This window comes from Lucilia sericata, unplaced genomic scaffold (assembly GCF_015586225.1).
Source record: "Lucilia sericata isolate MDLA Ls3-8-SP2 unplaced genomic scaffold, ASM1558622v1 Contig000045F_arrow, whole genome shotgun sequence".
Lineage (NCBI taxonomy): Eukaryota > Metazoa > Arthropoda > Insecta > Diptera > Calliphoridae > Lucilia > Lucilia sericata.
In genome coordinates, this window is record NW_023994083.1 from 642240 (window position 1) to 714328 (window position 72089).

General features: G+C 30.1%; 2 protein-coding genes across 2 annotated transcripts; both read right to left on the reverse strand.

Moving 5' to 3' along the window:
- Positions 1 to 33090: 33090 nt before the first annotated feature.
- Positions 33091 to 37782, reverse strand: LOC119614929 (indole-3-acetaldehyde oxidase-like). The gene is made up of 7 exons (XM_037971021.1): positions 37592 to 37782; positions 37357 to 37529; positions 36549 to 37295; positions 36224 to 36457; positions 34228 to 36168; positions 33674 to 34151; positions 33091 to 33600 (listed from the first exon to the last, which is right to left on the reverse strand). Exons 1-7 carry the CDS (start codon positions 37629 to 37631, stop codon positions 33410 to 33412), a joined length of 3804 nt encoding a protein of 1267 aa, XP_037826949.1. The 5' UTR covers positions 37632 to 37782; the 3' UTR covers positions 33091 to 33409.
- Positions 37783 to 39493: 1711 nt separating this feature from the next.
- On the reverse strand, positions 39494 to 45207 carry LOC119614919 (indole-3-acetaldehyde oxidase-like). The gene is made up of 8 exons (XM_037971013.1): positions 44995 to 45207; positions 44758 to 44930; positions 43446 to 44186; positions 42523 to 42756; positions 42019 to 42457; positions 40925 to 41953; positions 40546 to 40866; positions 39494 to 40472 (listed from the first exon to the last, which is right to left on the reverse strand). Exons 1-8 carry the CDS (start codon positions 45032 to 45034, stop codon positions 39667 to 39669), a joined length of 3783 nt encoding a protein of 1260 aa, XP_037826941.1. The 5' UTR covers positions 45035 to 45207; the 3' UTR covers positions 39494 to 39666.
- Between the last annotated feature and the right edge of the window lie 26882 nt (positions 45208 to 72089).

Below are 72089 nucleotides of genomic sequence, written 5' to 3' on the forward strand. Positions count from 1 at the left end.
TTACAAAGTACAAAAATGTCATTCAAACTAAACCATTTTCTTCTATGTATATACGTATATATGTATCTATGTAAGTATGTATAGTATAATCAACTATCTGCACATTTTTTAGATTATTTTACTTTTTGGTTGAATAATTTCTTATATTTTAAATACTTGAATTTTTAAAATAAGATTTTTAAGTGACAGCATCGATATGTTTAAAATAAATTTTTTATAGAAAAGAGTTGTTTGTATTTCGTAAAGTTTCTTAGTTTTTCGTATTTGACGGTTCGAAGCAGCAATTCAATGAGAAAATTCGATTTAACTATTTATACCGTACACCACTATAGTGAATAGGGTATTATGCGTTTGTGCTGATGTTTGTAGCACCCAAAAATATTGGCCCTTAATGCATACCAATCGGCTCAAAATTACTTTCTTAGTCGAATAAGCTATGCCAGTCCGTCGTTCTGTGTGTTCACGTAAACTTTGAAATATGGCGCAAACAATTATTCTGACTTAAGAACGACGCCTAGCCCCAAACAACCCCGAATAGGGGTTTTGAGCTCATAAATATGTTAAATATTCTTCTTTCTCTCTAAAATCGGCAAACTTTATTCCATATAAGTGTAAATAGTACTGCTGATTTTCGAAATAATATGCGCTTATTTGACTCTAACTCTCATACAAAGTCCCCTTTAGCAAATGAATTGATGGTCAAAATTCACTTCTAAATACTAACTATGAAATTCTGAATAAATAACTTTAATGAAGAAATCCCTAAAAAAATGCACCCATATAATCCCTCTTTAAAAAAATCTCTTTTTTTTGTCAAAAATTGTTAAAATATATCTGAATAAATGCTTCATTATTAAAATAATAATCCACATTTTTTTACATAATCACTAGTGTAGGGTTTCATATGGTCGTCCGTACCCGACTATACATTCTTACTTTTAACTTTACAAGTGTAACTTTTAATTATTTTACAAGTGTAATACATTAATACAAATATATAGAACTTGTAATGTCAAAAAATTAAATTGTATATAAATTTCAGTGTTCCACACTTTTTGAATTTTTGTTATTACTGCTAATTTGCTAAAGGTCCTGAGATAAACTTCCAGTTATCGTTAAACAGGTGGATATTCTACTTGTCAACACAATCTTTTTATGAAAAATAACCAGACATTAATATAGAATATTTAAAAGTTTGAGTGGTATTAAATAAATTTAGGGCCAGTAATATGGACTGGAATGCGGAAGAAATCTCATTCATTGCATAAACAATGTAGAAAATCTGAGTTTTCAAATATGTACATACATTGTACAAACAAAAAAGGGTTTGAAACTTCAAACATACAATATCCGCTAACAAAGAATTACTATAAAAAATTTTAATATTTCGATACTCTAAAGATGCGGTTTATAGCAAATATTAAATGAAATTTTTTAGTGTATCTTTAAACGATTTACTTTCATTATTTGTACAAATTTCTTTATTATTTATATACATACATACATACATACATATGTATGAATACTGTTGGGTGTGTATTTGTATATTTTATATATTTTTTCGTTTCGTTTGCAATCATAAACGGAAATTAAATGTATGTCCTGTACAGAGAAATCCAACAAACGTTGAGATATCAGCAGCATTGTACCTTCAAATAATGCAAACACACACATTTGCACCACACATGTGCATTTGTGTTCATTCAAACAGGCGGACGGACAAAAATTCTGTCTATACGAGAGCAAATACAGTTCTATAGTGAAATTTAATACACATAAAAATAAAATTTCATTTCCATAACTGCATACAGATTCTCAATATTATTTATTTCCACTCCAGCGATATAAATGAATTGAAAAAACCTACATACGATGGATCAGGAGGTGGAGAAACAGAAAAGCGAAAATACAAAATAAAAACTGAAAAAAATAATGGGAATTTAATCCATCAATTGCACTTGTGCACAATAATCTCAATGATTCCTTCTGATATATTTCTTAAACATTTTATATTTTTTTGTACTCCACAGTAAAATGCAATCTTAAAAGTACATATGAGTCCGCAGGTATTTGGGTACTTCATTACATATACATAGTGCTTATTTTAAGTCCAGCAGGTTGGTTGTCGCACTGAATAAGATTCCGTGTTTAAATTTATATTATTTACACAATTTCTTTCTTTTGGCAATTATTCCATGGAAGCGCCAAGTAAAAGTAATTTTTAATATATTCCACTTATTAAATCATTGCAACTATCCAGAGTCTCACATGTTTTGTTTAATGCAAATAAGCAGACGAGGATGCCACAATCATAACACAATAAAATAAACAGTTATTGCCAAAAATATATGAATACTATTTATAGAAAAACACAATTATGCTGTGAATGGAGTTAATTTTTAGACATTAGACTTTAATTTTAGACAAATATTTGTATCCATCAATAACATAATTAAGTGTTTATGAATACGGGGATAAATATTTTAGACATTGTTTTAAGTGTCGCGTTACTTGTGAGTGTAGCTGTACAGGCTAGTTTCCGTATTTTAAGGGTTTTCTGGAAAAACAGATTGCTTTTATAGCCAGTGTTGTTGCTGCTGCTGTTGCCTTAGTTAAGTAAATATTCGTGTTGTTTTTTTAATTCTTTTAAATGAAATAAATTGTGAATTGTGATGATAATTTTGCAATGTATGCGGTTTTTCATTGATGCTGATGATTATTGACAGCCAGCGTTGCAAAATAAATATTCATCCACGCTGTATAGGGAAACTTCCGTGTAAAATTTATAGGAATTCTACATTTATGGAACGCATTATGTGGCAAAATTTTTTCTTTTCGTATTTTGGCGCTCAGTTTCGTTCCATGATTTCAATTGATTGCTTTAACATATTAATCTTAGGGGGCTTCGTTTCTGTAGATTTGAAGATATATAATGACATATTAACAAACTTTCAAAATTCAAGAGCTTTAATTTTTCGCCGTAGGTAGATTGACAGCAATTTTTTTAAATGGAAGACAAATAATATCGTCTACATTCGGGACCTTATTAAGAATATTTTTGTGTTAATTTTATATTTTTAAAACCGTTTATGTATGGATTTTTTAATGTTATTCTACGTATATGAATATTGCTATTAATGTTTATTGATAGTGGGCATCGGAAGTGTTGTGGCGGAATTAACACAAATAAATACCAGCAGGCGAGGGCAGGCATTCCGACCAACAAGGAGGCAGACATGTTTTTATTGACCTCTTGTCTGTTCTTATACATGGACAGACAGAGTCTGTTCTGGTTGCAGTGCACGGGTTATTGGTTGACACCAAAAGTTTTTATTGCAAATGTAATCTGAATTCATTTAAAGGTATGGGTGAGTGTGTTTCTTTGTATTGCTTTTGCAATCAACCAGAAATCCAATAAATATTCATAAATCACAGAATAAAGCTTCATTAGCATGTAATCGCCTCCGTACCCCAGCAACATCATCCTCAGTATTGTTATCACAATTGAATTTCATGCCAAAAAAGCATAGTAATAATAACAACAATATCTGGGGATGGTGATAATTTTTATAAAAAATTCCATATGGTATTTTATCAATGTATACCTTGATTTAAGTGTAGTGGGGACTTAAGTGGTCTGTGAGGCAGACATTACAGATGGGCCAAGTAAAATCGGAAAGTGATTTAACTATAGAAGGTCTTTGTTATTGATTTACACGTGTATTTGCATAAATGATATTCATATTTATGCGATGACACATGTACAACTTGATGTTACAGTTGTATTATTCTTAGGAAAGCAAAGAGTTGTTGACAACTTTTTCCATCATAAACAACACGTATATGGACTGCAGTACAGAACAGAAGAAACTGTAATATATGTACATATATACATACCTTGCGGAAGTTTTATCAATTGATCCAAAAGTACCTGTCCCGTGATATGTGAAAATAATATTATTACAAAAAGTACTGAAGTGTGATAGATGAAAACTATACTTATCTTTTAATTGGTTTAAAGGAACTGACACAAAACTAGTCCATGGTGATTTATTATTTATTATAACGCCACTTAATATGGCGTTAGCCTAGAAAGTGACAAATATTGAATAAATTTTGTTTCAACAAATTGATTTATGTAAATCAATTGATAATTACTCGAGACTTTCGGACATGTTAAGTGACATGTTCTCTTTTTGCTATTGTTTCACTAATTAATTTTCCGATATTACACAGGTTCGCTGAGGTAAATTCTGAGGCATGTCACAGAGTATGAAAAAGGTGTCAATTAACCGCCTCGTATGTTAAAGTGACAGATTTCCATATAAAATGTCAGAACTTGAACCGGTCCCTATCACTTTAGAACTAGATCGTGAAAAGTACATACATACATACATATGTACATACATACATACATACATACAAACATACATACAAACATACATACATACATACATACATACATACATACATACATACATACATACATACATACATACATACATACATACATACATACATACATACATACATACATACATACATACATACATACATACATACATACATACATACATACATACATACATACATACAAATGGTTTATAAAACAAAATTTCCATACAAAATCTAATTTATAAACTGCTTATAAAATAAAAATTTTGTTTCTGAATAAGGGGGTAAAAATATAATATAAAACTGTTATATTTAGATGATTTTAAGTAATTTTAAGCTCAGCTCACAATTATTTCATTTAAAATCCTGAAAGAAAATGTCAGAATTGCCGAAAATGAAATCTGTTCAAATATCTTGAAAATTATGAAAATATCGCGAAAAAAATATGGAAAATCTCATGATAATTTCATTAAAAGATTTTTTGAATACTTTAGGAAGTTAAGTGTTTTAAAATCTCTCATAAAAAATAAACATTTTATTCAAATATGATAAGCGCTTCCCATAAGTGTTTATCATTTTTTTTTTTAATTAATCCGATTAGGGCGTCCCAAATTAGTGAAACTAAGCCAAATTGTAGTTATTAAACATCGTGATCAATATTCAGTTAGTTCAGATCAATTTTTAAACAAATCTTTTTTGAAAAAAATTAATTTCAGACCATAGAGCATATAGTAAAACCCATAAAGTTTACTAAGTAACGCATTTAGATGTGGTTTCACACATGGATGAATTTTTAATGCATGAATACGACAACAAATTACATTTTTTAATCTAAAACTTTCAAAGAAGTCGTACAATAGGAATGATTCACAATGGGTCTTGACAAAAAGGGTATGGTCGTAAAAATTGTAAAATGGTATCGTAGACCAAATGTTGTAGGTAAACATATTACCCCAAGATATGTTCTCATATTCCCAATAAACAAATTTAATAAAATGGCGGTGTTGTGGTATGAAAACATTATCGATTCCAAATTGGTGGAAGGTCGTTCCATAGGAAGTAGGCCATTACATGGTTGTCGACTTACTGATTCTAAAGCAAAACGTTAAAAGACTTTGCATATAACGTCTTTTAAGGTTTTCTGAATGAATAAACAACTGCATATTTGTGGATAACCGGCCACGACATGTGTCATCAAGCCCCTCAAAACCGTTGTCGGAAAGACATCATATACCCAAATTCTAAATAAAATCTTGACAAAAATGACTGATGCTGTACTGCCACACATTAATTAATAATATTTTAGATGAAATTCCCTTCGTTTTTTTTTATTTTAAAAATATTTGAACTTAAATCGAAAACTCCTATTATTTTGAACAACAGATTTTGTATATAAATTTGAAAATATATATTTTTTAAATAAATTTCTTAAATATTTAAAATAACGATTATAAAAATTAGAGAACAAGTTAAATAAATAAATTATAAAAACATTTAATAAAAAATCTAAATCTTTCACTAAAAATTTATATTTAAAATTTTTGAAATTTTCACTCCTATTATTTTGAACTGTACATACATACATACATACATATGTACATCCTTTAGTGTTTCGACTTTAATTTTAAATCAAGTTAAACAAACTAAATGACTAACATTAGATTTGTTTCCAAAAGCCTACAATCATAATGTCTTGACTTACATATTTCTCTTATATTCAGTATTTTAAAGTTGAACATGCTATGGGCAGGAATACAAGTGTATAACAGATAAAAAATGTTATTATATATTTTATTAAAAAAAAAAATAAAACAAACATACAAACACTCCATCAAACATTTGTAATGTAAAACCCACTTAAACTTGAAGCAAATGTTAAATCAACCAGTTTATTTTTCATAATTGAATGCCCAAACTATTATAACATTGCAATTTGGAAGTACAATAACATAGTAATCTCCGTAAGCAACCACCCTCTTCTCTAAATTATTTTGTTGCTAAAACATCAAATTTCATTTTGAAAGATTTCATGTTGTATTTTTTGCCCCTTTTAATAAATCTATTATATCGATACTATTGTTTTTTGACCTATCAGTTCATGGCCACAAGTTTCGGCGTTTTCAGCTCTAGCTTTCAGGCACTTTATCAAGTTTGGGGGAAAGGGAGAGTTTGGTGAAATATGTGGCCTGTTTTCTTGTTGTAATATTGCCAAAATGTTATATTTGTATACATACATACATATTAATGCGAACAATGTAGTTTTTATAAAGTATTTTGGGGAAACTTGTAACTCAAGACACTAATGATCCATGAAATTAAATATTGTTAATAAAGACTCTGTATATAAATAACAATGTAATATTAAAGTATAAAAAGAGCGGTTGTTTCACCGTTAGTTAGTTTGTTTGTTTATTTCTTGATACTTTAAATTAGTTCTTTCTCCATACATATAATTTATTTATTTATTTTTTAATGATTGCTTATTAAGAATTTTGTAAAAAAAATCAATTTATGGATTACTTTTGATTTCAATATGCAACACTTCTTTAGTGCTTTCAAACCACCAAAGCATTTTACAACAAAAATGTCATTTTGAAAAACTAAGAGGTGCCAAATATTGAAAAAATTTCATTCTTGAGTTAAAAAATTATTTTTTTGATAGATATCCCATTACAGAACTATAAAGCCCTTCAAGGAAATTGTTTAAGATTTCTTCTGAGCAAAAAAGGCTCATTTTGAAAAATAAAATAATTAAAAAAAAAAATTTTTAAAAAAAATATTTAAAAAATTTAAAATATTGTTTTGGAAAGAACGAATTTTTGCTAGGACCAATAAGTGAAAAGTTACACGTATTTGAATAAAACCCTGTATGACCAACATGTCCAACTTTGACCCTCTCTGACTCCGGCAGTTCTTGGCCGATAGAGCTGTGTCTGGCCTACTATCCCGTAGTACTAACTTTGGTGCAAATTTTATTTAAATCGGAAGACATCAATTTTAATAGTTGAGTCACTTGACACGAAATTCCCAATATTTAAAAACATATGTATGTAGATCAGAATAAAGGAATTTTTGGAAAAATCGTAAATACCGTATATACATCATTAAATGAATGATAAAACTAGACGCGAAATAAATTGTATACTATACATATGTATATATGTATATTAATTAAATATTAGAGATATTCTGGTCGTTCTAGTTTTGATGCTATTATAATTTCTATAAAGAATTAAATTTCTTACAATTTGGTTCAACACTATTTTTGCATAAGTTGTATTCGGTGACTATGGGAAAAATCTTTTAAATTTAAAATAGAATTCCTCTATATTTCATTGATATTTGACTAAGGATTTAACTAGATCTTATATTGATAACCAGCTTTAATTTATTTACAATATTAATGTATTTCATAGTGTTTTTACTTTTTGAAAATTCCAAAATGGCTACAATATCTTTGAAGCTAGAAAATACATATTTCGTCTAATTTATCATTGTGAAACTTTTATGTTGAATTTTATCTTGATTCCTATGTATTTATGCAATTTATTGATGAAAATCCAATTTTCTAAAATGGGCTTTATATGGGAATTAGGCTAAAATATGGGCCGATCCATATAAAATTTGGAGGAGGGATGTATTTTTATATAAAAATTAGTTATGCTGAATGTCATCGCGATACTACATAATGGTTATAAGTATTTTTTGAATGTTTAAGACATGTTTTAAAGGGAGTTTGTATCGGGGCTAGCATTAAATAAGGGCCGATAACTACAAAAATTGGCAGTGTCATTTATTTGTGACAATTTTTAAGAAGTAATGGTATATTTGACGTAGTTTTGAGCTAAAAACCCAAATCGAAAGGTCCAGCTGTATGGGAGCTAAGTAAAATTATGGATCAATTTCAACCATTTTCAATATGCTTCGTCGTTTTACCAAAAAACACTTATGACCATTTTATCAAAATATTTGGAATATTGCGCACAAGGTTTACATGGACAGCCAGCCGGTCGAACATGTCTTAATCGACTCAGAAAATTATTCTTAGACCAATATTATTGTGCGTTACTAATATCAGCACAAATCCACTATTGCCTCCCCACTAATGCGGTGTAGGATATAAAAAGGATAATTTATGCAAATTAAAGTAAACATAACACAGTGGTATAGAAATAAAAAAGTGTGAAATAATTCTGTAAAAGGTTTGTTCGATTCTAATAAAATTAGAAAATTAAAATAAATCTAATTTGAATTTGTGTGTAGTCAGAGGTCTGCCAAGGTATGGTTTATTAAATTTTTAAAACGATCCTATTTCTTCTTTTGTGCTCCGATTTAAGACAAAATCATTTACATATAATCACCTTATCGAGTACGATAAAAAACTAATTATCTGTTATAGTTTAGGAGATATTCGCATTTGAAAATTTAATCTTCCACGCTTTTTCCGAGCCTACTTCAGTTTTTTGATAACAGTGGGATCAAATATTTCCCGATTTTCTTTATTTTTCTTTTATTTGCAATGCATATAACTTTGGATTTAGTCATGATTTTTAAACACTTCTTTCATTGTTTGATATACATATAAATTTGCTGTTAAGCGAATAAAAGAAATAAAGAAAATTGGAAAGTATTGTTATCAAAAAATTGGAGTAGGGTTGGTGAAAACGTTAAAGATTACATATTACGTTAACAATGGTTATTAAAACTTTTTTTATATGCAAATAGTGTGTAGTAAACCATTGTTAACTTTAATTGCCGTTTTTGCATTAGGTGGTCAATTTTCAAATGTGAATAACAGATAATTGATAGCTACAACGAGGTTTTTTTATAGTGCTCGATAAGGAATCGGAACTCAAACTAAGAAATATGATTGTTTTAAAAATTTAACATACCCGAGGTGTCCAACTTTTCGGACCTCAAACTACGCCCCTGGTGGGCCCATGAGGTCCAAATTCAAATCATAAATTTGTCAGCACTTCCTCTTTACGTATTCATTTTTATTAGAATCGGACAAATCGCGTAGAAGTTACAGAACTATTTCCCTCTTTTTTTATTTCCATACCACTGTGCACTGTAAAATCACGAAAAAATACTTGTTAGTTTTCTTTTCATTTAGTTAAACTCTTACGATAAATTCAGAATTGTTTTTTAACTTTATCTGCAAGTGCACAAAGCTAAGTAAGTTTTACTTTATTGTAGCCCAAACCTACAATGCACATTACATTTTTTATGTCATTGTAATTTTTTTTTTAGTTTTTTTAATCACAGCAGCTGCAGCAGTTTGTCGTCCATATTGTCTAGACAAGCAAGATTATCATAATAATGTGTAAGATAAAAACCAAAAACCGGGAAACGTGAATGGCCAAGAGGCGCACCATCGAAAGCAAACGTTTTAACAGTAAATCATTGCAGTTGAACTGAGACAAAAGTTGAAACATATCAATGTTTTACATACATACATATCAGTAATGTTTTTTAGAAGCATTTGCCTAGGATGTTCGTAAAGTAGTACATATGTATTACTTGTTATTTTTTAACTTTTTGTTTTATTTAGACTCTAAATTTGTTCTCTGCTGCTTTACCAATACAAATTAATGTGTAAATTTAAGTATGCTTTGAATTAAAAGCAAATTTTGATACTTTTTTGTAATTTTGCAACAAATTTTATTCCTTAAATTGTGTTAATTTAAATTTTTGAAAAATAGGTTGTGACTCTTGGTAAAAATACTAAATAAAGTCAACAAACTCAGTTTTCAAAATTATTTATAAAAATTAAAATCTGAAATAATAATAAAAACAAGTAAGAAATTATAGTCGGGCGAGGCCGACCATATAATACCCTACACCTTTGACAAAAATATAATGTGATTTAGTTGCCATAATAAAGCATTTAAGTTGAATTGTACCTTGCCTTAGATATACATACTTAAGCCGTTTATTGTTGAATAAAATTGTGGACATTTAAGTGAAATTTTGATGGGGGCTTTTCATAGGGGCTAGGGTCATATGAGAACCTATTATTATGGAATTCGTGAGGGTCATCAAGTCTTGTATACAACTTGGTTTTTGCAGCTTTTTGTCGAGATATGAGTATATTAAACATAATTATGAATTTAAAAGCCCTATTCGGCGGGTTCAGTTGTATGGGGGCTAGGTGAAATAATGGACCGATGTAAACCATTTTCAATAGGCTTCGTCTACGATACCATAAAAGATCATTTGCCAAATTTCATTGAATTATCTCCAAAATTGCGACCTGTAGTTTGATTACAAGGATTACAATGCCCTATTGGGGGGTTCAGTTGTATGGGGGCTAGGTGAAATAATGGGCCGATCTTAACCGTTTTCAATAGGCTTCGTCCCTGCGACAATAGAAGATCATGTACCAAATTTCATTGAATTATCTTAAAAATTGCAACCAGTAGTTTGATTACAAGGTTTAAATGGACGGACGGACAGACGGACGGACATAGCTAAATCGACGCAGAAAATGATTCTGAGCCGATTGGGTATAGGACCAATATTATTGTGCGTTACAAACATCAGCACAAACCCAATATACCCTCCCCACTAAAGTGGTGTAGGGTATAATAATGCAAATTTCAGTCGAGGCACGAGTTGAGGTTACGATGAAATTTTAATTGGTTATGTGGGCATTATAATGGAAAACATTTTATTGGAATATGATAAAGAATAGTCCACAACTTAGAAAAGTTACGGATTCTTATGTAAACTTAAAAAATAATTTCAAAATTGGTCAAAAATATGTGGCATTAAAAATGGATGATCTAACAGAATATAATTAATTTTTTCTTCTTATTCAACGATGAGTATTAATGTAATGAACTCGATCATTTGTGGTTAACCATGAGTTAGTTTTAACTTAACTCAAAATCATATGGGGTTATGTTTGTTTATATTAATATCGATATATGATAATAAAATTCAACATAGTTAAATCTAATAAACGAGTAAATTATTTGACAATAACAAACGAATTAACTCATAAATATCTAGTTTATAACAAATATGAGAACTTTTTCTACATAAGATTCGGCATAGGCGAATTCAATACTGTAACTTGTTGTATTTATTTAATTTTCATAAATGTGGACCTAAAAATAATAACATGTTGTTCCATAAATTCTCTGAATTTTTTGCATATTTTTGTTTTTAATTACATATTTTGTAATACATTCTGTTTAGAAAATCATTCTTTAAAACATTGTTGCATGCAACAAAGCAAGTAAAAAATACATTTGTATAGAACATGTAAAATCCGGCTCTCTTTTTGTTATTTATTGAAAAGGGTCCAGCTGACGAACGTTTATTGTTTGAACCAAAATATATGGAAGCGTTAAAAACAATTTTTTCTGTGAGTCGGTCTAATTTATATACATAAATATGTACATTAGAGTGGCTTCAAAATAGAAGATGCTGATATTCACGCCGATTACGAAAATCTAGTTCATTGCAGAAACCATTTCTAAAATATTTTGACATACATGTGTTTTGGTATATTATACCCAAATGTGTGAAAACATAAACATATATCTAGTTCATTCCAGACACCATTTCTAAAATATTTTGACATACATGTGTTTTGGTATATTATACCCAAATGTGTGAAAACATATACGTATTTTAAAGGATTCATCGATTCTTAAATATATTTGATTTTGCTGACATGTACATACGAGTAATTGCATAAGATTTACATTGGTATACTTATAACACCTTTTTATTATATTGGACTATTGAAGAAATACTTCAGTTTAACTGAAATACTGAAGCTATGTATACACGGTTGTCAGATCTTCCAACGTTGGTAGATCTGGCAATGTACTGACAATGAAAAGTTTTTAGCAACAGGCAAATTGTCGGTTCAGACGGCTTTAAGAAAACTTTACAATTTATTTGCCAGACCATAAATTTATCTGCCAACAAAAATTGTCTGTTCACACTATTGTCAGATTGTTGTATGGCAAAAGCTGACAGATCTTATTTTAGCTGCATATGTTCTTTTAATGCACCGTGTTGCCAATAAAACAACATTTATTTCACAATAATTCCATTGTCAGATGCATTAAATTAGCACATCTGAAAATAAAAATTGACAATGGCGACGTAATGTAAACACGGTTGTTAGATGTCTGACAATATTATTGTTTTTGTGTTTTACAATATACTGACAATAATTTTTCTAACAACGTTGCAAGACAAAAGTTGTAAGTTCACATGGTTGTTAGACATATTCTGAACATTTTTCTAGTAATGTTGAATGATCTTACAACTGTGTATACATGGCTTTACACAGTTTCCCGTAAAAAGGTATTTGCTGACGTGCTTTCTTTGGAAATACTATTTTAACAAAAATTTTGAGAAATGGTATCTAAGCATAAAGCAATATATTATTTTCAGTGGTAACATCAGTACCTTATTTGTTCTCTATATAAACGGAGCCACCCTAATGTACGTGTCAACTAAGAGTATCTTTGAATATGTTTAATTTTTGCACATTTCCTATGTATTTGCTTTTGTAGTTTGAGGGTGTTAACACAATGTTGTCGTTAGTTAACGTCTGGCTAAAGTCCAGAGGCGTTACTTTCTGTCTGGATTTTTGTTTGCTTTTGTTTTAAATCACAGAGTTTCAATTTCACACATACAAAAAACTCTATATAAATAATGTTTCTATATTTGAAATCTTTTTGAATCAGGAATGGCTAAGTCGGTGGAACAGTACTTTGTGATTGGTAGAACTCGAGGTTGAAAACAAATTTTAATTAGATTTTAACTATGAACAAGTAAGAGTCTATGCGGATTTTTCTATTATCAATTTTTATCTTAAACTTGTACTTGGGCCCGATTATCATGAAATTTGATAAAGAGGTTTTTGTTTTTATAAAACGATATCTGTTAAAGTGCCTTTACTTTAGGTACGACGTATGGAAAATCAAATGAAATTCTATTCCCATTTTTAAAAAGAGAATAAAAGTCGTATGATTTATATATTTTGTATGTTTTTACATTAAAATACATTTCTCTTTAATGAAACTTTTTTTTTTTTTAATAAAATTTTTTGAATAAGTTCAACAAATCAAGATGGATTCATTACATATTGCGCTTAGACTATCCCATCCGTTCTCTTCTACACAAAATTTTGACAGATCATATTACTTGTGGTATATTGTGAAAGTCGCTTTAGCTGATAGTTTCTTCCGTTCCGGTTTCATCATGAAGAACATAGCAGGGTTATCTGAATACCATGAGAATACAAAATACGTAGCATACATATATATACATTTTCCATCCCTGTTTAAATCATAAATAGATATGAGCTTAATAGAAGTATTGTATGAAAATGTTAATTTTAACCAATTCCACCTCAACTAAAATGAAATGGCAAAGAATATAATGAAGTTGGACTATAACATTGTTTTACAGCAATAACATTTTAACACACTTGTGAGAGTTAATTTTTTTATACAATTAATTTTTTTGGAATTAAATCTACAAAGACAGCTCCCATTTCTTTATATTTTTTATCTTCATAGAAGTTGATCTTGATTTTTAAGTTCCATAAAATATGGAGTTTTATATTGGTTTTAAAATTTAGTTCATATTCGAAATTAAGTTCGAAAATTCGAAGTACATAATATTCGAAAAATTTGTTAATTTGTCGAACTTAAAATTTTTTGGTTTCACTCGATTCGCTCACTGTACAATACTTGACTTGAATAACTCAAACACTCTCATCAATTGTATCGTTTGAACTAAGTATTGACTAACACTCCTTACTTTCAAATATACTATTCATTTCATTCATAAAACAATGAGTGAGTCAAAAACAGTATTTGAAAAAAATAAAAATGAAATGTTTTAATTCATTATTTAAGTCACTCATGCAGGGCTCTAGTACAAATATATTTATGAATTTTTTTGTAAAAATTTTTTACACTAAATTAATTACTTTATTAATGAGTTAATTAATGAATGTTTCATATACTTAATTTAACACATGTCCCATAATATATGTACATTAATACATATCGTCACCTAAAACAAAGGAAAGGCAAAGGCAAGCGGCTCTATCTAACATTTTTTAAATTTTACAGGAGAAGCAAAAAACTATTTAAATTGTAAAATTTGTTTCTATCAACTCGATTTATTTGTAGTAAATAAACAAATTGTTTAATAGTGAAACCTATCATATGTTCTGATAGTTGACAATGGCGTATATAAAAATGGATAAATTGGGCTTTTTACCTTTAATATTAAAATGTTTTTGTAGATAGGGCTTTTTGTTTTCTGTCAATAAAATCGATAATTATGGACGGAGGAGTGCAATTTGTGGTGTGGACATTTGTTTTGATGCAATACATTAGAATCACCAATAAAATCGATTTTGAATTTTTGGTTAGTTAGGGCCGTTTGTCTTTCAGGTGACGATATGTTTGTATATCTACATGTCACAAGCAAACACTCATATTTGTACAAATATAATAAAAAATCAATCAATTGCACTCTTTAGTATGTGTCAATGCATTTTGAGGACTATTAAAATATTGACTATATACATTAGGGAAATAACTATTGACATATGTATTTTGCAAATATGCATGCTGGCTTAGCAAAGTCGGATAGAGCATAAAAAGATATGAAAAACCACGGTATTATTTTTTGCGCGATTGTTAAAAAAGTTCACGCTCCAAATGTCTGTCCGTCTGTTTATTAAAATCAGTTTTTTTGAAGGCTTAATATACATATGTATCTTAGGAATCCGAAAACCAGTAAAATCGGCCAATAAGTATCAAAGATATGATCAAAACAAATACGATCAACAAATTTTAGCTCGTTTGGTTCGTGAGTGTTGTGTTTCTTATTATTTTTTATGGACTTTTATTTATATGAATTTTAATATTTGCAAAAACATCAAAAAGTCATAACACAAATGTATGTACATAGTCATTTCCACCGAAAAGTCAGCTTTTGTCACATCATATCAGTAGAAATACTTGTATTTAAAATAAAAAAATTTAAAACTTGAACAACTAATTTGGTTTGTTTTAGAAATTGGAGTTGGTGCGTGATGTTTTTGCTTCCAAATGACATAAAAAAATATTTTCCAAATTAATTATATCCCTAATGTACATATTTATACATAAATATTTAAATGTATTGTATGATAAATAATATTCCAGCAGTCCCGCTAATGGTGGCCCCGACTACCCAGGTGACTAACCATTTTAACATGGGCTTATCAATCGTCACTCTATGTCAACAAGAGCTAGTAGTCAATGGATGGCTATGTCCAAATAGGTTCTTGGGAGTCAGTCACATTACTAACTCTTTTACTAGTTACTTTACTAGCTATTGACGTGTCCTTGGAGAGAATCAGCTGTCCACTAGTAGCTAGTCCAATGGACAGGTATTACAGTAACTCTAAAAAAATATGAAAAATAAGAAAAAATTTAAAAAATACTTTTATATCTAGTTTAAATAAATATTTTTAATATTACTGCTCATTTGCATTTTCAGTAAAATCAGACTTTTTTGAAATTTATTTTTCCGCAACCCCTGCTAAACATTTTTGTTTTATCTCATCTCTAATAAATTCACTCTTCCAAATTGTAAATATGTCTTATTTAAATTTCATTACTTTTAATATTTTTTAACTTACCAGAAAAAATAAAACGAAGTACTTCCAAAAAAATAAAATTTATATCAATTCTTCAAAGGTAGCACGTAATGAATTTTTACCTTCTGAGGATGTGATATTTAAAGACTTCCGAAGAAGCAAAAATAATTATATTTTTTCAATTTTGAAGAAATCCTTTTTGTTCTTACATTTTTAAGAGATATAAAAATTTTATTTTTGGGCTTTTGTATCAATTGTGTCTATTAACCTCATTAGTGTTAATATTGTTTAAGTCAAATTAGTTGCATTCTATAATACTACAATTTCACTTAAGAATAACTTCCAAAAAAAAAACATAAAAATTAATTCTTGAGAATAACTTTAGAAGTAGTGGATTTGGAACCAAATAAAAAGGACATCCCTCCTATGACAAGCCTGTGTTAAAATCTTTTTCAGTACTTCCATCGAGTAAATACTACTTCTTTTTCGCTTCTTTGGAAGTTATTTTTTTGCTGGGTTACAGAAAACTATTTCCTTATTTTAAAATACACACAACAAAATTTTTCGCGAGAACTGTCTTAAACATCTTCTTTAGGTCAACTAACATAAAAATCAAATAACTTAAAAAGTGATGAAATAGTATAACTGTTCACTGTCTTTGAACTCAGACAAAACTGATCATGTTTTTTCTTTTTCTTTTCACCTTCAATTATTTTATTCTAATGGAATTTATTTATTATATTAACGTGTACTTCTAGCAAACAATGTACTCTCTTCATATAATAAATGTATAATCATTAAAAGTTTGTTTTAAAATTAAAGAATTCAATTAAACCACAAACTTTGTAAAATAAAATCTTGGAGCAATTTCATATATATATGTACAAAGATGTAGAACCAAAAATACATACAGTATGTATATTTTGTTTGATTTTTATTTATTTTTGAACAAAAGGTTACATTTTTACTGAAAAATTTTCAATAAGTAAAAGAAACAGACAAAATAATATAAACTACTATTGATGGCTTTCATAAAAATCAAGAAGTTTGAGAAAAAATCAAACAGTGATTGATTGAGTGGCACTGCAAGTAGCAGTAAAACAGCTAGATACAAATTTTTCATAGTGCTAAAACTTTTTCCATGAAATTGTTAAGAGACGAAATGTTTTTCATACGTCATGACGGGCCGTGAAGTGAACTAAACATTTTATCTTATTGTTTTTGTTTTTTATTATTTGTTGATGACTTTTCACCGATTTAACGCGTGTCTCATCTGATTTTCGTTTTGTTTATTTAAATTTATATTTCGTAAGAATTTTGAAAACAAAAATGAATTTTAACAAAGGCCCACCTAGGTGTAGAAAATAAAATGTTACAAAAATTTTCCAAAGTCATTTCTTCAATAGTTCCATTAAAATTGATCCATTAAAAATTTAAAAAAATTTTACATTGTGTTCATATGCGATTGGGAATTTTTATTTTTATTTAACTTTTCTTAAGATTATTAGATTAAATTATTGGAAAATTTAGATATATATACAAACATGTAGATAAAAATTACATTTAAATCATTTTAACCCTAAGTATGTACATATATGTATATGTATGTACATATGTATGTATATGTACTGCATATGTTTCGGTGAATCAATACACAACTACGCCGAATACAATTCAAGTGACAGTTGTACAGAAATATGAATGCCTGTGGTCGGTTTTATTTATTTGGCTTTGTTGTTGTTGCTTTTTACTTGATATGTAAATCCAGTCACGTCTTTATTTTCGAACTCATAAAATGTAATTAAAATTGTTACAATAATTTTATTTATTGTTTATGTTGTTTGTTTTATTGTTAAACAGATTACGTAAGATCCATTATTTCATACACTCTGATCTGTAATCATTGGCAGTACAAAATCATTGATTATTAGGAAGAAGTTGTTTTTATTTATTTATACACCTTTTTGGTCTTAAAAAATAAACAATTTCATGTATTGATTGTTTTACTCGTTAATTTTCAATACGTGATACAAACAGACAATTTATTATTTTGAGAGCCATAAGCCAACATCAGCCGCAATAATTCAATCACATAATGCATTATTTTGTACATGGATGCATTGTAAAATTCACAACGATATTCATGTACATTGTACACTAGGGTGGCCCCAAAATGGAAGTTGCTGATGTTTCCACCTAAAATTAAAATTGACGTCAATATTTGGTGAGCTGGATCAAGGTTTAAGGTTTTTATGATTTTTATCAAATTTCTTGCAAATAAACCATATTCAAATTTGGTATCATATGAAAGGTCTTAGGGAGGCGATTTCAATGACATAACAACTTTAAAATTATTACAAATGTCGTATTTTTTCGGAAAATTGTAAAATTTTTCAAATTTTTACATAGAAGCAACGTGCTTGTGGACATCATAAGTTCCGAATCAGAGTCAGATTCGGACGACGATTTGCGTCCACAACTTAAAAGAGTGCGATTTGCAAGTTCAGGTCCATCAACATTATAAACATAATACTAATACTTTTTTATTATTTTTGTAATAAATAGCACTGTATCTCAATGTTGAAGTAAAGAAAAAACAAATGAAATTAAAAAATTTTCAACGAGAGAATTAAAAACAAAAATACTTTTTGAGATTCTGATCATGAAGATAACGATTTTTTGACTTCATATGTTCGCAATTTTTGTTCTTTGAAAGAAGAGCACAGATTTTAAAGCTTTTTGCCCTGGGGCCTCTAGTTTAGCCAGAAAATGGATTTTTATGTATTCACTCAAATATCGATTTTTGGCGAGAAATAAAAGTGTTCACAGATTTTAAGGCTTTTTGCCCTGGGGCCTCTAGTTTAGCCAGAAAATGGACTTTTATGTTTCCACTCAAAAATCAATTTTTGGTCTGAAAAAAAGTTATCACAGATTTCAATGGTTTTTGCTTCTGGGCCTCTAGTTTAGCCAGAAAATGGACTTTTATGTTTTCACTCAAAAATAGGAAATAAAAGTATTCACAGATTTCAATGCGTTTTGGCCTGGTGACTCTAGTTTAGACAGAAAATGAAATTTTATGTTTTCATTCAAAAATCTATTTTTGGTGAGAAATAAAAGTGATCACAGATTTTCAAGCTTTTCGCCCTGGGGCCTCTAGTTTAGCCAGAAAATGGACTTTTATGTTTTTACCCAAAAATCGATTTTTGGTGAGAAATAAAAGTAATCACAGATTATCAAGCTTTTCGCCCTGGGGCCTCTAGTTTAGCCAGAAAATGGACTTCTATGTTTTCACTCAAAAATCGATTATTGGTGAGAAGTAAAAGTGATCACAGATTTCAATGCTCTTTGCCCTGGTGTCTCTAGTTTAGCCAGTTTAAGTTTTCACTCTAAAATCGATTTTTGGTGACAAATAAAAGTGATCACAGATTTTAAAGCTTTTTGCCTGGGGCCTCTAGTTTAGCCAGAAAATGGACTTTTAAGTTTTCACTCTAAAATCGATTTTTGGTGAGAAATAAAAGTGATCACAGATGAAAAATAAGCTTATTTGGAACCTTCAAAAATTGATTTTTTGGTCGAAAATCTAAAATCGCTTATAACTTCGTTAAAACACGTTTAAATTGAAAAATAAGCTTATTTTGTAATCACTCATATATTCCTTCGAAAATCGATTTTTTGGTCGAAATCTTAAATCTCTTATAACTTCGTTAAAACACGTTTAAATTGAACAAGTAAGAGTGTTATATTCGGCTATGCCGAATCTTATATACCCACCATCAAACCTTGTTTGACTCGAATGAAACTTATTTATGTCGAATTTCATCTATATACTCGTATTTTTAGACCAGTTATTAGCGATAAAGTAATTTTCTGAAGGGGACCTTATATAGGGGGGTAGGGTCAATTATGGGTCGACCCTCATAAAATTTGGTAGACAGAATTTGGCTCGTATTAAATTTATTTGTGTCGAATTTCATCGCTACACTCGTATTTTTAAGCCATTAATGAACGTTGCAGTCATTTTCTGAAGGGGACCTTATATGGGGGGTAGGGTCAATCATGGGCCGATCCTCATAAAATTTTTTAGATAGATTTTGACTCGTTTAAAACTTACTTATGTCGAATTGCATCTATATACTAGTATTTTTAAGCCAGTAATGAGCGTTAAAGTAATTTTCTGAAGGGGACCTTATATGGGGGGTAGGGTCAATTATGGACCGATCCTCATAAAATTTTGCATAGTGATTTGCATAGAAACTTACTTATGTCGAATTTCATCGCTATATTCGTATTTTTAAACAAGTTATGGCTGTTAAAGCTGCTTTTCGAGTGGCCACTTGTATGGGCGCTATCCGAAAACGTGGACCGATATTGCCCATTTTTAATACCAAACAAACCTTCCCTATAAGAAATATTTATGTGAAATTTCAATCCTCTAGCTCTTTCCATTCGGACTCTATCGTGCTTTCAACAGACAGACAGACGGACGCACAGACATGGCTAGATCGTCTTAGAATTTAATGAGGACCCAGAATATATATACTTTTGTGGGTCTATGGCCAATATTTCGATGTGTTACAAACGGAATGACAAAATTAATATACCCCCCATCTTTTTTGATGGTGGGTATAAAAATAAGCTTATTTTGAGATCATCCACATTTTACCTCAAAAATTTATTTTTTGGTCGAAAATCTAAAATCGCTTAATACTTCGTTAAAACGCGTTTAAATTGAAAAATAAGCTTATTTTGTGATCACTCATATATTCCTTCAAAAATTGATTTTTTGGTCGAAATATTAAATCGCTTATAACCTCGTTAAAACATGTTTAAATTTAAAAATAAGCTTATTTTGTGATCACTCATATTTCGAAATCTTAAACCGCTTATAACTTCCTTAAAACACGTTTAAATTGAAAAATGAGCTTATTTTGTGATCACTTATATTTTCTTTCAAGAATCGATTTTTTGGTCGAAATCTTAAATCGCTTATAACTTCCAGAAAATGGACTTTTATGTTTTCACTCAAAGATCGATTATTGGTGAGAAATAAAAGCCGATTTTTGGTAAGAAATAAAAGTGATCACAGATTTTAAAGCTTTTTGCACTGGGGCCTCCAGTTAAGCCAGAAAATGAACTTTTATGTTCTCACTCAAGAATCGATTTTTGGTGAGAAATAAAAGTGATCACAGATTTTAAAGCTTTTTGCTCTGGGGCCTCTAGTTTAGCCAGAAAATGGACTTTTATGTTCTCATTCAAGAATCGATTTTTGGTGAGAAATAAAAGTGATCACAGATTTTAAAGCTTTTTGCCCTGGGGCCTTTAGTTTAGCCAGAAAATGTACTTTTATATTTTCACTCAAAAATCAATTTTGGTGAGAAATAAAAGTGATCACAGATTTTCAAGCTTTTCGCTCTGGTTTAGCCAGAAAATGGACTTTTATGTTTTCACTTAAAAATCGATTTATGGTGAGAAATAAAAGTGATCACAGATTATCAAGCTTTTCGCCCTGGGGCCTCTAGTTTAGCCAGAAAATGGACTTTTATGTTTTCACTCAAAAATCGATTATTGGTGAGAAATAAAAGTGATCACAGATTATCAAGCTTTTCGCCCTGGGGCCTCTAGTTTAGCCAGAAAATGGACTTTTATGTTTTCACTCAAGAATCGATTTTTGGTGAGAAATAAAAGTGATCACAGATTATCAAGCTTTTCGCCCTGGGGCCTCTAGTTTAGCCAGAAAATGGACTTTATGTTTTCACTTAAAAATCGATTTTTAGTGAGAAATAAAAGTGATCACAGATTTCAATGCTTTTTGCCCTGGGGTCTCTATATTAGCCTTGACTTTTATGTTTTCACTCAAGAATCGATTTTTGGTGAGAAATAAAAGTAATCACAGATTTCAATGCTTTTTGCACTGGGCCGCTAGTTTAGCCAGAAATCGACTTTTATTTTTTTTACTCAAAAATTGATTATCGGTAGGAAATAAAAGTGATCACAGATTTCAATGCGTTTTGCCCTGGGTCCTCTAGTTTAGCCAGAAAATGGACTTTTATGTTTTCACTCAAAAATCTATTTTTGGTGAAAAATAGAAGTGATCACAGATTATCAACCCTTTCGCTCTCGGGTCTCCAGTTTAGCCAGAAAATGGACTTTTATGTTTTCACTCAAAAATCGATTTTTAGTGAGAAATAAAAGTGATCACAAATTTCAATGCGTTTTGCCGTGGGGCCTCTAGTTTAGCCAGAAAATGGACTTTGATGTTTTCACTCTAAAATAGATTTTTGGTGACAAATAAAAGTGATCATAGATTTTAAAGCTTTTTGCCTGGGGCCTCTAGTTTAGCCAGAAAATGGACCTTTTTGTTTTCACTCAAAAATCGATTTTTGGTGAGAAATAAAAGTGATAACAGATTATCAAGCTTTTCGCCCTGGGGCCTCTAGTTTAGCCAGAAAATTGACATTTATGTTTTCACTCAAAAATCGATTTTTGGTGAGAAATAAAAGTAATCACAGATTCCAATGCTTTTTGCACTGGGGCCTCTAGTTTAGCCAGAAAATGGACTTTTATGTTTTCACTCAAAAATCTATTTTTGGTGAAAAATAAAAGTGATCACAGATTATCAACCTTTTCGCCCTGGTGCCTCTAGTTTAGTCAGAAAATGGACTTTTATGTTTTCACTCAAAAATCGATTAGTGGTGAGAAATAAAAGTCTCTTTTTGATGAGATTTCAATGCTCTTTTTCCTGGGGCCTCTAGTTTAGCCAGAAAATGGACTTTTATGTTTTCAGTCAAAAATCGATTATTGGTAGGAAATAAAAGTGATCACAGATTTCAATGCTCTTTGCCCTGGGGCCTCTAGTTTAGCCAGAAAATGGACTTTTATATTTTCACTCAAAAATCGATTATTGGTGAGAAATAAAAGCCGATTTTTGTTGAGAAATAAAAGTGATCACAGATTTTAAAGCTTTTTGCCTGGGGCCTCTAGTTTAGCCAGAAAATGGACTTTGATGTTTTCACTCTAAAATCGATTTTTGGTGACAAATAAAAGTGATCATAGATTTTAAAGCTTTTTGCCTGGGGCCTCTAGTTTAGCCAGAAAATGGACCTTTTTGTTTTCACTCAAAAATCGATTTTTGGTGAGAAATAAAAGTGATAACAGATTATCAAGCTATTCGCCCTGGGGCCTCTAGTTTAGCCAGAAAATTGACATTTATGTTTTCACTCAAAAATCGATTTTTGGTGAGAAATAAAAGTAATCACAGATTCCAATGCTTTTTGCACTGGGGCCTCTAGTTTAGCCAGAAAATGGACTTTTATGTTTTCACTCAAAAATCTATTTTTGGTGAAAAATAAAAGTGATCACAGATTATCAACCTTTTCGCCCTGGTGCCTCTAGTTTAGCCAGAAAATGGACTTTTATGTTTTCACTCAAAAATCGATTAGTGGTGAGAAATAAAAGTCTCTTTTTGATGAGATTTCAATGCTCTTTTTCCTGGGGCCTCTAGTTTAGCCAGAAAATGGACTTTTATGTTTTCAGTCAAAAATCGATTATTGGTAGGAAATAAAAGTGATCACAGATTTCAATGCTCTTTGCCCTGGGGCCTCTGCGTTTTGCCCTAGTGCCTCTAGTTTAGACAGAAAAGAGACCTTTATGTTTTTATTCAAGAATCGATTTTTGGTGAGAAATAAAAGTGATCACAGATTTCAAGCTTTTTGCCCTGGGGCCTCTAGTTTAGCCACAAAATTGACTTGTATGTTTTCACTCTAAAATCGATTTTTGAGAAATAAAAGTTTAGCCAGAAATTGGACTTTGATGTTTTCACTTTAATATCGATTTTTGGTGAGAAATAAAAGTGATCGCAGTTTTCAATGCTTTTTGACCTGGGGCCTCAAGTTTAGCCAGAAAATAGATTTTTATGTTTTCGCTCAAAAGTCGATTTTTGTTGAGAAATAAAAGTGATCACAGATTTTAAAGCTTTTTGCCCTGGAGCCTCTAGTTTAGCCTGTAAATGGACTGTTATGTTTTCACTCAAAGATCGATTATTGGAAGGAAATAAAAGTGATCACAGATTTCAATTCTCTTTGCCCTGGGGCCTCTAGTTCAGATTTTTTGTTTTCACTCAAAAATTGATTTTTGGTGAGATATAAAACTGATCACAGATTATCAAGCTTTTCGCCCTGGGGCCTCTAGTTTAGACAGAAAATGGACTTTTATGTTTTCACTCGAATATCGATTATTGGTAGGAAATAAAAGTGATCACAGATTTCAATGCTCTTTGCCCTGGGGCCTCTAGGTTAGCCAGAAAATGGAGTTTTATGTTTTCACTCAAAAATCGGTTATTGGTGAGAAATAAAAGTCGATTTTTGGTGAGAAATAAAAGTGATCACATATTTTAAAGCTTTTTGCCCTAGGGGCTCTAGTTTAGCCAGAAAATGGACTTTTATGTTTTCACTCAAAAATCGATTTTTGATTTTCAAGCTTTTTGCCTGGGGCAAAAAATGGATTTTTATGTTTTCAGTCAAAAATCGATTTTACTTTAGACAAAAAAAGGGGCCTTTATGTTTTTATTCAAAAATCGATTTTTGGTGACAAATAGAAGTGATCACAGATTTCAATGCTTTTTGCCCTGGGGCCTCTAGTTTAGCCAGAAAATGGTCTTTTATGTTTTCACTCAAAAATCGATTTTTGATGAGAAATAAAATTGATCACAGATTTCAATCCTTTTTGCCCTGGGGCCTTTGGTTTAGGCAGAAAATGGACTCAAAAATCGATTTTGGGTAGGAAATAAATTCCGAACGGTTTGCAAGATATTAGCCTGGGAAAATTATAACTTTTTTAAAATATAACACAGTGGCCCCAAATCTTTGGGGGCCTATAACTAAAAAGAACATGACTTTGGTTAAAACTGGAAGACACAGGTCTTCTTATTTTTGGTCTTTTATAATATAGTGGTGTCCGTATATGGTTATTTTTTTTCATGTTGCACTGTGTTATTTAATATAATTAACTGCAATTATTGCATTATGAACCTCGTATAATTTCACCAAAATGTTTTTTTCTGTTTTTCAAAATTCGACATGTTTTGTATTTTATTTAAATATTTTTAATCCTATTTTCTACCCGGTATTGTGCTAGCTATATTTATCTAACGTACATAATAAGTACATCCGTACACGCGCAATTTCATAAGCTTTACATTGGTATATAAGGCTTTATTGTTTCATTATATTTTAGATCAATTTTTTAATTTTTATCAAAATATGAACACAATTTATCTTAAGCATCTACTTGTTAGTTATACTTGCTTTGTTAATAACGATTTTGAAAAACGGAAAACCAGTTTCCATAGATTTTATTGACGTTTATTATATATTAATTTCATCTCTGTTAAAATGCAAAAAATCTGATAATTTCCCGAAAAATTTGAAAATATCGAGTACTTTTGCTGTTACGAAAAAATGTCTGATATGGAATTTAAAGCGTATCTCAAGGACCTTTTTAATGATACCAATATTTCATATCTTTTCTTTGGAAGAAATATGAAAAAATCATGAAATCTTCAAAAAGGACCTTTTTATCCTTTGAGAAAGGACCTTTTTATCTTCTGAGTAATGGTATCTTAGAATCAGGGTACAGATAGCGATCGAATTCAATTCGCTCGCGAGCGAGTTTAATTCGAGCGATTTAAATAATTTATTTTCCGGCGAATAAATCTATTCGACTCGCGAGTTTAATTTTTAAACTCGCGATAAGAGTTGAAAATTTAAAGAGCGTAAAATAGAACTCGCTCGCGATTCGAGTCAAAACGAGTTAATCGCGAGTTTTATAATTTTGTAAATGGAATAAATTTAAATTTATAAGGCATAATCAATTTATATATAAATATGACATAACCAAATAAGTTTCCCATTAAAATTTTGTACGCAAATACATATGTACGTACATTATTTGCTGCAAAGTAGTAGACACTTCGTACATACATACATACATACATACATACATACATACATACATACATACATACATACATACATACATACATACATACATACATACATACATACATACATACATACATACATACATACATACATACATACATACATACATACATACATACATACATACATACATACATACATACATACTCGCTCGTAAGCGAGTTGAAAAAAACAAAAACATGTAAATATCGCTTACGAAGCGAATGCAAAACACATAAAACTCTAATTAAAATTGTGCTCGCGTGTTGAAAAATAAAACTCGCGATTTTGAATTTTAAAACGAGCGATATAAATAAAATAGCGATCGCGAGCGATATTTTTACCTACCCTGCTTAGAATCAATTAAACTTTTAAATTTTAGTGGGGAACATTCCACCTTATTTTTCCTTCATATAAACAGGGCCACACTAATGTACACAGTTGAGGCTGAATTTTGCATTGATTTCATACACATACAAATGTACATATTTTTTAAATACAGTAACATACAATTATTGATTGAAAATCGGTTAATAAGTTATTGAGACCCATTCTAAGAGACTATCATTATTTTGATTTTTGGACATATCATAAGTGAATTATTATTATTGTCATTGTAAATATGGTTCTTAATAATACATTTATTTTTTTCAAGCACTTGGAAAACGACGGGTACAAACAGTTAAAATACATACATATGAAGTTTTGTTTCCATTATGGATAAATATTTTTAAATAACATAAAATGTACGAGTGTTACAAAGTTAAATTTTTAAAATTGTAACTAGTGTTTTTCTTTTCCCGGAAAATAGGATTAATTTTAAAATTTGTCGGAATTCCGGGAATTCACGTCTAGAAGAAATTATTAAATTTTAAGAATATAGTCACCATTTAAATACAATTTAGTATTAATTTTGAGATACTTAAAGTCCCGGAAATACTTGTAAAAAAGTTTGTAACCCATATCCATTATAGGATATACTTGTTTGGAACATTCTGGGAGTACTTCCGTCTAATTTCGGACGGTAATTTGATATTTATTTTTATTTATTGGTTAAAAAAAAAATTAAAAAAATAAGATATTCTTCTTTTCTGCTTTATTTCCATATTCCCAAAATAAAACAATTTTCTTTACAAACATGGAGGATTTTAACATAAGAAAGTATAATTTAAAGGTTTTTATATATAAAAAAAATTTAATTTCTGTAATCCTGAAATCCATAGAAATCCGGAGTAACAGGATTACTATTTTCAAAATCCAGAATTCCTGGATTTGCAAATGTCAGTCCAGATTGGCATGCCTAGAACATATATACGTAATTGCGTTAGCGGGTTTTATTGCTTTCGCTGTTGAATTTGTATCTATTTATGTGTGTGTGAAGTACATACTATTATAAAAACGATATTATACTTAAGATGTGTTGCATGAAAGCAGGCTGCTCTCGAGTTCACTGCTCATTTTACTTGCGGCAAAACTCTAATTAATACATTCAGCTTATATTTTTAGCTTGCGCTAACAGTGTAAATAGAGTAATATAAATGGTGACCACAGAATTTTCGCCCTTTTTGTTATTACCAACCCTCCCCCCTCTTTCTCGCTTACTTTTCATTTCGCACAGTCCATTATTTGTGTATGAGTGTTGGAATTTGTACAGTTCTTTCCATACTTTTTAATTTCATTTGTAAAAGTTTGTGTTTATTTTAGATTTTGTATTTGGTTCCATTGAATTGTTTCTCCTCCGAGGTTTACGTATATTATTTAATTTATTTTCGTTTGTTTTGTAAGCAAGTGTTGTTCCCACCGCCATGTGGAGTTTTTCTGGCCACAAATTGGTTGTATGCCTTTGGCATTAATTAAACAATTTTAAAGTTCACATTTTTTCAATTATTATTTATTTATATGTATGGGACGCATATTTTCGTTTTAAAATTAAATAAATTTTACTTATGTATACTTAATTGAATTGAATTCAGATTATTGCTTTATTTAATACAGAATTATAAATTATTAAACTGATATTGATTTTCATGCCCTTTACCACTTTAGTGGGGAGGGAATATTAGCATATGTCTGTCCGTATATCGGTCCGACTAGTACATATTGTAATTTTTAAGGTAATTAATTAATTTTCAACTCCTTATTTAACCTAGCCCCCATACAATTGAACCCCCCAAATAGGTTCAAGCTCATAATTATGTTAAATGTACTAGGATCTCAAAAAAACAGCAATGCTTTATTATGAAATATAAATCACATTTATTGTCTTGTTCGGTTTATTCGACAAATAATTATTTGAGATGTAAGCCGGTTAATTATTAGATTAACCATTGTCAATTTTTTAAATATTTTTTTCACACTTTAGACATGTAAGAGTATATATATATATATATATTGGGCTATGCCGAATCTTATAATGGTATATAACATCATACATATGTATATGAACATAATAGGAAGACTTTGATCTTTATGAATCGATGCTTTTGTTATTGCCATTTATTACATTTATGTTGAATTTTATAGTCGATATTAATGTAAACATCAGGGTAATATTTGGAATAGGGCTTTAAATAAGGGCTTAAGTCAACTGTGGACCGAGTTTTTCCGAATTATAAACTAAATAAATTTATAAAAACTATGTATAATTTTTGTTAAATTTTTATAACCATAAACTGGTTTTCTGTAAGAGGGGTTATGTTGGTAGGGTCAATGGTGAACCAAGCAGAGTCCGATTTCGGTAGTGTTTGTGTCAGACTACATCGCTGTATTTTTAATTCAGTTATGAGCTTTAAAGTCATTTCCTGAAGGGAACCTTTATGGGGAGTAGTGTCAATTATGGACCGATCTTCATAAAGTTTCGTACATAGATTTTGGTTGAATTTCATCGCTATTCTTGTATTTTTAAGAGTAATGAGAGTTGAAACTATTTTCTGAAGGGGTCCTTATATATGTAGGAGGTAAGGCAGTTATGGACTGATTTTGGTAGATAGATCTTCGTTTATTTAAAACTTTCTTATGTCGAATTTCAATACAATAAACGTATTTTAAAGCAAGTTATGAGCGTTAAAGAAATTTTCTTAAAGGAACCTTATATGGGGAATGGGTTCAATAAAATTCTCATAAAATTTTGTAGTGAGATTTTCGTTCACATTAAACTTGTTTATGCCGAATTTCATTCCTGTACTCACATTTTTAAATCAGTAAATGGTAGGGGCAATTATGGACCGATCCTTATAAAATATAGCGAGATTTCGATTCGTATAAAATGTGTCGAATTTCATCGCTGTACTTGTATTATTTCGATCCTCATTAATGTTGTAGATGGATTTTGGTTTGTATAAAACTTGTCTATGTCGAATTTCATCGCTATACATGAACTTAAAACTGTTATGACTGTTAAAACTGTTTTCCGGAAGGTCACTTGTATAGGGGCTATGCGAAAACGTGGACCGATATTACGTATTTCTAACACCAAACAAACCTTACCTATAGGGAATCTTTTCGCAAAATTGTATCCGAACAGACAAATCGTCTAGATCGTCTTAGAATTTAATAAGGACCCATAATATACCTTTGTGGGCAAGTATAAAATATTTGTTTTCATATGGAATCCTTTTAAAACAAAATAAAACTCTAACATTTAGATGTAGCTTCTTCTCCGAAACTGGTTCTATAAATAGCAATTCAAAGCAAATGTTGGCGTATTACCATTGGTTCAGTTATATTTACAACATATTTAATCAGTGACATTTTGGAAAACATAATTCAAATTATAAAACTATTGCCAAAAACATCATAGAAATACTTACTGAAGAGAACATAGAAATACTTACAAAAGAAATTTGTTGTGAAAGTAAAGGCTATATCATTATTTCCAAGATTGCTGTTGAAGAATCTGAAGTGTTTCTATATGTACCCATTCTAGAAGTATTTAAATCAGTTATCAAAAGAAAAGCTTTCTTTTGAGCAAAAAAAAAAAAAAAAAAAAAAATATTGTATAAGCTTTCTTTTAAGCAAAAAAATTAAAGAACATTTTTTGGAAAGAATATAGAAATAGCTATCTGCACTCCTTTGAACAATTTTTGCTAGGACCAATAGGTGAAAAGTTGCACTCATTTGAATAAAACCCTGTGTGACCAAAATGTCCAACATTGACCCCCTCTTACTCTGGCAGTTCTGACCTATAAAGCTGAAAGTTTGTGTTTAACCTTGGCGCAAATTTCATCCAAATCGGAAGACATCGATTTTTAAAGATGGCTCACTTGACACGAAATTCCCTACATGTATTTTAATTAAAATAAGTAGTTTTAGTAGGAATTTTTAAAAGAAAATTTTTAAAATTTAAATAATTTGAACCAGTATGAGAAAGTGTGAACAAAACTTAAGTTCTATTTTTTTATAAAAGGAGTGGCTCTTTAAAGTTTGATATATTTGACATTTGCTTGCATTACATTATAAACATTCTTCATGAGTCAATTTACTTTTATACTTGTCCTGCATACTAATGCAAATACTGAGGAAAATCTTAAACTTGTGTAAAAGTAAAATCGTAAATACATACATACATATTTTTGTAGTTTGTTGTTTGCTTGTACGTTTAAAAAAACATAAAATACACCATGGGCGCCCACAGAAATCTCATAAATTCTCACACAATTTGACAGTTTTGGCACCTTAAGCCAAAAACAGTTTGATAGCTAAGTTATAAATATGCTACGCACACGTACTAAGCCACACTGTATGATATAGTATTTGGGCGACAAATGGAATTATTGTATGAATGAGTTATTTCAAGTTAATTCAATAATAACACCGATTGAGGAAATGTAAATAAAAATAAAAAAAGTTTACTAATTGTTGACAATTTTAAAAGTTTTTGTTTCCTGTCAGAGCAAAAAGTATTGATATAATTGACTTGTGTTGTGCGCATGCCCAGGGGATACAAGCGATTTATTCCCACTTATGCATTTATATATTAGGCTTCACGCAATATTTTTGAAATTGTGATATCATTCCATTTATGACAGTTTTTGAAACAACGCTAATATTGGCGTAATTATTTCTTAAAATTTCAACTCCTTCATCTGCATATCTGCGGCCAAAATACCGTTTTTGGGCGACATTTTTTTATAGACCGAAAACTGCTATACATATTTCAAATCTTACTTAAGTATACTATTCTACAGGAAAATTTAAGATATATAAACCATATTTGACAGAATTTAGATGCACTATAAATGCAAAAGAGCAAAAAAAAAAAAAAAAAATTCAAAACCTGATTTTATCATTCGTAAATATAATATTCAATGCCCTTAAAAAAATTGTGTTAAAATTTTTAATTTATTGTAATCCCTTTAGGAGTTGTGATGGTTATAATGTTGGCTTGTGGTTTAATAATTTCCCATCAAACAATGGTGTTTTTCATCATCATATCCGAATTTAATAAAACTCCATCCAATTAATGTTCCATATATAACTTGCATAATGACAAATTTTTGGACCTTATAACTTTCGTGGTTTTCGAAATATAGCGTTGTAAAGTTTAAAATCTGAAAATTTAAAGTCTCATCTAAAGGGTTAATGATACAATTTTTGTTTTTGCACCATTTGTCTCAGCAAAAAGCATACTTTGATTATGCACAAAGAAAAAAATGTTTTGAAATATTTTTTGAAAAAATACAAACACCTTCTAAAAAGTTGTAATATCACAAAAACGGGAACATTTTATTTTTTGAAACGAAGCCTGTATATGTACATAAAAACAACAAAACCGTCCATTTTGTGAAAATATGGGGAAATTAAGTGGCAAATATTGAAAAAATCTTATTTTTTTTATAGATATCCCAATCGCATCCCATTATGGGACTATAAAGCCCTTAAAGGAAATTGTATATTTGAAAAAAAAAAAAGAAAATTAAAAAAATTCTGAACTCCTTTTGACAATTTTTGCTAGGACCAATAGGTGAAGAGTTGCACTCATTTGAATAAAACCCTGTGTCCAACTTGGACCCTCTAACTCCGGCAGTTCTTGACCGATAGAGATGAATTTGTATCTGGATATTATCCAAATCGGACATCGATTTTTAAAGTTGACACTTGACGCGAAATTACCCATATACTTAAATATATAAATAAATTAAACATGCAGTACTAATGATTTTTGTATCTGTGTATAATAGTATTTACTGTAATAAAAATTAGTATTTCCCGACAGTTTTATAAATAGTCAACAAATTTCATTCAAAATTGGATTTATTTGTGACAAATTCACAATTAATACGTAACAGGTAACTAGCTAAAAAATTAGGTTAGTTTACCCCGCAAAGAAACTGCTTTTCTGAGTACCTAAATGTTTATTTGCGGTTATAATAAAGTTTAATTTAATAACCAAGGATTGTGATTCAAAACTATGAACTAAAATGCTTGAAACTGTAAAAGCTACAGTGATCAAATTTTGTATTAGCAATCGATAATTTGGAGGCAAGTGAAATAAATAATGGATCCATATCAATATTTGTAAATTGCCACATCTAGTTTAATTACAAAAAGAGCTGATGGTATACTTAACGTTATGATTGTTTTATACAAAGCAACTGTTCTTGTATACGAACAGTTCTTGTATACGAGCAGTTGCAACTAACGTTTGGGAAGTCGGCCTTTCTATTCATAAAATTAGCACAAATTCATAATAAACTGGTTTATGTCGAATTTCTTTGATATATATGTTTTTTTTAGATAGTAATAAGCGTTAAAGTCGTTTTCTGAAGGACATTTTCTGAAGGGGACCTTGTATGTTAAATCTGTTTTCCGGAGGGCTACTTGTATGGCGGCTATGCAAAAACGTACACCAATGTTGCCAATTTTCTATACTAGCTCTTTTCGTTGGGACCCTATTGTGTTTTCAATGGACATACGGGCGGACATATCTAGATCGTCTTAGAATTTAATAAGGACCCTCAATATATACATTTGTGGATTTATGTCATCTCTTTTTTGGTGGTGAGTATAAAAATATTAATAAACGAAACCCTACTAGTGAAACGAAAATAAAATCAAGCAATTTGCGTTTAACTAACTTCATTTCTTCTTTCATTTAAGTAATCAATTTATTAACAATATTCTGTGAGGGTTGAAGTTACAGGTTAGCCTGGCTTTTATGACCTATTTGGTCTGATTTTACTGAAGCCCTTGGTGCACTGACTTCATGTATGTCAGATACATGTCGTTTATATATTTCGAAAGTGTTAACATACATAAAATTTAAGTCCTAACTGCTATACAATATCTATTGTTTTTTATTTAAAATAAAAAGTTAACAACGTTTAAAAACCAAAAATAATTTTTAAATGCATACACATTTAATATCGGATAAAAGTTTACTACTTCAGCAGCATTGATTTCAAATATTGTTTGCTAGAGTCATCATGTCAACATCCGTTCCACAATTCAGAAGAATATAATCGGGTGTCATAGGGGCTCTTAAAGTAATCCATTTCTTCGGCAATCCAGCGTCATCTCGTGCTGATTGCATTGCCTGTTGTAGAGCAAAAGCTACATTAACGGGCAAGCATATGGAAGGTTCTCCAGTTGCTAAAAGTTAAAATGTAAATACATACATATGCATAAATATATGGCAAGGGTTAAGAAATTAGTTTATACTAACCTTTTGATCTCATAAAACCTGCGGGATTTGGACTTTGTGCCAACAGTTCAATACGAAAATCAATTGGAATATCTTTAGCTCCAGGTGGCTTGTAGTTCCATGTACGATTTGTTTTAAGTTCTCCAGTAGTTTTGTCTCTGACACATAATTCCGTTGTCCAGTAGCCTAATCCCATTACAAATGCTCCTTCTACTTGTCCAACATCAACATTTGGATTTAAACTTTCTCCAGCATCCTGTAATATGTCTACGCGTTTCACAAGATAATTGCCTGTTAAGACATCCAGTTCGATTTCAGTGAGACCAAGTGAACACACAGTATATGGGTCCATTTCACCAGTTTTACAACCATCACTTGCTATTAAATTTAAATTACGATTATGAGCCTCATTTATAATACTCTTCCAAGTAGGATCCTTTAGTTCTTCCTTAATAGGTTTGAGAAGTTCATTCAACACATTGCAACATTTGCGCACAGCCTAATTAAGATATTACAAAATAATTGTATTGTATTGAGGCATTATAAAACAACAACATTTATTAAATTGTACTTACAAAGCAAACAGTTTCACTACCAATTGATCCTCCAGTCACCATTGAATTAGCGCCGTTAATGCTATTACTACCCTCAATTCTAATTAATTCTAATGGTATGTCCAAAGTGTGACTTGCTACTTGAGCGATTTTTGTGTTCATGCCCTGACCCATTTCTATGCCGCCATGTGTAATAACAACTGTACCATCACCATGATAAATTGCGACAGTTGCGGGGAATTGCCCAAAATAACCAATATGATATTCCATAGTTGCCAAGCCAAGACCTCGTTTAATCCATCGGTTTTGCTTATTGAACTCAATGATTTCTTGTCTTCTAGTTTTATATTGAGTTGAGTCGATAAATCGTGGTATCATGGACGCCATTTTGTGCCCTGTTATTAAATTAGTCAGTCGAACCTCTAAGGGATCTAGACCCAATTCAAAGGCGACGTGTTCTATAATATTTTCTATCATAGCTATGCCTTCTACAGAACCCGGTGCTCTGCATGCCGTATTATTTGGAGAATCGGTCAGCACCATATAGCCATCCAAGATAAAGTTGTCTGAAGTGAAGTCATAACAGTTTTTAGATACCAGTAAGGTATGACCCATTGGAGATTCATTAGGAGAATATCCAGCGTCTTCATAAAATTTAGAAATGAGCTTGACGAATTTACCCGATTTTTTCACATAAAAATTATAGTCCACATTACATGGCCATCTTTTGCCTAAAGTATCCATCATTGACTCAATAGATTGAACAAAACGGACTGGTCTGTTCAGTTTGTAAGCTGCCAATGCAGCGCTACAAGCAACAGGATTACAGCGCGTAGCCTTACCACCATAACCACCACCAAGGCGGCGGGTTATAACTTGAACTTCATTATTTCTCAAGTTCAGTAGATTTGAAACCACAATTTGAACCAAGTCCATCCACTGCGTAGCAACATATAATTGAATGCCTCCTTCAGAAGGTATGGCTACAGTGCTATGAGGTTCCATGAAGAAATGATATTGTAACCCCATTTCCAATTCACCTTTTACCTCTAAATCATAGTTGTTAATTTTCATTGCATCTTCTGTAGCATCAGATTTAATAGAATGTTGTATCCTGTTTGACGGCCCATCATTTAAAACTTCCTTAAGGGTGGAAAGTACTTCTTTAGCACCGCCTTCATACTTAATTTTAATCAATTCAGCTGCTTTATACGCCAAAGTATTTGATTCGGCCACTACAATACCAACCGGTTGGTTATAAAATTTGACTTCTCCAGTTAAGAAAAGTTCCTCCTCTTCGACAAAGAAAAAGTTATCTGGTACGGAAATAAGATTTTTTCCAGGCACATCTTTAGCTGTAAATACAGCCACTACACCAGGTAATTTCATTGCCTCCGTTGAATCAATGTCAATCACTGTAGCACCAACTTTCTTAGCCGAAAAGAAGGCAGCCCAAAGTTGTTGTGACTGAGGAGGTAAATCGTTGGCAAATATTGCTTCGCCAGAGCACTGCAAGAGACCTTCATGTTTCTCCGTAGGTTTTTTTACAGGATAATCATGTTCATTTTTTTCAAATATTTGCCTGCCGCTAGAAACAGGTCTGTTGAGAATATTACCACCAGATATAAATTTTGAATCAAGTTTATTGGAAGGAGCATAAGCCAATAAAAATTTATAAAATAAACCCTGAGCTAATTTAACTCTGTACTCTGGAGAAGGCTCTGGCAATACTATATCAGCTTTTAATTCAGTTTGCATTAATGTTAGAGCTTCTTTAATAGTAGACAATTCAAATAGGGGCTTATTTAATAAATGTGTCTCCAACTGAAGAGCTCTTGAAAATCGTGGATTGATACCACCATAACATATTCGTGTAGACTTAACTATATAATTTGGTTTACTTGCCTGGATTAGTATAGCTGCATTAACATAGGCATGTGCGTTTTGAGCTCTTGGCATTATCTAAAATACGAAATTTACTTAAAGAATTAATATTTTTAAAATATGTAATACAAACCTTATATGAATCGAAAATGTATTCCTCACTACTGTATGGTTTCAAATCAAAACATTTAATTATTTTATTGGTCATTGGAGTTTTTAGATATTCTGAGAGCGAAAGAATGCTTTCTTGTTTAAATGATTCCTGTACGACAACATGTACGTCGAGTGCTTCAAACACTAAGTAGACATCAGAAGGGAATTCGGGGTGCTGGTGTTTCATAGATAAGTTACCCGCTAAAGTACCCATCTGAAATAGTTGTGATCAAATAATTGCATTTGTTATTTATCTTATCTAAAAGCCCTTAATATTGCAATTGTGATTAAATCAAATGACTTACATTTCTAACTGGCACATTAGCAATTAAATCAAAATGTTTCCACAGTTTCTTGCAATACTCAAATCCCTTAGACATTGCTGCTTTCTCAAATATTTCCATCGTTTCAGTAAGGCTTAAATTACCACCTAATCTCAAAGAATTTGTTGTTAATTTGTAACCATGTAATTCAGGTATCGAATTAATGTCGATAAATGTACGAATAGAACTAGAGCGTCGAAAAACACCATGAGCCGTATTTCCAGATACCAGAGAGTATTCCTTCCCCTTTAGTTCGGAGAATATTTTAAATATTTCATCCAATGAATTGGGCCAGAACCATTGTTCACCGCTGTCATAGGACAAGGAAATATATTGCTTTCTTTGCTCTTTGCAGTTACCGCTACAATTTTTTCCAGTTTTGGGACAAGTTTTATTAGACAGGTCTTCAATATCTTGACATTCTTCGGGAATTTCAATGTTACTGTCTACAGCAAATGATTTCATAGCATCTAGAATTGGTCGGTAACCAGTACAACGACATATATTGCCCCCAAATGAGTTTTCTACCTCTTCCATGGTGACTTTACTATTTTTGCTTTTTAATAGCCCATACATATTCATAACGAATCCCGGTGAGCAGTAACCACATTGAGTGCCATTCATTTTAGCAAGTCGTTTTTGAATGGGATGGAAGCCATCGCGTTTATTACCGATGCCCTCACATGTCGTAATTTCTAAATCCAGACATGTATTTAATAATGTGAGACACTATTTTTAAATAAAGAATAAATTAATGCCTGGCTATATATTTTTGATGTAGCGAACTTACGGAGTTTACTGCCCATGTTTTAATTTCCCCAGTAACAGGGTGCTTTCCAGTAGCAACGCAAATGCAAACACCACATCCGCCTTCTTGGCACATGAATTTAGTACCAGGTAAACCAGCATAATCCCGAATAAATGTATTCAAAGTTATGTCAGCCGGTAGACTTTCCAAATTCACTGAAAATCAAAGCGATAAATACTTAGAAATATATTTTACATTAAATAAACATATAACTTACCGGAATAGGGTTTGCCATTTATCGAAAATTTCGTTATCATTTTATTTAAGTTTTCAATTGGTGTTCGGACTGATTTTCTTTTTTTCTTTCTAAATTGTTATATAAGGAAGAATAAGCAATATTTAATATATACTTTTTATTTACAGTTTCAAGTACACAACTATTGCGCACTAGATCTAAACTTTTAATGTGGGTTGAACGCGAATGAATGAACGTTTTGTTTAGGAATGTCTTTTATTAATATTATACACTTTTTTAATTTTTGAGAGTCTCTTGGCTGTAAGAGCGATAGATAAGTTAGGTTATTAGTTCTAAATGAGAATATTTTTATAAAAATATCGTTATATCAGTAAATTAACAAGCAAACAAAGCCCTCCTATCGAAATCAACACAAACATACATATGTCGTACGCAATCATTACAAGATTAGAATTACAAAGCCGAAATAACACTAACAAAATATACTAATATGTACATTAAAACACGACTATATCGAATGATTCGTTATTGTCAACTTATTTTAAAGTACTGTTTTCATTTATAAGACATTATGACATATTTAAATTATCAAGAATCTCAAAATATGAAGAAATCAAAGGTTTATGAAAAAAATTTTGCACAAAATTGTTAGTCTTCTCTTTATTATTATTATTAATTATATACAAAATTTATCAGAAGTCAGCCAAGAAATTGTTTATTAAACTTTTGTTTTTGGTAATTTTTTGAAGGGTTGATTTCCCAAATATTAGTTTTGTGGTCGGGAGTTCTTGTGCGCTAAATTTGATTAAACAAGTCTGTTAAGAGGAAACGTATATCCTTATGTCTGCCGTTCGTCATAACCGAGATTGACTGTTCATACAAACAATTTGAAAATATGTTGTGTCATGAACACTATTAGTTTGTTTTTGCTTTTTTTGTATATGATTTTACAAACAATTTGAAAAATCGTTTTATTATTGCAAACGATCTGATAAGATTAACAATTGAGAGAGAGAAAGAGGGAAGTGGAAGAGAATGTGTGCAATTTCAGGTTATATACAAGTCTATGTATAAAATACTTATATACAATGATCAGCTGTGCAAACGATATTACATACCTTATAGTCAGTTTACCCAGCTTATAAGCTTAGCTTTCTTTCATTGGTTTTCACGGTTTTTTAAATATTTTTTTCTTAAGGTTATCAACGGTGAGAGAGAGTGTTTGGTGATAAAAAACTTATGTTTTGCAATCTTTCATTGAATTGTACTGTTTTCTTTCATATTCCTTTCAAATGAAAAACAATTTACTGTTGGAAATTTCTGTCGAGGCAAATGTTTAGATTATAATGATATCTTAATTGGGTGGAGTGACTCCAAAATGTAAGTTGCTGATGTTCCTTCCGAAAATTAAAATTTAGTTTATTCTACGATACCTCTTCTAAATTTTTTTGTTCTGACATCAATATATGGTGTACTAGATCAAAAAATAAAAAGGATTTTTTTGAGGTTTTTGCGATTTTACAAAAATACGCAATTTTGGTACCATATAAAAGGCTTTCAATGTCATATAAAATATTATGTGCGATTACATTTTTTAAATTTTTCGGAAAAATTTTTGAATTTTTACATAGAATTTTTTTAATATAGGTAATTGAAATTATTACATATTATACAGTTTCACCGAAATGTTTTTTTCTGGTTTTAAAAATGCGATTTTTAAAACTGATTCTCTACCCGAGCTAATTAATATACTTCGCTTAAAATCAAAACGCGAGAAGTTGTCATGTGGTTTTTGTTTTTTATAAAAACAACAAAATAAATAACATTTTGAATGTTATTGTTTATATTATTGAACCATGATTTAAATATTAATCCATAAACCTATCTCTTGTAATAAATATTTGAATTAAATGCCATTTCCAATTTATTAATGCAACCAACACCTTAGTTTATTGATTATAGATATCACTACAATTTTAAATGCAAATTGTACCTGATATATTTGCAAATTGATGCAAGCTAACATTAGAAAAAAATGTTAATTAGCAATATATCTATTTAAGTATGCACATTATACATGTGTAAATATATTATAATTATTCTAAGGAGAAAGCAGATATATCATTACCAGCATTCAAAACAAAAGTTTCGGGAGTAGTTGGTGCTCCGAAACGAATCCATTCTTTCTTAAGACCGGCGTCCTTGCGTGCCGAATGCAAGGCATGTTCCTTAGCAAAAATTGCACTGATTGCTAGACAGCTGGGAGGTTCGCCTGTTGCTTTAGAACGTAGAAACCCAGCAGGGTTCGGACTACCAGGCAAAAGTTCAATGCGAAAATCAATAGGAATATCCTTTGCACCGGGTGGTTTATAGTTCCACGTGCGATTAGTCATTAATTGGCCAGTGGTGCGGTCATATACCAGTTGTTCAGTTAGCCAATAGCCCAAACACATAACGAACGCTCCTTCTATTTGTCCAATGTCAATGTAAGGATTTAAACTTTCACCAGCATCTTCTAATATATCAACTCGTTTGATTAAGTGATTACCCGTTAAAATATCTACTTCAAGTTCGGTAAGAGATAAACCGTAAATATTATAGTTTTGCATATCACCCACTTTATAATGATCACTGGCAATTAGATTTATGTTTTTTACCCAAGCTGTTTGTACAACCTGCGCCCAAGTAGCGTTGTTTTTTAGAGATTCTTTTATAGGTTTCAAGCGATCGTTTAAGGTATTGCAAGCCTTTCGAACAGCGAAACAAACACTTTCACTACCCACACTTCCTCCAGTAACCATTGAATTGGCTCCATTCAAGGTATCGCTTGCTTCAATTTTCACAAATTCTACAGGAATTCCTAATACGTAAGCTGCAACCTGAGTTATTTTCGTATTCATACCTGCAATTTATTATAATATTTTTAATACATAATTAAACAAGGCTGGATTAAAATTATGCCACATTTTTCCTACCTTGGCCCATTTCTATTCCACCATGAGATATCACCACCGAACCATCAGTGTGATAAATGGAAACTGTGGCGGGATACTGACCAAAATAAAGAAGGGGGTAATCAATAATTGCTAAACCCAAACCTCGTTTAATCCATCTATTTTTTTCATTAAAACTGTCAATTTCTTGTCGTCGTTTTCTATATTCAGTCGATTTCAGAAAACGTGGCAATAACTCATTCATTTTATGACCTGATTGTAAATTAACAAGACGAGCATCGGCAGGGTCTACGTTAGTCTCAAAAGCAATATGTTCCAATATGTTTTCAATCATAGCAATCCCTTAAAAAGAAATTATTTATCTAATCATCATAGTTGAAACTTTTTTTATCAAAATTACCTTCAACAGAACCTGGGGCACGACACCAAGTGGAACTGGTGGCATCGGTGATAACAGAGTTTCCCTCTAATTTGTAATTGTCTGCCGTGAAAGCATAACAGTTTTTTGCGCATAATGTTGAAAGGTCTGGGACAGGATTTTCATTAAGGGTGCAACCAGCATCTTCATAGAAAATATTTTTTAAACCAACAATTTTGCCATTTGATTTAACGTGAAATTCATAATCTGAACGACAGCCCCATCGCTTGCCATTTGAATTCATCATAGATTCAATGGATTGCACAAATCGTGCAGGTCGGTTAAGTTTGTATGCTGCCAAAGAAGCGGCGCAAGCAACAGCATTTCCCCGGGAGATCTTACTGCCATATCCACCGCCAAGACGTCTGACTTTCATTTGAATGTCAGCAGCTTTCATTTGCAGCATTTTCGAAATAACACTTTGTGTATGATCTATCCATTGAGTGGTGGCCCATACTTGAAGTCCATCTTCGAATGGAACTGCAACACATGTTTGTGGTTCCATAGTGAAATGGTACTGCAAACCCATTTCAAAGATTCCTTTTCCTGTTATGTCAGCATTATCAGTTAATTTAATGTCCTTAATATCCGAAGGAGCGACATTATGTACTCGATCCATTCTGTTATTAGCGAAAACGTCTCCCAAGGTTGGCATTATCAAGTCACTACCTTTTGAGTAGATGACTTTTATTTTAGAAGCTGCTCTATTGGCAATATCGCTTGTAACAGCAACCACCATGCCCAGCGGTTGATCATAGTAGCGTACAATCTCGGCTGTAAACAATTCCTCAACTTCGTAGCCGAATTCAGGATCAACAGTGGTATTTGAACCAGGTATATCTTTTGCTGAATAAAAAGCAATAACACCTGGCATTTTCAAGGCTTCGGATGCATCGATTTGTTCGATAGATGCTCCGACTTTTGTAGCATTAACAAAGGCACAATGTACAGAATTATCTGTAGTTAAAACATCGTTCATGTACGTAGCTTCACCGGAGCATTGAATTATTGCTAACAAAAAGAATATCGTTACTAATGAGCGATCTTAAACATACAAGTTTTAAATATAAATTTACCTTCAACTTTTTGTAAAGGCTGTGTAATAGGGTAATTATTTTTTTGGGACTCAAATGTTTGCAAACCCGAAGAGAGATCACGTTTTAATATTTGACCACCACTTTTAAATTCTGGTTTTACTTTATCGGATGGCGCAATGTCTAGGAGACATTTTAGCATGAGACCACAGGCAAGTTTTCGACGATATTCAGGAGAAGGATCAGGCAAAATTGCGTTAGGTTGCAAAATATTTGACAACTCCGAAAATATCTTCTCAACGACAGCTTTATCGTGAAATATTTCGCCTTTGAGAAGCTCCTCAACACTAGAGGCATGAACGAATTCTGGCGTTATACCACCAAAACAAATGCGGACATTATTTACTTTTCCTGATTTTTCGACATCAAATAAAAACCCTGCATTGACAAAAGCGTGAGCATTTTGGGCACGGGGCATAATCTGCGAAAAGAAATGTTTAAAAAAATGAGAGATACATACTAATATAGAGCAGAAAGCGATCTTACCTTATATGATTTGAATATATATTTATCCTTGGGATAAGCTTTTAATATGAATGCATTAATGACCATTTTCGGTGTATTGTTCTTTAAAAACTCGGATAAAGACATAGCTTCCTGTTTTACTGCATCCAAATTAACGAGCACTTGTGCATCCAATGTTTCAAATGTAATAAATACATCCGATGGAAATTCCGAATAACTTTTCTTTGTTGAAATATTGCCTGCTAAAGTGCCTGACTAAAATTTAATTTCAATTAAGCATTTAACAATACTTTAAACATTAGAGCGATATTTTAAACAAAATTAGTAGTATGACCTAATCAAATTTTTTCCGGTCATTATGAAAACAAAAGTAATACTTAGTCCTAATCATTGTTACCAGGATCTTCAGATAAAAAGCCAAAGATTACAATAAAAAGTAGAAAAAGGCAAACTTTTACATTTTAAAATATCTATTAAAACAAGTGAAAAATTACAGTCAAATTGGTGTTAGTTTTGAAGTTTTGCAATTTTTGTAAACATATAAGGCCTTATACATAACAATTTATCAAAGGTTTGTAAGACAAATTTTCATACAAATTTTGTTCTACAAACATTATTAAATTGTTATGAGTAAGACAGATAAAATATAAAACATTCTAAATACTTTTTATACCAGTGTTTGATAAACAACAAAAGTAAAATAAATATATATGTATATTAAAGATTCAAATTTCGCGTTTGTTTACTTAATTATTTGAACAACTGCACAAATTTTACGTTAACCTGTTTAAATAATGTCTATTAAAAGCTTAGCTACGACGATGTTTAACTTAACAATAATACAAAGTTAATTATAATGTTTTTACTTTCGATTAATTGTAATTTTTGATAATGACATATACATGTCTAAATATGGTGTTGGGTTAATAAAAATCACTACTTACGTTTCTTACAGGAACATTTGCTATTAGGTCAAAGTGATTCCATAATTGCTCACAATATTCGAAACCAGATTTCTTAGAAGCTTCAACAAAAATATCCATTGTTTCAGTGAGACTTAAATTAGCACCCAATTTTAAGTAATCATTGGTAAGCTCATGATTTTTTAAATCACTTATGGCATTTACATCAATGAACTGTTTTATATTTTCCGATCTCCTGTATACGCCGTGGGCTGTGTTGCCGGCTACCAACATATATTCGTCATTTGTGTTGATTTTCGAAATGATGTCGAATAGTTCGGTGAGGTTTTTTGGCCAATGCCATTCACACCCATCATCATATGTCAAATATTTAAGGGGTTTGTGACATGAACCAGCACACAATTGACCCGTTTTGGGACATTTTTTATTTGAAAGGTCTTCAATGTCTTGACATTCTTCTGGAACCTGAATATTACTATCCACAGCAAATGATTTCATGGCATCCAAAATGGGTCTATAGCCGGTACAACGACATATATTGCCTCCAAAGGAATTCTCCACCTCCGCCATGCTGACCTTTCCAGCTTTAGATTCTAGTAAACCATACATGTTCATAACAAATCCCGAGGTACAGAACCCACATTGTGATCCATTCATTTTAGCCAAGCGTTTTTGTATAGGATGATAGCCATTGCGCTTATTTCCGAGTCCTTCGTTGGTTGTAATTTCCCAATCGGCACAACAATTTAACAATGTCAGGCACTAAATATGAAAATAATAATTTTACATCCAATAAATATAATTACATATATGTATGTATACAACTGTTATTTTTGAAAGTATGAGTCCATTTGTTTTTCAAGTGGGATATGTAAGCTTCCGGTAAGAGCAATTTTTATGTATTTGTCGTAAAATATAATAAAATGTTCTATATTATAAAAAACTTTAATACTCAATACAAAACTAGTTGTTATTTAAACTTTGGCTGTACTATACCACTTTCAGAAACAATATTTATTATTTCTTCATAAGAAAAAAAATGGTATGAGAACAGTTTTAGTGTATAGAATTATAATATTCCAGTAAGAATCGAAAAGAAGTAGAATTTATTCCATGGAAGCACCGAAAAAGGCCTGTAGATACAATATTTTTATAGGAGCAAAGTCATGCACGGCTACTTGTGCATACGAATACTTTTTTGATATATTATACTGCTACCAGGATTTTCAATCGCTGGTAGGGAACTGAGGACCGTTAAAAAAAAATAATATTTCCTTATTAAGTACAGAGTGAGATACTTAAAAAATCGAATGTACAAGTATGAATGTTTTACCGAATTCGCAGCCCATGTTTTCATTTCGCCTGTGACGGGATGTTTTCCTTTAATAGCGACCACACATGCACCACAACCACCTTCCAAGCACATAAATTTTGTGGCGGTAAGTTTAGCATGTTCTCTTATAAAAGTATTTAAAGTTATATCAGCCGGTAAAGTAGACAAATTAACTGTACAAAAAAAAAAAAACATTTTAGGGAATAAAAGTTTAACTTTACTAATTACCATCAATACCTGTATAAGGTTGACCATTTATTTTAAAACTCGTCGTCATATTGTAGATTTTTTATATTAGTAATTGTTTTTTTTAAGATTCACTTTGAAAAATTGAAATATATTGTAACAAATTTTTCCGAAGTAATTTTATTTGAAGACCTGTTTCAGTGACATTTACTGTGAAACTGAATGATCGACTGTATTGCAGTTAAAAAAGAGCTACTGCTAAAAGCCGTATGGTTGGAGTGTCAATTTTATTAATTTTATTATTTTTTATTTCAACAATGACAAAGCTCGTTTGAACAATTTACTTTTTATTCCTAAATGAAAATAATTGCAGTATTTGTTGAATTATTTTTATCGTTATTAAATATTTTCTACTTCTACCCAGGAAAAACTTACATTGAAAAGTAATGAGTTAAATAGCTAATAAAACCTCTTTTCACTACTTCTTCATTAGCATTTTAAGTCATTATTTTAACACGGTGATGTCATTGGAGGCAAGTACTTCTACGCATGCTTACAAATAGGGACTTAAAGAAGTACTTGCAATTTCCCTTACAAAACAGTTGTTGAGTAAGTTGTTTTGTTTTTTAATAATAAAAAGAGCCAGCTAGAATACGAACCAGGGGCTTCGGTTTGTTAGTCAAATGTTCTACACACTGCACCACTGCTGAGCTATTTTATTGCGCGTCAAATAATGGTTTTCACAAACAAAACTAATTTTTTTTTTATTTTTTTAAAACACAATTCTTAAAACGCAATTAAATAAAATGTGCAAACAAAATGACAAAGCCGAAAATAAAGTACTTCTATATCAGATTATAAGAAAGTCATTACTAGAGTACTTCTATGTAATGCAGACGGTAAGTAATAGTCATTGAAAAGTAAGTGGTTATGGAAGTACAACCCATTACCGAGTTTTTGCTGGGTAGTTTTGTTTATTTTTAAATGGACATTCGCATACATATAGAAATAAACGGCTTAATGTATCACTACATTTGATAATTAATAAATATATTTCTAACAAAAATAATTTTCAGACTAAAAATAATTTTTATTTTAATTTTAAATTTATTTTCTTTAAATATCGCTCTTGCACTTGTTGTATGTTTAATAATATTATTTTTTAATAGAAACAGAATACATTTAGAAATAAAAAGTTTTTGTAAAAATAGGAATACTTTTCAAAATATAATACCAATTATGTTTTGCGATACTCAGTATGAAAGAGATAATGCTATTTTAAGTGAGATAATATATAACATCTGCACTTTGTTTTGAGGAATTCTCTATTACATTATTTATTTCTGCATAATAATTTTTTTAGTTTTGTTTAATTTTAAATGTATAACGTATGTATATGGTATGTATACGTTCACAAATTATTCTTTCAGTGTTACATCACAATGATTATATTACTATTCATATATCAAATAGAATATGTATATATTTATTAATATGCCAATGTTTCTTCTTGAAAAGAAATATATTATATGGATTTAGTTAATAAATTTTATCATTGCATTTGTACAAATGAATTTGTAGTATTAAACACTTATAATTATTTGAATTTTCTTTAGTTTATCAAAATCAATTTGTAAATTTCAACTACTTCACAAAACAATCTAAAAAATGTGTAAAAAAATTACGAAATCGACATTCAATAGATGGCCGCATAATTTTAGAAAATGTATTGAAAAGCTTTACAAAGAAATAGTGCGTAAATCTAGAAGCGAAGGTAAAGGCGACATTTGAAATACCCTACTACCCCCTAAAAAATATAACATACTATTAAATTATTTAAAAACACATTCGATAAAATGAAGAAGTTGTACCAAAACAATTTTCCAGGGGGTTCGAATAAAAATCTCACGCATTTTTCTATAAAATTGCCGAAAATCTTTAATTATATCAAACATTTTTTAATCACGTCAAATGATCATAAAATTAACGAGAAAATGGCAACATCTCTTCGCATGTGCTAGAGCTATTTTGATGTTTGAAAATATGAATAAAAGTAAAATGGGAATAGTTTACATTTTGAAGAGAAACGTGTTTTACTTGCTGTAGAGTACTGTATACATTGATTATCTATAAATCTTAACCGGCTCTTATAACAAATTAAGTCCCCCCAAAATGTACGCCTGTGAACTATGATATTTAATTTTCAGATTAAGTACATAATAAAAGAGAGGGAGAGTGTGAGAGATGGAGAACAATTTAAAATTTTTGAAAACAGAGAAAAGCTTTTTGATTTCAAAATTAGTTTAAACTGAGAGAATAAAAGTTTCTAATGAGAAAATGTTACTATCTGTAGTGTTTAAAATTAGTGAAGTAGAAAAACGTGACTAAAAAAACTATAATTATCGGCTGTTTAAACATTTGTTTTTGTTGTTTTTATAAATTTAAAGCACACACAGGCCTGCCAGATTTGCCGATTTATCGGCATTTTGCCGATATTTTACCTTCAAAATAGTAAAGTGCCGATTTCCCGATTTTTGCTTAAAAAATGCCGATTTTTTACCCAATCGAACAAATTAACGAATTTATTATAACTTTACAGAAGCAAAAATTACATGGAGCTTTTAAAACAATTGGGAAAGGAAAATTTACAGTACGGTAGAACACAATTTGCTCCATCACTAATGTCAATTGGATCGATTATGAAAAGGAAACACAATTTATGTATGAAAATCCTGAATAGGTTCTAAAAGTCTGATCTAAGGGTGCTAAAATTTTTAAGAAATTTTTTATGGTTCGAAAATAAATTTACACATTTTTGTGGAAAAGTTAAAAAATTTGGAGAAAATTTCCCATTATAAAAATGTACTCAGCAAAATCTTTACCTATCCGATTTTTGTTCGACGATAACCAATAACAAATGTGATAACCCCACATTCCTGGATTTAAAATCGGCTTTGCAGTAATTTTCTGTGTTTATTAGTCTATTCTATTTGATCGTGCAATTTGGAATTTAAAAAACAATATTTTTTCAAAAAACTTCTAATATTGACTAGGATTAGAACCAATAACTAATTCCATATTAGACACACGCTCTAGACAATTGGTTACAAATCCTATTGTAAAAATTAATTAATATTGTTGATAACGATCACTCACTGTCAAGTGATGTGTGAAATAACTACATCATGTATGATGTATGAAATAACAAAATTTTAAAATTTTTTACAGGGTAAATATATAGTAATCCACAAATAAATATACATTTACATTTTTCTGCAAAAGTGATACAAATTCTAATAGATTTTATTCCACTAAACCAAGGTTTCGGTGTACCCTTACAAAGAGTTCTTTTATTAGACCTATTCTGAATAAAAATTCCCTGAGTTATGCATGTATGTAAAAACAATCTTGTGATTTTTGAATTTATTTGTGTTATGTTTCTTTGGTACAAAATAGTGTTTCTTTCAATTGTCGATTTGTTGCCGATTTTTAAAACGTAAGTGCCGATAAATGCCGATTTTTTGGGAAAAAATTGCCGATATTTCTACAAATTTATCTGGCAGCCCTGAGCACACAGTAGCATCTTTTGTTTGTGCCCAAAATTTTAATTTAATTATCTTAATTATGTGAAAATTTTGTCTATTTAAAAAGTTTTTTTGTGGTTTTTTTAAAATTATTAAATAACGGAAAAATAATAATCAGTATTATATCATTATTTATTAATTAATATTGGTAGAAAATAAAACAGTATACAAAGATTTATCTTGTGGCGTATTCTCTTATCATTAAATCATCTTATTTATTATTATAAAATTTAATTTTGTTTACTTTATCTACATGACATTAAAACATGACAAACACTTTTATTTTTGAGAAATCATTCAAATTTGATTAACAGAGGTAATATAATCAAAAATAAATTCTGTATATTCATTTTAAAATCATTCATCAAAACATTTTAACTCCTTTTATTATTTGAATTGGAATGCAACTGCGTCATCACAGCCCACTGTCATCGTTTATGAGTATGAAGATAAAGGAAACAAAATCATCAAAGTTTTCTTATTCAAAATAAAAAATATAAATAAATATTCGTACCATAAAAACGATTTGAATTGTTCCTATTTGTTTTTATTTTTTTAAAGGGTCGTTTTTGTTGAAGTTGAAAGTCATCTTTACGCACTGGATTATTTTTAACTTTATGTTTTACCTTTTATTTATGTATAGATTATCAAATATACGAAAAGATCGTAAATATATGATTAATTATGTGGTAATAAAGGGTATATATGTATAAGTTTGTCATTACATGTAAAACACTCAGAACTATTCATTTAAGACCAAACAAAAAATATATATTCCGGGTCCTTATGACATTCTGAGTCGATTCAGCTATGTCCATCTGTCTGTTTAATACACACCCACGTCAAAACTAAGCAAAAGAAATCAATCAAATTTGGTATTGAAACTCAGCGGTTTACAATGTAAAATGTTATAAGTAGAAACTCCAAACTACCTAAAAATAATTATGTTTTTTTCTAATTTAAAGATTATTCGGTGGATTTTGTCACATGTTATTTTTTACAGCCCGAGGGTGAATTCTGTTCAAAATCATAATAATATTTCCAAAATTTCCCATGGCTCCCATATAAAGCTACATATTCCCGATAATGAATCTTTGATAACTCCTTCGAAAATATAGGTATTACCATCATTGTCAAAAAAACTTATGATTTGAAATAAATAATGCTTTTAATTTCGTAAGATTTGTACTTTATTTTAAACTAACTCTGGTCACCTCTTATTACGAGTTTCTTAATTGAGTCATCAAGAGATAATATGCAATGAAAAAAATTATTTTAACGTATATGAAATCATCTTTACAATTTCAAGGTTTAAAAGCAGAGAGTAGATACAGAAAAATGTAGTGTTGGACGGACTTCAGACCCACCACACAGCAGACTGAAGGTGCTGTATGGTATCACATCGATATCAGTAAGCAACGATACAAAGAAAATAAGTTAACTAAAAGCTGTTCAGCAGCAATAATCGTTCAAATACGAATTACTTGTGACGTGCCTGCCAATTAAATGTAATCATTTTAGCGATCTTAACGAACAAATAACCTGAAATTTATTGCAACATTTGTGACGTATGTTTGTCGTTTTTGCCGACTGAATTTTTCATCTGCCATATGTAACTTACTATAGCAAAATTATGTGTTATATGTATTATATGTATGTATTTGTCGTCTTTAAGGAAATTCATAATTTGTTTTAAAATAACCTGTCTTTGTATTGCTGCTGTTAGTTTCTTGGGTAGTTGTTCTATTTATATACATAGATTTTTAAAGGTTGATTCCGACTTAATTTTTAGTCACGTTTTTTAAAGTCATTCTTCCTAAATTTTATTAAAATCATTTCGAGATTTATAACTTATTATGTAATTCGAAACTAATTATGTAATTATATTTTTGTTCTGGAAGATTTAAATAAATAATTTTATTATATTGCTGAGATTCTTACCTTTTATTTGATTATATTTTTGCAATATGTATTTTATTTATTTTTCGGAAAACTACATATCCTTCCAAAGTCAATATCCATATCTAAAGTCAATTAAAAAAATCTGTCCCGAAGTGTAAAAACTGAGAACGCTGTTTTTCCCTGTGTTGTCTTTTGTTTCACGTATATACCCAGTGTAACTTGAATAATGACAAAATTTATAACTTTCGTGCGTTTCGTAATATGGCGTTCTAAAGTTTAAAATCCAAAAAATTTTAAATAAGTTCCATGACATTAATTTTTCTCAGCAAAAAGCATAATTTGATTATGCGTAAATAAAATAATATTTTCAATTTATTTTTAAAAAAGTACATCTTTGGTTTATCCTAATGATTTTGCTATACAATCATTGATGATGATTTTCCATCTATTTTGCAGTTTCTGCGATGGGAAAAATCTAGCTCAAAATCAATGGTTTTAGCCATTGATTTCGTTTTTTTAAACAAAGCCTAATATTAGATTTAGCTTTACTTAATATATAGCTTGATACTAATTACAGGTTGGAAGCTGAAATTTTAACCACTAAATTAAACATTTTTACACTCGAAAGCAAAAACAAAACAACCTGCCTGCATCATTGCTTTCAGCATGCATACTTGATTGTTTGCTAGTTGGCTTATAGGCGTGTGACTGATACATCTGTGCACTCCAAGCTCACGATAAATTATTTTCAAATTAAGATGACTTATCAAACCAAAGATATCATACTTTAAAGTAACAGAAACAACATCACATAAAGAGTCGAAAGAATGAGGTATGAAAAAACACACACGCCACGTTTTTATAAAAAGTTAAAAGTTTCTGGTGAGATACACATTGGTCACGAAAGTCAAATCGCTGATATAAATGTATACTTACACACACTGTAAGTTATATGTATGTAAATTAAACCTGCCCTTCACAGACAGGAGAATTTTTTGCAATGCTACATACTTTCAATGAATCCAAATTACGTGTTATCATAGCTTACCAACTTTAATATGAATGAAGGTATGGAAAAAACTTTTAAAACCAATTTAACTTGATTTAATGTTTATTTAGGTGCTGAAACCGAATCTAATATCGTTTTTTTTATCACCTATATTATTTTAAATATATTTACGTTAATGGCTCAATTTTGCTTTTTTCGATGTCATTATTATATTTCGATTTTACTTCAGATATACGCTTCCTATTATATTATATATTATTTTCTTAAAAGTTTTGTGCAAAATGTTATTCAATAAAGAATTAAAAAATATTACCAAAACAAATAGTTTTCTCCGAAATTCTCCAAATTTAACCGTTAATATGTGAGAGATATTTATTTAAATTGCGTAACAAAATTTTTAAATGTTTGAAATTGGAGTCTAAATTCTTTTCAAAAATACGGTTAAGGTTATCTAATGCAGATTAAAACTCATATTTATGTATTTCTATCTAATTGCAACAATAATTATATACATATTCTAAGTATTTGCTGTTGCAATCCAAAAATATTAATTTAGTGTTCAAATTTTTGCAAAAATCATTTGTCACTTTAGATCAGTAGCATCAACATCGTCCTAAATTTTTTCAGAATATATTTTTATAATTTAAAATTACAGAATTGAATATTTGGTACACAAGTATACAGTCGCTAGAACTGAAAAATCAAAATGTGAAAAATTGGTGCTGACTGTTTTATTGTCATTTTTGGAAGCAGCACACTAAATAATAAGGGAATTAATTATTTAAAAAGCTTTTTCGTCTTTGACCTTTGGTCAATTATAATTGGGATTGATTATTTGATTAAATATTTAATTTTTTTTGTTTGTAACGATTACTTTATTTCAAGAAACGAAATGAATCCAACGAAGACAAGATCAATCCTAATATAATTTTACAGACGAATCGATGTTGAGTGTACAAATGTTTATATCTTCTACATATGTGTAGGTTGGGACCGATGTTATACATACATACATATGTACTACTTGTATGCAATCAACCCAAATTGAGAAACAGACATACCATGGACGGATGTACGTTTAGTTAAGAACTCGAACAATTTTTCAACACATGCGACAATTAAGATTCCTGTCAGTTTCGTGGGCGAATGCTTAAATGAAATTGAAATAAGATATCAAGCCATATAATGGAATATTCAACAAATTTTAAAAGGCGAAAAATGTTGTGCCGTAGTACTCGTTCCAAAAAAAGTTGATGGTAGCCAAGAAAGACTGTATGAACGACAAAAAATATATTTGAATATAAAGGATGCCTGTATAGATGTCGAAACAGTGTGAAATACATAACTACCACAACTTTTTAATATAATCTTTAGAAACTTAAATTTTTTTCTAATTCGTGAATACGAACGAACATATTCACACAAATTTGCAATTCGATCTAAATGTAAATAACAGTGTGATACAAAAGTGAAGAAAACTATAATTCGGGTATTCTCATATTCCAATTACATTTTTTATATGTAGTGCATAGAGTCGAATATATTTTTAGTATTTCCCAATCACTTCGTCAAATACTTTTTAAAATATGTGAAAAAACACTATTTTTGTATGAGTCTATGTATCGATATGTTGTATCTATGTACGTATAGTAAATATACTATATACATATGTATGTATGTTTAGAAGACTATAATATTTACCATATTTTGGGGTTTGACATTGTTGGTTTTATTAACTGGTTTTACGGTTGGCTGGCGCGATTTGCGTGTTTGTAACAATTAGATTATGCAGTTTTCTTTATACGTTTCAAATTATTACACTTTTTCCAATTTGTTTAGTTGTGGGGTTGTTTGTTAAACGTTTATTGTTCTTTTGAATGGGGTTTAAATAGAAATGTAATAAAAATTGAAACGTTATTTAAAAAATCGAAATGAATGAAATAATAAACAATAAAGCGAACTATTTTATTTGTTTGTTTTTCCTATTCATTCAATAAAAGCAACAAATTAAGAGTCAATTATTTAAGGGGTTGCCATGGTTGAGAAGTGCTGCATAGCAGGTGCGGAATCAATAGTCACATCTCATAAATTAGAAAAACTACATATTAACGAAAAGTTTTTTATTTTTTGTTAAAAGTGGTTTAAAATTGTGATATTTATTGTGGTACTGGTATATTTTAAGAATTGTGAAATTTTGGAATCATGTTAAATTCTTTTGTATACATACATGAAATTATATGTATCGACTTGGTTTCATAGGGGCATTTCAAATATTTCCAACAGGTTTTGTACCTTACCCTTTCCGATTTTGATGAAACTTGACATACACATTCTTTGTATAAATATGAATTTTAAAGTTCTCCAAAATTTCCAAATTCATTACGGTTTATATTTTATCGAGGTTCAAAGTTTACATTTTTTTAAGATTTGTTTCAAGAAGCATTAAATCATCGTATACATATGTATATTCTAAACGATTTATCCGATTTTAATTGTTTAAGTCTCTAATTGAATCCCATGTTAAAGTTTGACAATATTTTATTTTTAAATGGTTATAGTTTTAAGCTAAGGATAATGATATCAACAAACGTCATTTAGTCTAGGATATCTCAAAAAATGTATATTACATTTTCTTTATTCCTTTATATAAGATTGCTTATATATAAAAAATTCAGAATCGGACGATTTAAATCTTATGTAAATCAACTTTAAGTAAAATAGTACACATTATTTCCATACATATTTACAAAAAATTTAAAATGCAAAATTTTATCGTAATACATATAAAATACATATTTATTCTCTAATTTTTTTTTTTTATTATATTCCGTACATAAAATTAACGGATTTTTTTGTCATCTTTTAATTTTATTGCCTTTTTTTTATTTCATAAAAATTGAAATTTCTTTGATGTAGTAAATCATTTTCATACTTGTTATTTTTGTTGACAACGATTTTATACATACAAAACGTTTTTTACTAATAAAGTTGTTACTTTGCAGTGACAATATTTAACACATTACAATATTTTTCTTGTATTTTTACTCACTTTTTTAATCTGTCAGTCAGCGCAGATTTTTATTTTAAACTCCTACTGCAAATAAATAACCTGTTTCAATAGCTATGTAGTATACTATATCCCCGCAATCCACAAACAATCAAACGAATAGAAAAATCGCTGACGCACAGTGAGATACAAAAGGAAAAAGAGGGAAAATAAATCTATTTTATATTGAACTTGGACATCATGGGACCATCGGGGGCGATGCAAGGGGTCCCCAAAGTAGGTCAACTTGGGTATGAAAAAATGTACTATACATGAAATCTGATCAGAACTTCTTTTCTTCTTCTTCTTTTCTACGTTATACATTTTCCATGAAGATGTATGCTAATTTTATAAGAAAAATTTTAAGTGAATGAAAGTTTTAACATTTTTTTATAAAAAAGTAAGTTTCCTTAAACCGCATTGTCGATGGTAGTAATCGCATAGTTGAATATGTTTTAATTATTTTGTAAAGGATTTCGCTCCTGATATGGAGCGGGTGTAGTTTTTGGGGTTTTCAAAACTTTTTTGTGAATTAAGGGATAACAAATTTTAAAATTCATTTTTATTTTAGTATTTTTTGGTATCCAAATTAGAAGCATAAAATCGAATTATGCGTTTAGAATTTACAGATTTCTTTTCCCATTTTTTATATTCTATTCTACTGTATGGCATATCTGTTGTGTCGTGTGATGCAGATAAAACCCACATTAATAAATTACGAGTCTTTGTAGAAGCCAGTGTAGCCATTTCGGATCTAAGCGCAACGTATCGTACACCTCAGAAGGCAATTGCACACAAAAGTATTTTTCTTAATGTTGTCTCAACCTAAATAAATTAAAGAAAACACAGCTACAGTATTTAACCAGTTAGACTACGTTAATACATATACATATGCACATATGTGTGTGTTTTGGATTGCTGCTGCATTAGCATGTTGCTTATCTTAATGGAATAATGTTACGTATTTTGAGTAGTTTATCTCTGAAAGATATCTTTTGCATTTTTTTCTTTTATATGGAAATATGTATGCGATACCAAAGATTTTCAATAAATAATCGGTCTATTTACAGAAAATACATAATACAACAAATACAAAACTGATCGAAATTAAGTTGTTAAGTTTTGTTGTCTTAATTCTTTGAGACCAGGGGCGGATTCACCCAGAGCGTTTGGAGGGAAAATACAATTGGCAAAAATACAATTTTGATTTAAATATTAATTGACTAACCCGCAATTTCACCACCTCCAGATATCGCGTAACTGGTAGTTATTCTTCCAGTTAAGACAATTTTTGCATGAGAACTGTCAATATATCTTAAAGTTAAAAAATAACTATACATTGTGAAAATGGGGGTAAATTTAATTTCAGTTGCATTATTAAATTGTATTGTAATGAATATAAAGAGGTAGAAAGGGCGACTAAAGAATTTGTTTGACATTGGATTAATTAAATTTTAAATTAAATTAGAAAGGATTAATTAAACAAATTATTTTACAGAAAATTCTTAATAAGAGGTTTCAATATTGTTGTTCTAAATTTGTAGAATTTTGTTTATTTAAGTTTATTTAGCAAAAAATGTGTTTATTGCAAGGTTTTAAGCTTAAAAAGCTTATAAAGGAACTATACTAAATATATTCTATAGTCGCTATCTGTCATTTTCATGAAAATGAGATTTATATGGGAACATTTTTAACAATTTTATAGCATTTTAAAATTTCACTATTTCTGAATGCAAAACTCTCATTCTTTTCCTTATTATTTCGGATAATTTTCTGTAGCAAAACAAGTTCACTTACTAATTTGGACTTGCTGAACACAAATATTTAAAATCGGTCTAATGGTTTTCGAGATATCGCCATTATCATACTAATTGCTTTAACTTTATTCTCGTGTTTATCCATGTTTAGTTGATTTTGGACCAAATCATCATATTCCTGTTTTTTTGTAATTAACTTGCATAAAATTTAAAACTTGAGGTATTTCTTCTTCTGATATTTTTATCATAATACACTCTAGTCTAAACTAATTTAGTATTTTTCAAAACTATTACAGATATTTTAGCATTCGGCCGCTTTTGTGAACACAGATTAAACCGTGTAAGCGTTATCCAATTTGAACAGAAGTTCATACTAGCACATTTATGATTTTTAATTTAAGTTTTTTCGTTATTTTCTCTGACAAATTCTGCTCCTTTTTTTCTTCTCACTTTGAGTGCCTATTTATACAAGTGCCATTTAAAGTTGCCAAAACAAAGTTAGAGGAGTAATATTTGAAGACAATAATCGCTGAAGTTTAGTAAAACGTAAGTTAGACTTTCGATAACGTAAGTTTAAATTATAACTTCAAATGTTTAAGCATATTACAAATAATTGTAATATGTTATTTCTCATTAACACATTACAAGTAATTGTAATTGGCCATGTAGTGAATTACTTTGTGTAATCATTACCCCCATGCCTGGGGTATACACTTCCAAGAAAAGAAAAAGACCTTACTAGGATTTTGTGGAATTTTTTTTTTGCTTTAAACCCGTAACATAATAAAATTTTTACAAATTATTTTATTTGATCCATACTGATTATTAATTCAGAAGCAAATTTTTACATACATCTGCACCAAAAACGAGGCAAAACATAACAACATGTGTATACTTGACAAATATTTAACACCATACTTAAAACAACATTGGCAGAAGTTTTACATTATTTTATTTATATCAATGCATATGTGAATCAAAATGCTGTGTTTATCAGGACAAATACAACATATTTTATAAAATTCTATTTTACAATTAAATGACGTTTATCAAGACAAAGTTTTGTAAACAATTGTTTTCAAAACTTTTTCACAACGATGTTATAATGCTAATAAATGGAGACTATAACTTTGTATCATGAAAACAATTGGACGTTTACCATAACAAAAATGTATCAAATATAGACATGGTGTAAGTTTTACTTAAACAGTGTTTCATTAAATTAAAACTATTTTAAGTTTTTATATCCAGTTTGTTTGTTTTCATGTAATTAGTAGGGAAAAAAATAAAATTTGAATAAAGATTAGAATTAATGTAACCAATATGAGCCTTAAATTATAGGTTTCATTTTACTAATTCGTATGTACCCAAGCATCCACGAATACACACAAACAAATCCAAGTGTTTGTGTATCATTTATATTTCTGCTTTAGCTTTAAATTATAATTTTTCCACTCATGCTCATCCTTATGCCTCAGCTTGCGTCTCGCCCACATATTTTCTATCCTTATGAACTTTAGTTGATTAAAGGTAATTTGATACAACACAGAATTAGAATAGAATTTTGATAAATTCAACAAATATTTGGCCAACGTGTAATTACGTATGTATGTGATTGTGGGTGACTGTATAGGGAAGTAAGGATAGACGGACTTGTATCTAAAAGCTAAAGTAATAAACAAATAGAAAAATATAATAACAACAGGAACTAAATGTTTTAGATGAGGGTGGTTGGTTGTAGTTTTTCTTTTGGCTGAAGTAATTGTTTTGATGTTCTTGTTGCTTGAAATGGATGATACCAAAATATTTTACCAAGAATCTGTGTGTGCATGTAAGTAAGTAAATACTAATCAGTTTGTTGGTTTTGGAATGGAAAATCTCATTGGCATATTTGGGGGGTGGTCATGTAATAATGTGGAGGGAGTAATGGTGGGGTGTTGGTATGTGTGTTGAGGTGGGAGGATGCATATAAATTGCGTAATTTGCTTAGATCACGTACTTCAGTTTGGGTTATTATGCTTAAATTAGCACCTCGGGAATGTGTAAACTCTTCGTTTTAACTTAAAGTAAACGTGTGTATGTTCACCATATAAACGAAAAAGGAAGCTTTAAGGGTTTGATGGTCAGGTCATTGCATATTTGTTTTTATTAGGGTGGTTGGGTCCGCTCCTTAAGTAAGGGAGTGATGTTACTTGTTGTCTAAATGTTGGTTTTGTTACTTTGAGAAATTTTTGCTGATAAATTTTATGATTTTTGTTTTGTAACCATTTTTAACACTCATTTCATTTAATTTACTCAAGTGCTAAAGAAGTAAGAAATCACTGGGATATAAAGTGTTGGGTGTATAGTTTTTATTCTTAAAATGCTTGAGATTTGTATTTCGCTTTTACACTACATCTGGAGTACAATACAAAAGATAAAAGTTTCAAGTATCTACCCAAAACATAAATTTATTACTCGTAATTTTAGTTATAGTTAAACATTTTGTTGTAATTCCAATATTTTGTATCGTTCGTCGTGAATGTACTCTTTGTAATCGAGAGTGAAGAGTGTCAAATATATAAAAATTATTATTTTCTCAACCTAGTTATAACACGATTAAAAACAACTTTATTCAATAAGGATTTTTTTATTTTTAATAAAAAACTCATTAGTAACATACATATAGGCAATTTCATGACAAGTGACCCAACTCAAAAAATCGTTTTTGATAAAATTTTTCATCCCACTAAGTGACCACAAAGCTTTTAAAGGAAATAGTCCAAGCATTCTTTTGAGCAAAAAAAAAAAAAAAAAAAAAATTCAACAAAAACGTTCATTTTGAAAAAATAGGTAAAATTAAGTTCCAAATATTGAAAAAATCTCTTTTGAGCAAAAAAAAACCCATTTTGAAAAAAATAAAAATTTTTTGAAAACAACGAAGAAATAGCTATCTGAACTCCTTTGAGTTTTGAGTAAAACCCTGTATGACCAAAATGTCCAACTTTGACCCCATCTAAGTCCGACAGTTCTTGACCGATAGAGCTAGATAGAACACTAGTATCACGATGAAATTCGGCACAAATAACTTTTATATAAACATAAATCTTGTAAATAAATTTAATAAGGATTGGTCCAATTTTTGCCCTGGACCCCATATAAAAATCCTATATGTATCAAAAAAAACTGTTTTTATACCCTGCAACATTTTAGTGGTGATGGTTTATGCTGATGTTTGTAACACTCAAAATATTTGTCATACACCCATCTTAAATTATACCAGCCGGTTCAAAATCACTTTATAAATCGATTAAGCTATGTCCGTGTAAACCTTGTGCGCTCGCTACAGGTCGCAATTTTCATGATATTATTTCAAGAAATTTGTTATTGAAAATAAATCACGTCCACGCCCGACTATACTTCTTATTTTCTTACTTGTTTTGTGTTGTAGTTATGTATTTTTTTGTGGGTATGTAGTATATTGAATTGGTTCAGAAAGGAAATTATACTTTTGTATTTTTCCCCAAAGAACATGTGTACTTTAAAAATCTATATTTTTGGATATCATTGGATATGTTTTTTTGATGCGCAGTCTAATAGTGTAGAATTTGTAACATTTTCAGTTTTTCGAATATCGATACCGATTTTCTTCAAATTTTCAACATATGACTTTTAACAACTGGTACGAGTATGTCAAAAGTTAATTTTTCATTGCCACACTAATATACATACATGCATATATATTGAACACTGTTTGATTAAAATTTCGTTTACCATGTGGCAGTTTAACATTTGACAGAGTTTTTTTCTATCTTGTATTCATTTGGGATACATGATCCACCAAGCACTGTTGTTGCTGTTTGTGGTTCTGTGTGTATCACAGACGACTACTCGTTTAGACTTTTTGATATCAAAAGTTTATTAGATATTTATACATAAAACATACATATAGGAAGGATGAATGCATGAAGAAAAAAATTAAGAAATTAGCAGTTTTTTTGTGTCTTTAACTTCTTTAATGTTCAAAACAAATACAAAGAAGATTAGAAGGAACATTTTGCAGAGTCAATTTGTAAGCAAAGTGAAATGTGGTAAATTTGCATCCTTCAATGACGTGTTGCATAGGTAAACTGAACTGCCACTGCGAACTGCAGGGAAGTCAAACACTATGAATATTTACAATATATAATTCTTAAAGGTATTTTTGGGTTAATAAAAACGTCTTTTCCAATGGATATTTTGGGGTTTATTTGATTACTTTAAAGATTTATGTTTGGGTCTACCAATTTTTTATGGTTGGTTTAATTAAAAAGTGTATAAGATCTATTTTCATGCAAAGTTTCTTTCTTGCTTATATTAAACTAAAATATGTATTCAATGTTTATTTTTCTATGAAGCAATAAACCAATTTTGTTATCATATTGTTTAAATTATGTGTTTTCTTTGAGTTTGAAATTGTAAATACATATGGGTTGACTTCTAGAACGTACTAATACAAAGTTTAAATACTATTTCATTGCTGTATTTAAATCGTGTAAACATGTATATTCAAAACATTGCAACATTTCCACGTTCTAAAATATAGGAGATGCATTATATTGCTTTTGGTGCAATTCTAATATTTGTCCATGATGAGACATTATTCATTGTCAATGTTTTGTATTGCGGCGTTATGAAGCGTTATACCTTGTTCGAACACAAAGCGACTGCCGTTTTGTAAGTCAGCCATTATATTTGTGTCTATGAGTATCCAGTTTTAATTATTAACAATAGTGCTATTATATATTATTATATTAGGCTGCGCCGAATTTTATATACCCACCATCAAATAATGTGACATAAATTTCAACTGAATTTCTATCATATCCTAATGAATCGATCTTTTTGTTATCTTTTACAAGAATTTATGAATTGATTAGAATTTTATTGTCGTATATTAATACATAGTAGTAAAAATTTAAAGCCAATTATGGGCTTTTCTCAAGAGGACCTTATATGCGGATAGGGTTATTTATGGACCAATCCTCATAAAATTTGGTACAAATTGTTTGTGTCGAATTTGATCACTATACTGGTATTTTTATAACAGTTATGTTACTTTTCGTCAAGTTTTTGGAACAATAAACAGATTTTCGTATTGTAATGATCGTTAAAGTAGTTTTAGTTTAGTTTAAATTCTTAAGTTTTTTTTAATTCTGGAAAAGTTATTTGAATGAACGGAATCACAATCTGTTATTAAGCGACTACGACAGTGCACGTTAAATCTTGATTACAGTTACATACATACATGTGTATATATGTATATTTGACAAACTCTGTTGCTTCTTTCAACTTAATTTAATTTAAAATTAAGTTAATTTGCGCAATTTCATATAAGAACACTTTATTTTTAGTCGTCAAAATACCATAAATGTAACCAAGCATGTGTTGTACCCGAAGCTAACACAATTTTACACAATGTCTTAAATAAATTATGACCAACAACTTGAAATGTATAGTCATTTTTATGTGGAATTTTTCAAATTTGTTTTTGCATTTTTTTTATTTTTATTATTTACTTGGATGAGTGTAACAAATTATAAGGAGCAAAGAAACAGAAGAAAGAAAATTGTTCTTTTTGTTTTTTTGCTGTTTGGGGTGGAAAACCATAGGGAAAAAAGTTCAGAACTGAGCAACGCAATAAAAACACCAACAACATGCCATAATAATAAAAACAATATCAGCATACGACTTGTTTGATATGAGTTAAAAGTTAAGTTTACTTACTGACATACCAATATATTACATGGTTCCACAAATACGGTTCAAGCTGAATTTGGAACATTTACTGTTGACAATTTTAAACAACCATGGCTATCAAATATTTGTGAAAACATAGATTTTGGTGTTTTCAACAGACGGACGAACATAGTTGGATCGTTTTAGAGTCTAATAAGAATCCATAATATACATATATACATATGTAAATACATATGTAATAGGTAAATTCGTATCAAGTGAACTAAATAAAAAAATTTACATATATGGATGAAATTTGCACCAAGGTTAGTACTATTGGACAGTAGGCCAGACACAAATTTTCAGCTCTATCGGTCAAGAACTGCCGGACATTTCGTTTTTTTTTTTTCAAAGGATTGTAAATTTGATGGAGTTTTATTAAATTCGAAGTTGATTATGAAAAAACTTTTGTTAGATGCGAAATTATTCACCCACAAATTAAAATTTTTAACATTATAACTCCTAAACAGATTACAATATTGAATATTTACGATTAATAAAATCGAGTTTTGTGTATTTCTTTTTTGAAAAATTTATTTTTTCTCTTGATCTTATGCATTTTTAGTGCTTTCAAATTATGTGAAATGAAGTTCATATATATGTATATTTATGATCTATTTATAATAGCCCAAAATCAGTGTTTCGACCGCAGATATACAAATGAAGGAGTTGGAATTTTAACAAAATAATAACTCCAATATTAGTAATTACTGATCCAAAAACTTTCATAAAAGGCATGATAATACAGTTTCAAAAATATCGCGTACCATATTTTGAGGGAACCACTATTTATAAATAAGCAAAAATCGAGACCAAAAGCTAAAAGTGGTTGTGTTTAAAAAATAAAATCGAAACGCGTGCAACACTTTGTGTTGAATTTTAAACTGTTTTTTGTTTGACTGTTACATGTACGATGAGTATGAATTTTGCCATACATATGAAGTTAAGCATAAGAAGAGTTGAGTTGTTTTCTTTTTTCATTCACTTTTTACCCAGCATACTTTGTCACTGAGAAAATGTTGTTTGACGTTATTTTATTGCACCCGGGAGATAAATGAACCTAGAAGGGGATCTTAAGATTTTTACTCATGACACAGAAGTGGACTATAAACAGGCGGTGGAGTTATGCGTTGTAGTGGAGACTCGAATCACAATACAACAAATTTCTACCTTAAGGGCTGTTTCAGTTTTTTATTGTATCTGTTTTTGTAAAATGTGTATGTGTGGGTTTGTTCCTTTATGCTTTTGTGTTTGTAAATGAAAACGTGCATGCATGTAAATGACAAGGACATATGTTAAAATAAAGTGTTTGTTTTTGTTCTGAAGCTCCATCTACTAAAATGTAAATCCTTAAGCAAGAAAAAAGCGAATGTTTCGTTTTTCTGTGCTCTAAACAATCTTTACATATGTATGTATAATTTATATACATATACTGAAATGATTGTGTACGTAATGTAAGTATATATATATATATATATATATATATATATATATATATATATATATATATATATATACATTCATGCATGAGTATAATTTAACCATAAGTACCTCTTCTACCTTCAATAAAGGATATTTTATATTGCTCCTGTTATTGTACTTCAGTGTATATAATACGTAATAAACATATTTATTCCTTCATACACTCAAACATACATATTTAGCTTTCATACAGTAAAAAATATGTTTAAAAAGTTTATCTTGAATAAGTAATGACAACACTTAAAACAAATGCTCGAATTATAAACATTGTACAATTTATTTACTCCTCATCCAACACAAAAATGTTCTAAAATCTGTGAAATTAATTCAATAAAATGAATATTACACATACACAAAAAAGGTATAATTTACTTTTAGTGTAATTGTTAAAAGTTTGAGGAGGAGAGTACCTTGGCCTCCGTGGCGGACAATGCGTAGGGGTAAAAGATAACGATGTACTCGGTGAGAGCTCTGAGCTACTCAGCCTTTAAACAAAGGTTCCGACTCTGAATCCTCAGATGATAATAACAACACCATCATAGCTAACCCCAAAAAGTATGAAATAGAACAGGTAGTCAAAGAGGTGAGTGATAGCATGGCTAAACTACCTATTTCTAAAAAAGCTTTTAGGAAATCATAGTGAGTCATTCTAACAACACTTACACACAAAGGAAAAATCAGATTATTTCTCAATATCTGAGGCAAAGAGGATCAGGTCTGCCGAGGAGTTGACAACTAAGAATAAATCTAAGAAGAAAAAGAGAACCCCGTCTTCTTATATACATTCAAAGCCAAGCCATACCACACTCAAAGGAAGCTCAAGTCAGAATCCTGCGCGTTAGGGTGACAACGTCAAGCCAGATATTCTGAAGGCGAACATGTCGGTGAAATTAACCTCGAAGGTAAGAGTATCTCAAAAGAAGCCCCGAAAAACTAGGAAGTAGAGGATTGACGCTGGAAAAGTAAAGAGCCGCCATCTTACGCCAAAGTTGCCAAGATAAGACACCGGGACAATCTCTGCTTTGCAGTATACGATGCGGTAATCCAACAGGCAAAATTCCAAAAGACCAGCAGAGTACTATAGAAGATCTGGTCAACAATAAGATAGTGGACCACGTAATCGCTTCCAAGGGTAAACAACAATAGAGAGCGTGAGATGTGAGTTCAGTATGGGCGTGATGTTGATGAGGTTGGTTGTGGAAAGCCGCCACCCTCGAAATTGGGAGGGTGCCGATTGGAAAGCTGTCTCAACAAGCTCCGAAAGGACACTAAAACACCTAAGACGGTGCCCACAGCGTCATTAACCACTACTGGTAAAGTTGAGGAGTCAAATCCAAAGAACGAGGAGGTGATCACCAACTCGCTGGAAGACATTTAATGGATGACTATGATTGAAATTATCCAAATAGACCTCCATCGGAGCTAGGCGGCTACCAAAAAAAACATAGGTTAGATACTTATAACTTTAAACCAGGAACATTGGATGATTTTCAACAAGGTTTCTGGATAAAATTTCCAACTTTTCTACGCTGATACAGGATCTCGCCCGAGAATATGTATCTTATGTCACAAGAACTTATATTTTCTCCTCGCAACGGTGCTGAAGCAACATATACCTTGCATCTATTTACTCGTAATGGACTATCATTTCCCAACTGGTATATCGGGTACCATAGATGAACCGATATTAGAGGAAGAGTTGAGGAGGCAATCAAGAGCTTTGCACCCTATAAAGCTGCAGGATCGGATGGCATTTTCCCGGCACTTTTGCAGATGGAGGCGGGTTTCCGTTCATCTGTCACAGGCTTTTACTCCATGCTTGAAATTGACATATGCCTCAATTACAAGGCAGGATGCAAGGGTAATATTTACCAGAAAAACCTTGTTATGCGACACCAAAGTCCTATCGGAAAGTCGATAGTATGGTTAAAAGCAGTATACCAGACAAAAACCTCAAATATAAGCAGCATGCTTATGTAAAGGGAATATCGGTGGAATTAGCGTTAAACGAAGTTGCCCAAGGTGAATCCTTCGGTAGCAACCAGTTATACTGGCGCTATGAATCGACTCGAAGGCGCTTTCAATAACGTGAACACTTATACTCTTATTCAATACTTAGATCAGTTTTAAATTGACCGGGTGCTCCGTAACTGGATTAAATTCATGTATGAAACAGATGGAGAAGCTGCGAGATGTACGATATAACTATCAGGAAAAAGGAATTTTGCGGTTCACCACAGGTTGGCATTGGGTTATCACGATTAATTGCCTCCTAATGACAATTCTAGCTTATCCTTTAATAATATGGTGGACTTCTTTGGACAAGGGGTGTAATATCAAACTACAAGGAGTTATATCTAAGATCGTATTGGTATGTAAAAGAGCTTTAAATGAATAATCTAAAAAGCTCGATGTAGTTAACCTTAAAATTTAAGTTTTTGTTTTCTTTTAGGACATATTTGTAGCGTCATTCAAATGTTAGAATAAAATCACTTGAAAAAATATTTTGCATACAAATTTTGCATATCTTTTCCAAATAGAAGTTATTTACTGTTGTATACAAAATATTACCACAAAGCTCTTAAATGAAATGGTCTAAGATTTCTTTTGAGTAAAAAAATACAACAAAAATGTCCATTTTGAACAAAATCCGGCAGTTCTTGACCGATAGAGCTGAAAATTTTTGTCCGGTCAACTCCCATAGTACTAACCTTGGTGCAAATTTCATCCAATCGGAAGACATCGATTTTTAAAGTTAGGTCACTGGACACGAAATTCCCCATATGTATGTAAGACTTACATTGTATGTCCATACTACACACATACATACATATGTGTGTCACTGGACACGAAATTCCCCATATGTATGTAAGACTTACATTGTATGTCCATACTACACACATACATACATATGAACAATTGAATACAAATTAAGGTTTTAATTTTACATCTCTTGAAATACATATATTTAGATTAGGGTGGGTCCAAAAGGTCTCTGAAAAACAAAAACTATTACATAAATTATTAAAATAAATTTAAACTATTTATTACATATTTAATCTCAAATAATTTAAATTTTTTTCTTGATTTTATTTTAGATATAGATTTTCATTTCCGTTTTCACTGGATTATAGAACAAATATTTCAGTTTAATAAAAATAATTATAGTACACAACAAAAATTATGTTGCGACAAAAATTTATTGAGTTAAAAAATTATGTAATGGAAAAATTATTCCGACAGGACAACATTAAGAAGTGCCCCCAAAGTTCTAAAGTTTTGAGGTGCATTACAAGGGGAAATCGATATTTTTCGGATTTTCTAAAATTCTAACAATTCTAGAGAGGGTACGGAAATTCGGAAATTTTTTTCCCTGGAGCTCTCTAATATACATATATATTTAAGCAATGATTTTCTGAGCGATTCTAATACATTTTGAAGAAGGATAACTGTTTAGTAATTTTTATTAAATTTAATTATAATACTATTGTTTATAAGAAAATTAAGCATGTAGTAAAAAAATTTATCAATAAAGTTGTGTCAATTTATATAAATATACTAGAATATTCTGAACCGATTGGTATACTTTAAAATTAATATTTCTATGCGGTAAATGCATCAGAATAAACCCAAAGTAGTGGTGTAGTGTATCTCAAAATTGTTTTTCTGGGGTCAATATTTTGACATTTTATATAATCTTATATTTTTTATATACTGCAACACTATTGTGGGTTTGTTATAATATTATATAAAATGTTCAAATATCGACCCCAATATTGACAATTTTGAGAAGCCGTTAACTTATTTTTTCTATACAAACGGGGACCCTAATGTACAATTTGTGTACAATAAACACAGACACAGTTGAATCTAATGTTTTTATTTTTGTCTGCTAATGACAGCCGTCTTTTTGTTTACACTGCAGGTTGCAAAATTCACGATATATAATTTTGTTTTCGTTTCTTCTTTTCATTCATTTAAAGGGTTAAACTAGATTGTTAAAGATTATTTTGCGTTTACTGTTATAATAATAGACAAACAACAAAGTATTTTAAAATAAAAAAAATCATTTAATTTTCATTCATGTGTTTGGCTGTAAGTGTAAGAAGAATTATATGTATGTACATTAGAGGTATCCAAAAAAATATAAATTTTTCTTGGATGGGTCTCATTTTGTTCATTAGTATGTAAAAATAACAGGTTTAACTTTTTTGCAATATCGGAAAACGGGAATCCGTGCCAGAAATTGATTGAAATGTGTAAAATTAGGTAAAAATTAGGATTTTTTGGGTTCCTCTAATGTACATATGGGTGTGTACGCCTTTAGAGTGGTATAGATTTTGTAGAAAATAGGAGTACTAGAAATATACAATCATTCTGTTCCATTTAGAGAATACTATATTGATCCCATTCGGTCTTATATATATTTTACATCTGCCGATTTTTGAAATTACAATTAACAGAATTATGAGCTAAAAAGCGATATTTGGGGTCCGTTTGTATGGCAGCTTGGTGTAATAATGGACCGATTTCAAAATTTTTTAACATCTGTGGTGTTTGATACAACAAAATACATATTGTTGAATTATCTCCAAAAATGCAAAAGTTTTATTTTTTAGTCGTGGTTAACCCCCAGCAATAAAAGAACTTCCAAATAAAGGAAAATAAGTGGAATTTACTCCATGTAAGTACTGAAAAAGAAAATGAAGTGATGATTTTAACATGCTTGTCAAAGGAAGGATGTCTTTTTTATTTGATTCCAAATTTAATACTTCTGAAGTCGTTCTCAAGATGTCATTTTTTGTTCTTTTTTGGAAGCTATTTGGAAGTGAAATTGTAGTATTATAGAATACAAATAATTTGACTGCAATAATATTAACATTAATAATGGTAATAGACACATTTAATACAAAAGCCCAAAAATGACATTTTTTGTCATAAAAATGTAAGGACAAAAAATATATCCTCAGCATTAACTTCTTCGGAAGTCATTAACACCACTTCCATAGAAGGTAAAAAATCACTTAGTGCTACTTTTGAAGTGGTGATAAATGTTATTCTTTTGGAAGTACTTTTATTCTTGCTGAGACCTTCTCATAGAATTGCCCATATGTACGTATATTTGAATGAGAGTGTTCTTTTGTGTCGAGTATAAATTTCTTTCATTCATTTAATTCATTCCTTAGCTCAAAGGCATAATTTAATTTGAGCTTTATGAAGATAACAAGATTCTCAAGTATGTAAGTAAATCTTAGGGGGGAGAATGAGTCAATGTGCGATTGGTATGAATGACTGAAACTTATTAAAACAAATTAAATGGAAGAACTTAAAGTAGAATTAAGTTGTCAGTTTTTGCTTTTATTTTCATCATCAGTCATCTTTTCACCTCACCTTCTACTATACATACATAGTTTGGATCTTTTAAATCTGCAATTAAATAGAGAAACTTTTCATTTAATTTTATGTATGCAGAGACTATTGAAATAGACTTAGTAGTATTTCGTTTTTGTTTGAGGTTGACGAAAATCATTGACGTTATACTGGTGGTCACAATTAGCACTAAAACCACTTAAGCGCCAGCTAATAAAGAGCTTACAATGATTTTTTGAGACAAATCCTATAAAAATTTCAATCAAACTCCTGTGTTTCTGTCTAATTCTTTTGTAATAGTTTTCGTTCATGCTACCAAATAATTGTTTTCGTAAAATTTTCTAGGAAACAAATAAAGAAATACATGCGATTAAAAACTGTTTTTGTTCAAATAAAATGGAAAGAATGTCTCAATAAATCCCTAAAGTTCATTGTCACTCACATACAACCAAATATACAGTAGCATCAATAGTATTTAGTAACAGTTTTTATTAAATTTTTTCATGAAAGAAATAAAGGCAGATGACTAGATTTTTTTAAAGATGTGGTTCAAATCAATATTTGTTGTAGTTTATATTCTACCGGAAATAAGTGTAGAAAAAAGTTTTTACTTTCCTTCATTCTTTTGTAGTATTTTACGTGTAACAAAGCTGAACATAGAATTTTTGAGAGAAAAAAAATAAAACTTTTTCTATTTTCTGGTCAAGTTTAGCGTTTAGTACGTATAAACTTAATTTGATTAGAAAGTTTACATTTCTTTAGAGGTCCCATGATTGGAATTAATAAAAGAAATGTTGATATTAAATTTTTGGAGGGATATGCATTAACGCATTTGTGGTGAACTTTTTAATTTGTCAATTGATACAAATTGTTTTAAAACATCAGTGAAAATTGTATTTTGTGTAAAAAAGTAATTAACATCAATGATAATGTGAGTGAAGTAGTCATTTATTGTGATGATGGTTATAATGATTACAACCCGTACTGTGAAACAAGAAACCAATTATGGTCGACCATATAATACCCTACACCAGTTATACCTATAAAATATAATTTATTTTTCATAATAAAGCATGTATGTTGAATTGTACCTTGCCTCTGATATACTTAACCCTTTTATACATATGCCTCATTTTTCTTGTTAAATTATCAAAATTATCAGAATTCAAAAAAATATATTCATTTGGCATAAAATAAACTAATAAAATATATATTAATATGAACATCAGGGTGATATTTGGAATAGGGATGAGATAATGAGATCTTAAGTCAATTATGGACCGAGCCATTCCGAATAAAAAAATTAAAACAGTAATTTTTGTCCAATTAATGGGGAATAACCCATAAATCTTTATCAATCCTTATAAAATTTAGAAAACAGATTTCGGTTGGCTTAAAACTTATAGTGTTTGTGTCGGATTTCATCGCTGTATTTCTAATTCAGTTATGAACTTATGAAATTATTTTTGAAGGGAGCCTTTTATGGGGAATAGGGTCAATTATGCACCGATTCCACATATTTGTCGAATCTTTGTATTTTTAAGAAAGTAATGAGAGTCAAAGTCATTCTCTGAAGGGGACTTATATGTGGGGTAAGGTGCGATAATGGACCGATCCTAATAAAATTTGGTAGAGCAAATTTCAATTCGTATAAAAACTGTCTGTTTCGAATTTCATCGATGTGCTCGTATTTTTAAGCCAGTAATGAGCGTTAAAGTAATTTACTTAAGGGTGCCTTATATATGCGAGTAGGACCAATTATCCACATAAAACTTGGTAAAAGTATTTTAGTTTCTATTAAAATCGAATTTCATCGCTGTTTGTAGAGAGAGTTTAGATGGTATAAAACTTGTTTGTGCCGAATTTCATCGCTATATTTGAATTTTTAAAATATTTATGACTGTAAAAACTGTTTTCTGAGGACACTTGTATGTTGCTATATGAAAACGTATATATTGATTATTTTCAATACCATATAAACCTTGCCTATGGGAAACATTTATGTAAAATTTTCATTCAACAGACAGGCAGACGAGCATGGCTAGATCGTCTTAGAATTTAATAATAAGGATCCAAAATATATATATACTGGGACCATGACCAATATATCGAGGTGTTACAACGGAATGACAAAATCAATATACTCCCATCATTTTTTGATGGTGTGTATAAAAAAGACGTGTTAAAGAAAATAATCAGAAATAAAATTGAAACAAAAATAATCATTGCAACAAACCAGTAGTTACTCTTATTTATTTATTTACGTATAGCAACCATACAATATTTGTTCTCATCTATGCATAGTAAGTAGACGTCATTCAATTCACACATTTACATAGAAACATATTTACATTTGCACAGTACTTGCTTGCCAATGTCGATTTATATGTGAATTAGTGTTTAAGTTCTACCTACCACTGACACTGCATGCAGCAGCAGATCTATAGAGTACTTAACATATGAATGCAATTTTATGTTGATTTTACTAGACCATTTGCCATCAAATGTTACATTTTTACAAACCACTATACATAACTCCTGGTTTATGGATTATTGGCTTTTGAAATTCTCTGTGGCCTTCAGTCCATGTACTTAATGTTTCGACAATACACACACTCCATACAAAGAATCAAAACTTAAAAATTCTCATTCATATTAATTTGAGTAAAAACAAGTAAGGTTGCTATAATCGGCTATTCCGAATCTTATGTATCCACCATCAAAGCTATACCGTGAATTTAATGTAGATTTTGGTTTCTATGAAACTTGCTTGTGATAAATTTTGTCAGTAAACTTATACATATATCTCATTTTCTGAAGGTGACCTTATATGGGATATAGGGTCAAAACTTTGTAAATAAATTCGATAGTTATGAAAATTAAAGACATTTTCCGAAGGGGACCTTATATGGGGACTAGGAACAAATATGGTTTAAGAACTAAATTGTGCAAAATTTTAAAATTTTACACTGACACAGAATACACATACATACATAAATATTTATATACGTTTGAATTGGGACTAAAATTTGGAAATTCTTAATTTTACTACGAATGGAATAATTCAATATTTTTTAATAATATTAAATTTTTTAATTAAAATTAAATTAAATTTTAAAAATGAAATATTTTATGTTAAAATTGCATTATTCATTTAAATTTTTTTATTAAAAATTATGATTTATATATTTTTAAATTTTCATATTTTTTATTAAATTGACTAACACAATAACATCACT

Excerpts from the sequence above, each read along its gene's own strand:
- LOC119614929 (XM_037971021.1), bottom strand. The coding sequence starts at position 37,631 with ATGATAACGAAATTTTCGATAAATGGCAAACCCTATTCCG. Across the intron at positions 36,169-36,223 it reads ACATTTTCGATTCATATAAG|ATAATGCCAAGAGCTCAAAA; the intron begins GTTTGTATTACA and ends TTCGTATTTTAG. Across the intron at positions 33,601-33,673 it reads AGGTTTTATGAGATCAAAAG|CAACTGGAGAACCTTCCATA; the intron begins GTTAGTATAAAC and ends TTTAACTTTTAG.
- LOC119614919 (XM_037971013.1), bottom strand. The coding sequence starts at position 45,034 with ATGACGACGAGTTTTAAAATAAATGGTCAACCTTATACAG. Across the intron at positions 44,931-44,994 it reads AAATGGTCAACCTTATACAG|TTAATTTGTCTACTTTACCG; the intron begins GTATTGATGGTA and ends TTTTTTGTACAG. Across the intron at positions 42,458-42,522 it reads ATATATTCAAATCATATAAG|ATTATGCCCCGTGCCCAAAA; the intron begins GTAAGATCGCTT and ends TTCTTTTCGCAG.